The following is a 72,089-nucleotide window of genomic DNA, read 5'->3' on the forward strand; positions in this document are numbered from 1 at the left end:
TTTAGTATATATTAGGTAACGATTTCAACAGTTTGCCCCCATATAGCAACACAAAGTGAAAAAAAATACTGTTGGAATACTAGTTATAGCATTAAATAAGAGTGTACAGCACATTAAAGGCAGAGATCCTACATAATATTTTTTAAAAATTAATTAATTTTCTATGCCGTTTCCAATTTAACACCACAATCAGTCTTGCCCCAAATGATGGAGTTAGAAATGTGCCAGGGGATTCCAATACAATCCCATCAAGGTGGCATGTACCAATGCCATCTCACTAGTCCAAGTGATCAATTTCAGTTCACATTCGATGGCTTGGATAGGTCTAAGAGTCAAAGGGATCACACAAACAAGACAAGTGTCTGCTAATACTAACTGATAGAATCAAAAAGGGAGAGAAAGATCCAGCATGGGAAGTGGGATACACAGCAGACTCATAGAATGGCAGATGTCCTAAATAGCACTCTGGCCTCAGAATCAGCCCTTAAGGCAATCGGACCTGGCTGAAGAGCCCATGAGAGTATTGTAGGCATGGAAAGCCAAGATACCATGGAAAAGAAAAAAAAGAAGAAGACCTAAATGAAAGATCTCTGTTAGTGAGATCCCAGTGGAAAGAACAGGGCCATCAAAGAAGGAGGTACCTTTCTCTGAAGGGAGGAGAGAACTTCCACTTTGACTGTGACCCTATCGGAATAAGATCAAAGTCAGCGAACCCTAAAGGCTTCCATAGCCCTGGCAACTCATGACTAGAGCCTAGGGAGATTACTCATGCCATGAACAGGAGTGTCAAATTGTTAAGTCAGCAACAGGAGTCACTGTGTACTTACATCCCATGTGGGATCTGTCCTTAATGTGTTGTCTAATGTGCAGTGATGCTATAACTAGTACTGAAACAGTATTTTTACACTTTGTGTTTCTGCGTGGGTACAAACTGATGAGATCTTTAGTAATTATATACTGAATCGATCTTCTGTATATAAAGATAATTGGAAATGAAAAAAAATATATATTTTAATTAAAGTTTTTAAAAAATATGCCAAGGGGAAAATCTAAAGAAGCTACAGATGATTAGGAATTATTCATATATCACATATTTGGTAAAGGACTTGTAGCAAAAATATATGAAGAAGTTTTTCAGCTCAGTAAGGAAACAGAGAGAGTGCAGTGGGCTGTGCCACTGTTCTGTACCTGGAGGGAGGGCCTAGCGTGGTCCAGCCTGGAGCCCTGTGGGAGACAGAGTATCTACTAATCTAGTGGGAATAAAGGGGCACAGTTCTCTCTCCCTGTTCCCCTCCACAATGGCACCCAGCAACTGGCTGAGAGAGGGCAGGCACAATTTTTGATATACATAGCAGCTGCATCGGCTCTTTTGCACATCCAGCAACCAGCAGAAAGAAAGCAGCATTGTGGAAAAAAAAAAAAAAAGGGCTGTGACCATTGTACATGTGTGTTATCCAAGGATTTCACCAGACGGAAAAATCCATATTCCCACTGACTTTGCGTCTGCTTGGGAGGATTGACGGGGTTGAGCACCCACATAAGACAGTGAAGTGTCCTACCCTTTCAACATATCATAGGCTCAGGGCCCAAACTGCCTAGGCAGAGTACCCATAGGCAGCTGGCTCTGGGAATGTTCCTGCCTCTCTGTGGATGGGACAGGCTAGTGGGGCAGAGCAGATCATCTTTACCCCATGACTGTAGGAGCCTCATGTACTGAGACTGTAGGAACTATATGACTATGCAAGAGGGTTCAGGGTGTAGCTAGGTCTCTGAGCAATCAATGTGAGCCGCTCGACATACTCAGGACTCTCTGATTGCCTGCAGTGTGTCCCTGCACTGGGATACATGCTCACACTGAGGACTGCAGAGATCCTTTGAGAGGTTCATATGGCAGTATAGATGAATATTGCACCCATTGTGGGCATTGATCACCATGGAAGAGAGGAGGTGAGGGTGTGATTAGGTCAACAGAGGAGATCTATCATACCCAACTTTGCTGTCATCCTGGATAGTTACTGCACTCTGGAACACTGAGCAGAGCTCCTTGGCCACACCCAGTACACACCTCTGGTTATTCTTTGAAAGAGCAGGCACTCCACTAAGCCACAGAAGCATAGTTCAAAGATAAAAGCCATCAGAGGAAAAAAACCAACAAGTATTTCCACAAATGCCTAAAAATATATGTAGAAATTCAAGAAACAAGAATAAGGAAGTCAACATTCCTCCCCAAAGGAACACAACAACACTTCAATATTAGAATGTGAAGATGAAGAGAGTGGTGAAATGCCTGAAACCGAATTCAAAAGATTAATCATAGGATTAGTCAGAAGCAATGAGAAGCAAATTCGTGACTTAAAGAAATCCACAGATGATATGAATGAAAAATTCTCACATGAAATTGAGATTTTTGAAATCAAAATGAAATATTAGAAATGAAGAATTCACTATTTCAAATAAAAAAACACAGTAGAAAGCCTTCACAACTGATTTGTTGTGGCAGAAGAAAGAATATCCAAGCTAGAAGATAAATCAGTGGAAATTTTTTAGTTAGACCAAAAAAAAAAAAAAAGAAATTAGAAAAATTAAAAAAGGTTGTTGGAGATTTATGGGATACTCTCAAATGACTAGACATATGGGTCTTAGGAGATTCAGAAAGTGTGGAAAGAGAATGAATTAGAGGGCCTACTCAGTGAAATAATTATAGAAAATTTCCCTAATTTGGATGAAGAAAGGGATGTCCAAATATATGAGGTACATAGAACTCCTTATACACATGACCAGAAAAGATCTTCACCGTGACACATGAAGTCAAGCTTTCAACAGTAAAACATAAATAAAAGATTCTAAAATGATATGAGGGGAATGCCAGATTACTTTCAGAGGATCTCCAATGAGACTCACAGCTGATTTCTCATCACAAGCCCTACATGCTAGGATAGAATGGAGAGACATAGTCCAAGTCTTAAGAGGAAAAAGCTGTTAACCCAGAATATTATATCCTGCATAGCTCTCATTTATGAATGAAGGTGAAATAAAGACTTTCCATAACAAATAGAAATTGAAAGAATTTTTTTGTCACCACTCATCCAGCCTTACAAAAGATGCTTAAGGACATGCTACATGCAGAAACACAGAAAGATAGTCATCATTATGAAAGAATGTGAAGATAGAATATCTTCCAGTAAAAGTACAAAGGAAATCCAAAGCAAACAATAGGACTATTCACGGAAAAATGGCATGACCAAGTGGATACTTATCAACAGTAACCTTGAATGCAAATGGCCAAAACACTCCAATTAAAATACATGGGCATTATGTACCTCAAAAAAATAAACCACTATCAGAACATGCCCATTGCAAGGTGTCCGGCGTGTAACAAATCTTCCCAGGCAGACGAATCAATTAATTCACAGGCTTTTATTGGGATTCCACTCCCGGGCGAGGTTCCACGGCCCCAACAGAGCAACAGAGTGGGGGCCGGGGAAGTTGCGTGTCAGAGATTGGGAGTGCTCCTTTTATAGATTCAGGGCATGGGGGTTAAAGGTTGAGGCAGGTCTGATCCTCATTGGTTGACCTGTAGGCACCTGCGGGAACCTTGACAAGGTCTCTTTTTCCCAAGAAGTACAGGTAGGAACTTTCAGTTCCCGGAAGTATAGGCCTTCCTTCCATGCTGATCCCAAAGCTACCCTCCCAACCTTTTGATGATAGGAAAGGGGGCAACGATGAGTCTCTCTGGCTACTTCCTGCTGACCGGGGACGTCGTCTACAGGGGCCTGCTGGTGGTATCTTGGGGCTCCGCAGGGACAGGCATGTATGGATGGAGAAGCATCTGGTTGACTGCCTGGTTGCTGAAGGCTGTGGTTCATTCCATTATAACCAGCTGTAAACACTTAAACAGACACTGTAGTATACAAGTCAGGGTGAGAATAGCAACCAATAACCCTAAGAGTGGCATTAACCGGGTAATGAGACGATTTCATAGAGGAGAGGAAGTGAGGGGGGGTCTCTGGACCCTTGTGAGGATGATTTGATGGACGTGGTTTAAATCTGATCCCAGCTGAGTCCGGGAGAAAGGCCACTCAACTTTTGCAGGTAGAGGGGTTTGTCTGTAGAGAAATTCTGAATAATTGTACAACATAAAGTGGAGCAGAGGACCATCAACATGCACAGGTTGGGAGCAGAGCCATTGATGTTAGAGTAGAGGTAGGGTTTAGGCCTTATAAGTTAACAGGCCCAGATCTGTCTGTCTCTTCATATAGCCTACATCCTAAGGGAGGTGTGAACCTCCTTGGAGAAGGCACCCTGTTGACTTCCATTACCTAGCTGGCCTGGGAGGAGAGCTGGCTAGGTAAAGGCAGGTGACATCTCTAACAGGAAATTTACAGTTCTGCCTGCAATGTTGCTGACCCTACTTGGCCGTCTCCTCTCAGCAATGGTGGTCACCTTGGAAGCTGGGCCGAGCGAAGGGCTCTTCAGCTTAGAGCCAATAAGATCTGTGGCTCTGACCTGAAGTCCTTCTGAAGTAGGCAGGCATACAGGTTGGAGTTGATCGGATTTGTGAACTGGAAGACCACGCCCCTGTGTGACCTCATGCTCCTACCTGATGCCTTGGCCACGCCCTTGTGTGGCCTCATTCCCCTGCCTGGCGGTACCGGGGTGCCCACCAGCCAATCAGGTTAATTGACCACTCCCCTTTGGAGTGGGTTAAAAGCCTGGGGCACAGTGTGCCCAGCCTGCTCTTTTTCCCTGGTGTCTTGCTAGGAAGGGGCTTGCTATAGCCCCACACCTCCAGGGCGCATGGCCTTTGGGCCATGTGCTCTAGGCTTCCTGGCCTAGATGCTCTTCCATGTGGCTGGTTCCTGGTGCTCGGTATGAACCCCTATTTACCTCTCTCTCTTAAATAAAGCTCTTTCTCTCCTATGCATCTTTCTTACTGAATAAAAGCTTAAAATGTACCATGCTGCCTCGTTTATCTGTGCCAGTATTTAGAATTCTTCTCTAAATATTAGGCAAGAACCCTCTTGGGCTTATTAATATCGGGGATTTAGTAATAAGCCCGTGGTGAAATCGTAAGTCACCCCAAATTCCGGTAGCGCATGTGGCACCCCGGTTAACTTTAAGGGGCCACATTTTAGTGTGAATTTTAGGGGGTCTTGTCCGATATCACTTCGACTCCATGGCAGGTCCATTTCCAGTGATCCAACTCTTGGCATAGCTGCCAGGGCTCTTCACAAGTTGACTTCTGCGGAAGCCCTGGCTTTCCACATTGAAAACCACTGTAGTGGACTGGCCTGTTGGGTCTCCTTGAGGGCAGATCACTGTACAGAACAGCCATTAATAGGCCTGCCACCCACCACCCATGACTATATATTTCTAGTTTAGGCCACCAAAGTTTATGGATGGAGCACCGCCTTGACTTGCATCCTCTTAAAGGTTTTCTCTCATATGTTTTAACAAAAACCAGGGGGAAGAGGAAGCTAGGCAACAGAGCAATGTAAATATAGGTGGTGAGGCAATTAGAGCTGCTTTACACAGTGATCTGCCATCAAGGAGACCCAACATGCCAGTCAATGGCATTGGTTTTCGATGTGGATGGGAATCCAGGGCTTCAGGAGAAGTCAGTTTATGAAGAGCCCTGGCAGCTCTGCCAGCCAAGAGTTGGGTCACTGGAAACAGAACTGCCCTGGACGTGAAGGGCTCCAGGTCAGAACCACAGGCCTTGTTGGCTCTAAGCTGAAAGGCCTTTCACTCAGCCCAGCTTCCAAAGTAACCACTGTTGTTGAGGGGATGGCCAAGCAGGGTTAGCACATTGTAGGTAGAAACTGTAAATTTCCTATTAGTGATGCCACCTGCCTTCTTTTCAAGCCAGCTCTGTGGTTAAAAAATCTGTGGTTAAAAAAATGAGATGCACAGAGGACCTCTCATCAGAAACCCTGCAGGCTAGAAGAGAATGGTGAAATATATTCCAAGTCTTAAGAAAAAAATATTGTCAACCCAGAGTACTATACCCTGCAAAGTCCTCAGTTATGAATTAAAATGAAATAAAGACCTTCCATAACAAACAGAAATTGAAAGAATTTGTCACCACCCATCCAGCCCTCCAAAAGATGCTTAAGGATGTGCTATACACTGAAACAGAAACTTGGTCATCACTACAAATGAAGGTAAACAAAGAAAATCTTTCAGTAAAAAAATAGGAATATTTTCGCAAAAATGGTAGGGCAAAATCATTAATTATCAATAGTCACCTTGATTGTAAATGGTCTCAGCTCTCCAGTAAAAGGACACAGACTGGCTGAATGGCTTAAAAAATGACATCTATATGCTGCCTACAAAGATGCAAACAGACTGAAAGTGAAAGGTTGGAAAAGATATTCCATGCCAACAGAAACCAAAAAAGAGCTGGTGTAGCCATCTTAATATCAGACAAAACAACTTTTACACAAAAATTCTTAAAAGAGACAAAGAAGGGCACTGTGTAATGATTGAAGGATCAATTCAACAGGAAGATGCAACTATTATAAACGTATATGCTCATAATTATCGGGCACCTGGCTATTTAAAAGAAATGCTAAAGGATTTAAAGGGAGACATAGACTCTAATACAATAGTATTGGGGGACTTCATATTCCACTTTCAGCAATGGACAGATCAACCAGACAGAAAATCAGCAAGGAAACAGCAGTTTTAATTGACCCCATAGACCAAATGGACCTAACAGATATCTACATAAGTTTTCATCCTACAGTTGCAGAATATACATTCTTGTCTCCTGTGCATGGAACTTTCTCTAGGATTGACCAGATGCTAGGCCATAAAACAAGTCTCAGCAATTAAAAAAAAAATTGAAATCATACTATGCATCTTTTAGGACCACAATGGCTTGAAGCTGGAAATCAGCAACTCAGGAATCTCTAGAACATATGGAAACACAAGGAGACTGCATAACATGCTCCTGAATGAACAGTGGGTCATTGAAGAAATCAAAAGAGAAATAAAAATTTCTGGAAGCAAATGAAGATGGCAGCACAACATATCAAAACTTATGGGATACATCAAAAGCAGTGTGAAGAGGAAAGTTTATAGCAATTGCAGCCTACAACAAGAAATTTGAAAGGCACCAAATAAATGAACTATCAATGCATCTCAAGGATCTTGAAAGCAACAGCACACCAAACCCAAAACTAGTAGGAGAAAAGAAATAATTAAAATTAGAGAAGAAATCAGTAAGTTGAATCAGAAAAATACAAAAGATCAGTAAAATAAAGTTGGTTTTTTGAAAAAATAAACAAAATTTACACACCATTGGCCCAACAAACCAAAAAAATGGAGAGTGAATACTCAAATGAATAAAATTAGGATGAAAAGGAAATGTAACAACAGACACCAGAGAAATAAAAAGGATCATTAGAAATTATTACAAAGAGCTATATGACAACAAATTGAAAAACATAACGAAAATGATAGATTCCACCTAAATTGAGTCTTGAAGACATAGAAAACCTAAACAGACCTATAATCAAGATGGAAATTGAACCAATAGTAAAGGCCCTTCCAATAAAGAAAAGTCGAAGACCAGATGGTTTCACTGCTGAATTCTTCCAGACATTTAAAGAAGAACTAACTCAAATTCTTCTCAAGATTTTCAAAACAATTTGAAGGGAGGAAATCCTCTCAAATTCTTCTATGAAGGCAGCATCACCTTAATTACTAAGCCTGAGAAAGATGCAACAGACAAAGAGAACTTCAGACCAATTTCCCTGATGAAATAGATGCAAAATGCTCAACAAAATTCTTGCCAATTGAATCCAATAACATATCATAAAGATCATCCATCCAGACCAAGTGGGATTTATACCTGGTATACAGGGATGGCTCAACATTCGCAAATCAATTAATGTGATACAACACATTAACAAACTGAAGAAAAATCCATATGATAATCTCAATAGATGCAGAGAAAGCATTTGATAAAATATAACACCCTTTCATGATGAAAACCCTAAGCAAATAGGGCATAGAAGGAATGTTTCTCAACACAATCAGGCAATTTATGACAAACTCACAGCCAGCATCATATTGAACGTGGAAAAGTTGGAAGCATTCCCACTGAAATCCAGTGCCAGACAAGGATTCTCACTCTCACAAATGCTATTCAATATAGTCCTGGAAGTTTTAGCCAGAGCCATTAGGCAAGAAAAACAAATCAATGGAATACAATTTGGGAAGGAGGAAGTTAAACTATCCTTATTTGCAAATCACATGATTCTATATGTAGGGGATCCAAAAGACTCCACTAAGAGACTATTGGAACTCATGGAAGAGTTTGGTGACGTATTGGGATAAAAAATCAATACACGCAAATCAACAGCCTTTGTGTACACAGACAGGCCAGGGTTTTAACCCACTGCGCCACAGCGCCAGTCCCATTAAACAGACATATTTCAAAAGAGGAAATCTAAATGGTCAACAGACTCATGAAGAAATTTTCAGGGTCACTAGCTGTCAGGGAAATGCAAATCAAAATGACAAATGGAGTTTCACCTCACCCCAGTTAGAATGGCTTTCATACAGAAATCAACAAACAACAAATGTTGGTGAGGATGTGGGGAAAAGAAGTACCCTAATCCACTCTTGGTGGGAATGTATACTGGTAAAGCCACTATGGAAGACAGTATGGAGATACCTCAGAAATCTGAATATAGACCTAACACATGACCCAACCATCCCACTCCTTGGAATTTAACCAAGGGAAATGAAATCAGCATATGAAAGTTATCTATACCTCCATGTTTATTGGAGCTCAATTCCCAGTAGCTAAGACATGGAAACAACCTATATGCTTATTAACTGTAGATTGGAAAAAGAAATTATGGGATATGTACACTATGGAATACTACATGGTAGTAAAAAAAATGAAATTTGGTCATTTGCAACAAAATGGATGAATCTGGAAAACATACTTAGTGAAATAAGCCAGTCCCAAAGGGACAAATACCACGTGTTGTCCCTGATCTGTGAGAACCAGTAGAGCACCTAAAACGAAATAAGTAGAAGTGAAAGTTACACTTCGAGAAGGGATGAGTTGAGCTGCCCTTGCGTTAACTGTCTAGGAAAAGTTTCAGTATTGTTTTTTCATTTTTTTCCTTTATACTATTTATTGAACTCTTTACTTAACAGAGTTAATCACATGTGTACAAAGTCAATTAAGGATGGATCTCAGTAAAAGTAAAAGTAGAAATAAGAGGGAGGAGAAAGTCTCTAACTGTAAAGCTGTATAGTCTGCATACATTCCTACTGACTTCTAAGGGTACAGTTTAAAAGCTTGTATGGGACTCCAAATCCCATTGAGCTTGGTGTTAAAAATGCATCTTAATTGTTAAAGTGATTAAATTAAGTGTTGAAGTGAATGCATAGATAGGATTAAGTGTTAATATGATCATATAAGTAACATCAAGCGTCTGGTACTAATAATAGATAGAATGAAAAAGGAGAGAATGTTTTAACATGGGAAGCAGTCCACACAGCAGACTCATAGAATGATAGTTGCTTTAAGTAACACTCTTGCCTCAAAATCAGCCCTTATGTCTTCCTGGTCTGGTTGAAAAGCCTGTGAGAGCATTTCAGGCATGGAAAGCCAAGACACTGTGGCAAAAAATGTTCTATGTGAAGGATCTCTGTGAGTGAGACCCCAGTGGAAAGAATGGCCGTCAAAGAATGATGCACTTTTCCTTAAACGGAGGAGAAAACTTCCACATTTTTTATGGCCTTGTCTAAATACTTATGGAGTTTGTGGACTCAAAAGGCATTCATAGCCTAAAGTTCTGTTCAAGGGTCTTTCATTTGTTATCTGAAGATCCCTGGAAGTTCCTGAGACAATAAGGAGAAAAATCAGTTTCCTAATAACACAAAGATAGTATTTGCCTTTTGCACTGTGTTGTGATTTGTGTTGAGGACACAAAATTTGTGGACACAGGCAGTCATTAAAAGAAAACTTTAAGATTTCAAGGTAAAGAGATCTGATGGCCTTAGTGAAGACTGGGCACTAACTGACCTTAGTCCTAGCTCTGCCCTAACCAATGTATTGGCTAAGTAAATTCTAAGCTTCCTTTTCTTCCTTCTGTAAGGTGAGTAACAATGATTTAGTGAACTCTGGGGTCTCTTCCTGTTCTCATATCTATAAAATATGAGAACCTATAAGATGAAATCTATCCTATTTATACTTAGCTAAGAGAGGGTGATGGGATGTCTCCAGAAATTGCTACAAGCAATTGAGGTAATTAGGTTTGGAGAAGACAGGATGCTTATCTCAGTTCTAGTATTTTGCATGTACCAGAACCACAACTTTATTATTTGCTTATTAAATACTTTTTCATTCATTGGTTTGTCATCATTAATAAATCAAATATGTTTTGTATTCTTTCGCTGGGCCAGTATTGCCTGGAGTGGTGTAAAAGAAAAAGTAGAATGAGACAGATTCTCCCCTCGCAGTGCCAGACACTCACTTGACATTATCTACCCATCAATACACTTGGTTTGCTAGGCAAAGATGCCAAGTGCATTCAGTCTCAACTCACAATATATCAACATTGAGGCTTTGTTAAGCTGCCCAGGAAATCTGTGAGCAGTACTCACACACATTCAATCTCAATGTCTTAGCACTATTTGCACATTTCAGCCTCCATGAACAAGCTCCAGCTATTCTGCAAGCTTTTGTTCTGTAATACCTTGGGCAAACATAAGCTGTGTTGTCCTCTTGTCTGTATTCAGTGTGCTCTGTAATTGAAAGAATGAAATTCTAGTTTGTCTCTTCCCTGTGAAGCAGCTAGTAAGGAATAGTTCATTCTTCTGACATTCGTACCTTGGGTAGTTACAAAATCTTGGGATTCAATGCTTTGTAGATTTTCTTGCTTGGTTAACAACATAGTACCTCATTTTCCAGAGGACACAGGATGATATCATAGGCAGTGAGAATCAAGTAAGCAGAGTCCCTGGGGCCAGTGCCATGGTGTGGTAGGTTAATCTTCTGCCTGCGGTGCCGGCATCCCATATGGGCGCCAGTTCTAGTCCCGGCTGCTCCACTTCCAATCCAGCTCTCTGCTATGGCCTGGGAAAGCAGTAGAAGCCCAAGGCCTTGTGCCCCTGCACCCACGTGGGAGACCGGGAAGAAGCTCCTGGCTCCTGGCTTCGGATTGGCGCAGCTCCAGCTGTTGCAACCCTTTGGGGAGTGAACCAACGAAGGAAGACCTTTGTCTCTCCCTCTCACTGTCTGTAACTTTACATCTCAAATAAAATAAATAAAATCTTAAAAAAAAGTAATGGCTGGCGTTGTGGCTTAACAGGCTAATCCTCCACCTTGCGGCGCCGGCACACCGGGTTCTAGTCCCGGTTAGCGCACTGGATTCTATCCCGGTTGCCCCTCTTCCAGGCAAGCTCTCTGCTATGGCCGGGAAGGTAGTGGAGGATGGCCCAAGTCCTTGGGCCCTGCACCCGTATGGGAGACCAGGAGAAGCACCTGGCTCATGGCTTCGGATCAGCGCGATGCGCTGGCCGCAGCGGCCATTAGAGGGTGAACCAACGGCAAAAAGGAAGACCTTTCTCTCTGTCTCTCTCTCTCACTATCCACTCTGCCTGTCAAAAAAAAAAAAGTAATAAGAGTCCTTAGTTCCATAATCAAAGATTCTTGGTCCCAAAAGGACTTCAGAAGCAAAGTAAACAGCACTCATAAATTAAATCACAACATGTATGTAAAAGGAGAAAAACGCAAACTAACCGGTGATTTAGCAGTCAAGAGTAGCATGCATTCTTTAGTATGTCTGCCAAGCTGCAGATGCCACACCAGGCCTGTTCCAGGTCTCAGAGATGGCATGAGAGCAGGACAGAGAAAGGATTCTGGAAAATCATTTGGTTTGATTTGCAGCTGAAGATAATGAGGCCCAGAGAGTTTTCCTGATATTGCCCAGAAAACAGAACCACCCATCTGCCCTCAATAAGAGCCAACAGGAGAGACCTGGTTGGTGTCGGGCTCCCAGAACCCTGCTGCAGCCTCTTGCCTGCTTCTTGTTCCCTTCTGCTGTGGCTCCTGAGTCGTCTCTTCCTCCAGGTTTGCCTCTGCCTCCCTCCCTCTCGCCCTGCTCCATTTGGATCCTTCCACTGTGACTTCTGGCTTTCTCCACTCTTCTTTCTAAAGACATTTTTTATATCCTTGTATTAAAAGTCAGTATTCTATTTTGAAGCTTTTATATTTTATAAGTGAATATGTGGAATATTTTACATTTATCTCTGTTAAAAAGAGTACATTAACTAAATTGCTGTGTGACCTTACATTTACTCTGTGATTAGAATGTGACTGAAATTTAGAACATGAAGCCCAAAGGAATCTCTTTTTCTTTCTGCTCTATTCTCTTCCTTTCAATACCTTTTTTCCCTTCCTCCCTCCCTCCCTTCCTCCCTTTCTTACTTCTTCTCTTCCCATTTGGATATGACTCTCTTGTCTACACAAATCTCAAATAACAGCAACACACAATGTTCACTATTTCCTGTACTCAGCGTTAGTCACATATAGGCTGACAATCTAAAAATAACACAAGGGCATAGTAACCCCTGACAACCAACTTGTGTGTTCTCTGGGTAAGCCTTTTTTTGAGACGCTGAACATTGCCTCACTCTCTGAAGAACACAAACACTGTGGAATTCATTCTTCATGGAGCATGGGAAGAGATACAACGGAGTGGTGACAGTCTAGGTAGGAGGGGAGGTGATTTTTTTTTTTTTTTGAAACATTGAGAAACCCAGGAAGCTGATCAGTCCTGAGCCTGCAAAAATGTTCTATGCCCAGGCTCTGTGACCACAGAGGAGTGGCTGAACAGGGATATGTGGGAAGAGCAGAGGGGATAGTTTTGGCAGTGTGGACATTCCATTTCATTACAGCTCCCATCTTGCACAGTGTCAGCTAAGGTGTGAGTTTAGACTGAAGTTCTGACAGAGGCTGTGAGACCCACAGTGTGTCCTAGAATAAAGTGTTTTCTTCACACAACAGAGCTCAAGGAGCTGTGGAAGAAAGCATTCCATTTCCAGTAGAGTTCATGAAGATGTTGTCTTGAAGATACAAATTAGAGGTGGAAACTATCAGATCTTTTTAAGTTTGAGGCCCAAGAAAAGGAACAACATCACTACCACTTTTTAAATTAATAGGTATTTTAGATTCACAGAAAAATTGAATAGAAGATATAGAAGCTTCCCTTATACCCGATCTTCTCTCTACCATGGTTTTCTCTACTCATAGCTTGTGGTACATTTGCTACATCGAACCAATCAATATTGATATATAATCACTAGCTAAAGCTAAGGTGTACATTAAGGATTATTCTGTGTTATGCATTTCTGTGGGCTTTAACAAATGCATAATGTCAAGTATCCACCATTACAGTGCCTTGCAGAAGTTTCCCTGCCCTAAATATCCCATGTGATCCATGTGTTTATCTTCTCCCAGTCAAATTCTGGCAACGGCTGACTATTTTATTCTCTTTATATAAAAAGGAATTAACTATTGATAAATGCAACAACTAGGATGACTCTCCAGAGAATTATGCTGAGTGAAAAAAATGCCAGTCCCAAAAGATTACATGCATTGTACAATCTCAGTTATTTGACATTTTGAAATTAAAAAATAAAAAATAGAGAAAAGATTAGTGGATATTCAAGTTCAAGGATGAGGCTAAAGTGGAGTGGTTGTGGCAATCAAAGGGTAACATCAAGAATCTTTTCAGAGATGGAGATATTTTGTGTCTTGGCTACATTAATGCCAGTATCCTGATTGTGACATTGTCCTACATTTTGGTTAGATGTTGCCATTTAGAGAAACTAGCTAAAGGGTGTGCAGGATCTCTGTATTATTTCTTATAACTTATTGAGCAAATCTGCAATTGTCTAAAAATAAAAAGTTAAAAGAACACTTTATTATTGACATAATTTATATATAGTGAATTGTTAAATCTTAACACATAAACTCATGTAACTCAGACTCCTATCAAAAAGTGAAATAGTTCTATTGTTTCAGAAAGCTTCTTTATGTCCCTTTCCGATCAACTCTTCCCCCAAGATAACATCAACTGATCTGATCTTTGTTATCATATATTAATTTTGCTGGAAATTTGGTCTTTTTGTGTCTGGCTTCCTCTATCTCAACATAATGCTTTTGAGAGTCATCTGTGTTGCATGTGAGTCTGTGGTTTGTGCATTTTCGATGCTTAGTAGTGTTGGATGAATACAACATAGTTTTTTTTTTTAATGATTTTCTCTTTTTGATAGACAGTGTTTTGTTTCTGCTTTAAAAGCTAGTATCAACTTTCTTCTAAAAGGAAGACTTATTGTAGATATTTTATTTGCTTTGGGAGAATTCTTTAGAGGAATTGCCAGGTTATAGAATAAAGAAATATTTAACTTTTAAAGAATCAAACAGTTTTCCAAGGTAGTTGGGTACTGTAGGAGAGTTCCTGTTGTACTATATCCTGGTCAACATTTGATCAATCCTTCTTATCAATCCTTCTTATTTACTCACCCAAATGGGTGTGATGTGGCATGTCTCTGTGTTTTTAATTCACACTTTTCTGATGACTGATGATGTTGAACATGTTGTTATATGCTTTTGACTGTTCATAATCTTCAGGGAAGTGCTTGTACAAATATTTTATCCACTATTTCTCTTTAACTTTTTGAGTTATAGTTATTTGTGTGTTTTGCACACATATATTTTTATAGTCTGCATTGTGAATATTTTCTCCTAGCCTATGGCTTATTTCATTTCTTTATAATGTCTATTAATGAGTTTTATAGGATATTTTTAAAAGGCCAGTTCTTTCTCAGTGTATGTTTTAAGTAGTAGATCCCTCTTGACTTACCTGAGAAAAATTTTCCAAGAGTGTATTCTAAAGTAATGAGGTCTCCGCAAGACTTGAGGCATCCACCCTGCTGATACTTAGAGCTATTCATTGTAGCTCAAAGGCTCTCTCTATTCCTCCTGGAAAATAAAACAGTTTAATTGTTGATTATTTTCCTTTGGTCTGTGCCTCTCACACTTTTTTTTTTTTTTTTGCCTATCTAGAACTTTGTCAAGCGATGCTTGACCACATGGAAAGTGCTCTAGGTATTGTTGCAGAAACTTTTGATTTTTACATGGTGGAACAATTGATAGAATTGATTTATGTCTGGGAAAGTAAAAGCTGCAGTGTTCCATGGAAAATGCCTTGTCTTTTTGATACTGTTCTGTTAGTAAACCGTGAAACTTTTGCACAAATAGTGGTTGGTTGTGAGGATCACATTGAAAGAGGGAAGCCTGAGAGAGGAGAATTTTTCAAGTCACAGCAAAATGTGCTTGTTGGCATATCATTCTCACTTTATGTTACTAATAGTGTGTGATTCCAGCCTATGCCGGCTGTCAGTGAGGGAGCTTTCTGTATATCCTTTTCTTTAAAAAGTTATTTAGTTATTTATTTTAAAGGAGAGAGAGAGAGAGAGAGAGAGAGAGAGAGAGAGAGAGAGAGAGAGAAACAAGAGAGATTTTCTATTTGTTGGCTTATTCCCAAAGCTGCAACAGCCAGGGCTGGAACAAGCTGAAGCTGGGAGTCAGGGACTCCTTCCAGGTCTCACAAATGTGTGACAGTGACTCAGGTACATGAGCCATCACTTGTTGCCTCCTATGGTGTTTGTTAGCAGGACACTGGACTGGAAGCAGAGTCAGGACTCCATTCCAAGCATCCTGACATGGGATGCAGGCATCCCAAGAGGCTGCTTAACTCATTACACAACAGCACCCATCATCCCCTTTTGTGTTTTTGGTCAGTCCTTTCTTCAACTTTCCAGATTGTTGCTCTATACTTTCATTTCTTGCCTCATCCCAAGCTGAAATGCATCTTCCTACAGCCCCTACTTCCATCAATAAGAGGGTGATTGGTTTAGCTTAGCAAATAGTTCTTGAGTGATAACTAAATGTCAGGTATTTAACAAAAAATGTGATCCTCTCATATATGTAAATTAATTTACATATGTGTCCATCCATCTCTACTTTTGGGTTTGGGAAAGGTTCTCTCACTCTGTGTCCAGTTGATTCTTCTGCTTACTGTGTCTTGACCACTTACATATCTTCGAGTGGCTCTTCCCATGAGATGTCCCCTATACTTCCTATAACAGTGGCTCCTGTGGTTCATTTGTTGCTTTCCCAGCGTACACAGATTTTCTACCCAGCTTAACACTGAACTGCCTAGGGATATTTCTTTATACTGTGGCTAGCTCAAATAAATGTCAGCAAATATAAACACAAATGTTTACTACTATCTCTCAAGAAAATTGCCAAGAAGGTGAACATTTGCCAGATAAAATGCAGAATCAACAGTTAAATTTTAATTTCAGACAAACTTTATAGAATAAGTGTATCTTTATAGAATACCTTTATAGAATAAGTGTATATCAGACATATATACTGGTTTTAATTTTATTTAACCTGTATCTTATTTGTTAAATTTGACAATTCTACAAAGTGGCATTTATAATGCAAATACAACTCCCCCAAATTTATCCTTCTCCACCCTTCCTACACATAGAGGTGCTCCCAATGTCTTCTTTATCTCCCAAGAACAGTTAACATCATCTATAGAGATTGCTGTTTGTCCAATTCCGTTTTTAAATCCCACTAGAATTTCCAAATTCCAGAAAACATTTTTTACTTCTTCCTTTTGTACTGACACCCACCCTGTTCCTGTCATTTCTATTGAAACCAAAGAAGCAATCTTGAATCAGCATCCCTAGGGACCGCTTTCCTATGGGAGGGCAGGGGAGTGAGTGAGGTTGGGAGTATAATCCATCCATGGTTTTTCTCTGCCAGGATAGGGTAATTTGCACTTAAAGAAATTCAACTCTGCCTATTCTAGCATAGTCTTATGTCACAACTCAATTCTTCCTCTAAACTTTCAGGATGTTATGTTCTTATCTCACATGTTCTACAGCACATTACCATTAGAGCACATCACTAAAGTGATTCTACTAATATCACTTATGCCCCTTGATTCCTCCATGTTCTTTCTTAAAATTTTCTTTCTTTAACTTTTGAGGGGAACCAACTCTTACAGGTGGTACAGGGAATGTGCTTCCTGAGAGAAGAGGGATGTTGGGGTAGAAATTCAGAATCCACTCTGCTCTCCAGCCATGCTCACTGTCCTAAATGATGAGGACCCTAATAAGTAATATTTTTCACCTACCCTGTGTTCTGCAAAAAAAAAAACAGATAAAGTAAACAAATTTAGATGGAGGTATACCAAATATATATTCCAGGTAAAGATAGGTTGAAGGATGGCTATTAGGCAGGAGCTTTTTGAATCTGGTCCTCAGAACTAGACAGATGTGCAACTTGGTCCTAGGGATAAGTGGAATCTCAATATGGTCTTACCCTGGGAATGCATAGGGAAGGAGGGACAGGTGAACAAGCAAGTGCATTTCCTTTGGACATGTGACTTCCACAAAAGAAAACTGGAGAACATCTTTTTCCCAAACCCACTGATAGATCATACCATGAGTTCAGTGTATTAACCCCTTTTTGTGGGTCGCTTCAACCCTATCACTGTAATCACTGTACTTCTTAATCCTGCTGCTATTGAGAGTACTAGTTCTTTATAGGCTTTAAATAACTTCATGTGCTGCAACCTCACCTCACTTCACCTCATATTATGCTTTGTGCACCGGGATTTTCTGATGCTTTGGTGTGGGATGTGCATGCTTGACACACACAGTGCAACCCATGTTAACACCTATAGGGCTCTCATAGGGCACTGGGGTTGAAAAGCCATAGATAGATGCTTTCCCTCATTTTTACTGTAAGTGGACAGATCTGAGATGCAGTTTGTAAGGTTCCTCCGAAGTTCCAAGGCATCAGGCTCTAGAGGTCAACTTGAGAGCAGTCTTTTTCACCCTTCACTCCTGCCATGTTCTATTCTTCTTTCTCTCCTACTTCTGTTCTCTGACATAACTTCCTAAATAAATCATATACACATGAGACTTTACCTACAGTTCTGCTCTCAGGGAATCCAACTCAAGATACCAAGGGAGGAGGAGTTAATGAAAGGATGAAAGAGTGTTACACTAATGAATGCCTTCCAATTGGAGGGAAGAGTTAGAAATAATTACTTCCTTTTTTAATAAGGAAAATAACAGGGTTGCAACCTAAATCAAGTGCATAGGAAGGCCTTCTCTGATGGTTCTAATTATTAGACAGCAAGAAAGCTAAGTCCAATCCCTTTCTGATGAAATCTCAAGAGATGAGATCTCAAGAGACATGAAAACAAATTCAAGAAGTAGAGGATCAAACCTACCAGTGGATAGGAACCTTCCAAGCCATGGAAGCCCCCAGCTTGAGTTGGATATGTCAAGAAACACTTGCCTGAACAGAAAACAGACTGGACTGCTTTGAGGTCCCTTTTAGTTCCATGCACAATTATTTTTATGAGAGCCTTGTGGGACATAATTTTAGATCCAGATTTTCTGGTTCTCCTGTCTTATAGAATAGTTTAATTTTGGCTAAGTGAAGGCATATTACTTCTTGAAAATGGAGAGGAAATCATTGACCATGTTAAAATTTCTCATATCACAAATGCAGTACAGACTATCATTGGAGTTTAAGATTGGCAGTAGTACTATCCTTGTGAGGTTGGGTTGTGTATTGCAGATTGGCCTTGGGAAGTTAGGCTTATCTTACAGTGTTCATTCTGTCTACTGCACACCCCAAATATTTTTTATCTGCAGCTCTCATTCCTAACTTCTAATCTACAGTTTTTCTTCCACATTTCTGGATCATGCCTCACTCTGAACTCACATTAGGTGAGGGTAGCTTGTTGCTCCTACCAAGCTTTTAAACTGAAACCACAGAGTAATTCATGCTTGAGTACACACCTGTGCTCTGTTTATGGGACAGGATTTACCTGCCAGCCAATTGCTGAAGCTGCACGTAAAAACACACTCCTTGTAAGAGAGCCCAGAAACTCTCAGCATATGTGTGCCTCAACCCAGGAAGCATCTGTCACAACAGGAATTTTTTCTGTTGAGTAGCTTTGTGTCATATACTCCAACACTGGCCATCTTTGGAATTTTGAATATGCCACTGCCTACTTGGTGTGTTGATGCTATTCTCACTAGAGAGACAGCTTGTTTGTCTTGAATAGAGGCTAGCACTAAAAAGCAGGAGGAGAGTTAGAGCTGGTGCCATCCTGAGAGTCTCAGGGGTTTGTGAGCCTTCCTGTGGACTTCCTTCTCAGGGCTGCACTTTCCGTCTGGCAGGTGGAGAGCTGAATCACTCAGGACACAAGGGAAGGGAGGGGCAAAAAGTGAAGGCTTATATTTCCTTTTCAGAGACAGAGCTGTAGTCTAACCTGCTAAACTGTCCACTTCACTACCGGAAAGCAGCAAAGGTAAAGAGAAATATGTCTGTACTTTACTACCTTAGCTGTGCTTGCTGTGAATGGGGGACAAATGGAAGTAAAATATGGCATTTAGTCAGGCAGATCATGAGGCGAATAAGGGTGCAGCCTATTTAAGTGGTTGCGGCTTTTGTTGATCCTTTGATGAGTATATGAAGATGACTGAATGTCATTGAGAGCATTCATTTAAAAATCTTTGAGACAGATTGACTTTATTTTAAATCTCTGATTTGCTTAGCAAAATGGAACTCTTGATATTTTCTACTTACAAATAATCCTTGTTCAAAACAGAGTTTCTCGTGCGTGGCTGTGGCCTCTGTGTCTTGAAACACTTCTTAGCTCCTGAGAAGATCTTACCACTGAACAGCCTCATTAATTACTGTGTTTTAGAATGAGTTTCTTTATTTTCCTGGCTTTTGTTTTTTTTTTTCTTGTAGCTTTAAAATTAACACCTTAAATAAAACATGTATTATTTACATGGGTGTAAAATGCCAAAGTTCGTGTTTGCATGATGAAGTGAGTGTTCCAAAATTCCTTGTATTTCTAGGAATAGGTATGTGAGGTTTAAAAAGTTAGAAAAATAGATAGTGAAAGTAAAAGAAAAGGTCTAATTTAAGGAAGGGGAGGAAGGATAAGATAAGCTGTCATGAGAGAAGGGACTTGTGAGTGGTGGGAACTTACTCCAGGTCTTAAGAAGTTGGGTCTTTTCTGCCTCAGAGAGGGAGTTTCCTAAGAAGGGCAGACCCAGACCCTCTGCACTTTTTCAGTGTGAGTGTCACCCTCTGAGACCTTTACCTCGCCTTCCATTTCCGGGATAAGTTGTTTCTTCCGGAGCTCCCCCTTCTTGACTTGGAAGGGTTGCAGCCTGGACCTTCCTTCTCCCCTATCAATGTCATATTTACTTCTAGACAGCACATTTCATTTGCTTGGAAGACTTTTTTTTTCCATAAAAGAAAGCAGAAAGGGACATTCAAGGAAATTTTTTTTTTGCCATTTTCTCCCTCTTCAATTTTAAGCTCTTCTACTACTAGGATATTTCCCATTTCTACTCCCCACCTGAATATGACCTTATCAGGAGTCTATGAATCTTTGATAAGATTATGTCTTCCATTGGTTTCTTCTTCCTGAAACTGACTGGGCAACACTAATTAGAAAAGAAATCAAAAACTATTTAAATGTTGACATTGCTTTAAGATGTTGCTTCCTGGGTGAATGTGGAAGAACTGATAGCCTTCCAGTGCATTTTTTCTTGTCCTCAAGGAATGTTCAAGCCAGTAAGGGAGAAAGAGCAATAGATCAGAAGAAGCAAATTTGTAAATCCATCTAACTACATCTTTGGACATGTAAGGGCACTTATCCTGATGTGGAAGGAATTGTCAATAAAAGCTACTGCATAAAATCAGTTGGCTATAAGATTAGCATAGAAACTCTGTTGTGAAAGAACTCTAACAGTTAAAGGTAGAATTTTGGAAAATGAATAAAGCATTTATTTTTAGTGCTACTTCAATTATAATTGAAATTCTGTCTTGCCAATAATGTGCCAAATGTAAAAGTGCATGAATTAATTCTATCCATGTATTTTATGTATTTCTGGTAATTTTTTTGAGGAAAAACCTGAACCTAAAGTGCCACTTCTTGGTTCTGTGAATGGGATCCTGGAAGAACTGCAATATCTAACTGTGAAGCTAGGCAGATTGAACTTTATTTAATAAATATTAGCTATGGAAATTAAGCCTTTTGATGCTTTATATAGTGGACAAAATTTCTTTATATTCATGGTAAGATACTATTCTTAATATATAGGAGTATAAGAACAGTGTAATAAAATCGAATAATTTCACCACAAATATTATCTTACTTGAAGAGTAAATGTTAACAAGTGAGAAGAGTACAGATTTCAGAAGAAATGAACTCACGTTCAGATCCTTACTCTTCTGCTTACAGAGTGTAACCTCCCAAGCCCCTAATGCCTCACCTGTAAAACAGCAGAAATGTCACCTAACTTTCAGGACTTAGTTCTGAATGATACGGTGCTTATACATACGGTGTTTGTCACATACAAAAGCCTTGTGGTTCAAGCATTTCCCTCACAAAGAAATTTTAACACAGGTGTGTAAATAGAGCTGTGTGAGGATGCTTATCCCAGTACTGTTTGTGGTGGTTGTGAAGTAGGAGAACATTTTGTTCTGTCTATGGGGAATGGTTGGACAAGACTACAGTGGAAGAACCAGAATGCAGCAATTGGAAGTAATGGACTATGTTTCCAGAGTCAAATGCATAGATCTTAAAAATGCAGAAAGAAGTGAAATATAGAAGTATATGAAAGTCCATTTAGCAGAAGCTCATTTGTGAAAATTAAAAAGTGCATAAAAAGGAAATCAATATATTGCAAATATACATGTAAATCAAATGATAGGCTTTAAATATATTATAAATGTCTCCTACTGGAGCAGAGAGGAAAGGGAATGAATTAGATCCAGAAATAAGCCAAGAAGAGAGTGGACTTTGTAACCTAAGGAAGGCCAAGTCCTGAGGAGTGTGATGAGTCCAATCTTCTACACTTGTGGTTATAAAAGAAGAAATAACAACAAAAAGATTAATAAAAATACCTCACAGGTAATAATGGTCTATCAGTATATTCCAAACTATTTTCTTGTGTGTCCCAATAACTATAAGACAGCAATAACTATGATTTGTGGAATGGTCATTATATAATAACGATATAACAAATTTAAGAAAATAAATTTACTTGTATATTTAAATTACATTTCAGAATCTAACTCCACCAATCCATTCTGCTCACCTAGCTGTGGAACGCTGCATGACAAGCACCTGGCTTGGACGTGCTTCATTATTGGGTATGTTTCCATTATCAATGAAACTGCAAGATTATCAAGGACACTACTGTTATTACACATGTTACAGAGAGCTGTATTAAAATTCACTTGAAAAACAGCATCTTGCTAAAGGCATATAATAGAATTTTAGTGAAAAAAGAGGAGTAAAATCCTCTGTTCTATCTTTTAAAAAAATCAAGAGCAAAGAAAAGTATAATCCAAGTTTGGTATGGGATAACTGTGTGAGCCCTTTATGCTCTGCTGGGTGGTCTGAACCATGGAATCGACAGCATCAACTCCCTAGTGAGCATTTTATCACAACTGGTTTCAATTGCAGGAGTGTGTGACTATCAATTTTGCCATATAAATGCCATGGGTTGGTATTTGAAAGTCTGCAAATGACACACTTCTTTTTGGTCCATGCCTGCCTGATAACCAACGTGCCACCTTCTCGCCCCCGTCCTCCAGTTCTTGGGATGTGCTCTTTGTCTCTGTGACAAGAAGGACATACAGCACTACGTTTCATTAAAAAGTATGGCATAAATACCTGCAACTTTAACAAACAAGACCAGAAGAGCATACCTTTAGTGAGCTTAGCTGAGATATGTTCTGACTGCAAACAATTGTACACACACACAGACACACACATACAGACACACACACATTATGTCATAGTCATAGAATTCCAGAGCACATTGGCCTAGAATAGGATTCTAAAAGAGAGAAAATCTTCATCCTGGAAGATCAGAGATAAAAGCCTGAAATATTTTCAGATTTCTCAGAGACTAAATAAAGGAAAAAGTGTAGCTATGACAGAAAAGTGTGAATGTGCAGTAAATGGGCTAATTGACCTTAGTAGAAGGATGGAAAAGGAAGTCACTAAAATGAGTTAGCATGCATTTAGCTGCAAGAAGACTCAATAAACAAGAAGGAAAATTATCACCTCACATGGTAAGAAATCCCAAGTTAGGGATTTGTTAATCTAGATCCAGGGTTGAGTAATCTATCCTCTCAATTGGGTGTCATCACAGACCCAAATTCTTTCCATCTTTCCTCTTCGACATCCTGGCTTATCCTCTTGATTTGGGTACCTTATGGTCACAAAACAGCTCTGCAACAGCAGTCACACACAGACTGCACACTCTAAGAGAAGGAAGAGGGCTTGTTTCCTCTTGAGGGTCTCTTCTCCTCATGGGGAGGCTTTGTCCAGAAGCTTTCATTAAACTCCCTCCTGTCTTTCAGGTAGGAGATACAGGATCTCAATGATGGGTTGACCGGCCAAGGCTCCTCCCTGGGGGCTGGAATAGGGGAAGAATTCTTTGAAGCCTGTGGCTCCATGAAAGCTACATTAAGGCAGATTCTTTTAGCACAGAAGAAGGGAGGAGAAAATATTTTAAAAATATGCTGTCTGGGGAGAATTTGAAGGATATGGAAGAAGGAAAGATGTGGTCAATAGAGTGTTGAATAATTCCAGTGATGGCCTGCAGAGCAATCTTAAAGTGTGATGGAGGAAGGCCACCAAGGAGAGGGAGGTGACAGGGAGAATGGAGGGAGAAAGATAGGGAGAGAGAAGGCGGGGGTAGAGAGGGGAGAGAAGGGAAAGAGGGGAGAGAGGGAAGAGGGGAGAGGGGAGAGGGGAGAGGAGAGAGGACAGAGGGGAGAGGAGAGAGGGGAGGGGAAGAGGGGAGAGGGGAGAGGGGAGAGGGGAGAGGGAAGAGGGGAGAGGAGAGAGGGGAGGGGGAGAGGGGAGAGGGGAGGGGGAGAGAGAATACGAATATCCTAGAGATGATAAAATCTCCTGACTAGGTGACATAGAGACACATTCCACCATGAACTATCCAGAGTTGGCTCTGATTTCTCAGTGGTACTAGCAGTACTTGCAAAGCTTCCGAGGATGCAATCCTGCCTGTCTCCACCCCACTGCCCACAACTTTGGCTCCCTATTTTGTGTTCTTTTTTTTTTTTATTAAACTTTTATTTAATGAATATAAATTTCCAAAGTATAGCTTATGGGTTACAATGGCTTCTCCCCTCCCACAACCTCCCTCCCGCCCGCAACCCTCCCCCCTCCGGCTCCCTTTCCCCTTCCATTCATGTAAAGGTTCATTTTCAATTCTCTTTGTATACAGAAGATCAATTTAGTATATATTAGGTAAAGATTTCAACATTTTGCCCATATAGCAATATCAAGTGAAAAAAACTACCATTGGATTACTAATTATAGCATTAAATAGCAATGTACAGCACATTAAAGACAGAGATCCTACATAGTTTTTTTTTTCAAAATAATTAATTTTCTATGCCATTTCCATTTTAACACCAGGTTGTTTTTTTTTTTTTCATTTCCAATTCTCTTTATATACAGAAGATCACTTCAGTATATAATTAGCAAAGACCTCATCAGTCTGCGCCCACACAGAAACGCAAAGTATAAAAATACTGTTTCAGTACCAGTCATAGCATCACTTGGCTTTAGACGACACATTAGGGACAGATCCCGCATGGGGTGTAAGTACACAGTGACTCCTGTTGCTGACTTAACAATTTGACACTCCTGTTCATGGCGTCAGTAATCTCCCTAGGCTCTAGTCATGAGTTGCCAGGGCTATGGAAGCCTTTAGAGTTCGCTGACTTTGGTCTTATTCCGATAGGGTCATAGTCAAAGTGGAGGTTCTCTCCTCCCTTCGGAGAAGGGTACCTCCTTCTTTGATGGCCCCGTTCTTTCCACTGGGATCTCACTCACAGAGATCCTTCATTTAGGTCTTTTTTTTTTTTCCATGATATCTTGGCTTTCCATGCCTGCTATACTCTCATGGGCTCTTCAGCCAGATCTGAATGCCTTGAGGGCTGATTCTGAGGCCGGAGTGCTGTCTAGGACATCTGCCATCCTATGAGTCTGCTGTGTATCCCACTTCCCATGTTGGATCTTTCTCTCCCTTTTTGATTCTATCAGTTAGTATTAGCAGATACTTGTCTTGTTTGTGTGATCTCTTTGACTCTTAGACCTATCAGAGCTATCAATTGTGAGCTGAAATTGATCACTTGGACTAGTGCGATGGCATTGGTACATGCCATCTTGATGGAATTGTGTTGGAATCCCCTGCACATTTCTAACTCCACCATTTGCGGCCAGTCCGATTGAGCATGTTCCAAATTGTTCATCTCCTCCCTCTCTTTTTCCAGTCTTAGATTTAACAGGGATCACTTTTCAGTTAAAATTTAAACACCTGAGAATAATTGTGTGTTAATTACTGAGTTCAACCAATAGTACTAGAACAACAACAACAACAACAAATACTAAAAAGGATAAAGTATTACATTGTACATCTAAAGTCAGGACAGGAGCTGATCAGTTCATTGTTGCTTATAGTGTCCATTTCACCTAACAGGTTTCCTCTTTGGCGCTCAGTTGTCATCGATCAGGGAAAACAAATGATATTTTTCTCTTTGGGACTGGCTTAATTCACTCAGCATGATGTTTTCCAGATTGCTCCATCTTGTTGCAAATGGCTGGGTTTCATTGTTTCTTACTGCTGTATAGTATTCTATGGAGTACATGTCCCATAATTTCTTTATCCAGTCTACTGTTGATGGGCATTTGGGTTGGTTCCAGGTCTTAGCTATTGTGAATTGAGCTGCAATAAACATTAATGTGCAGATGGCTTTTTTATTTGTCAAATTAAATTCCTTTGGGTAAATTCCAAGGAGTGGGATGGCTGGGTTGTATGGTAGGGTTATGTTCAGGTTTCTGAGGAATCTCCAGACAGACTTCCATAGTGGCTTAACCAGTTTGCATTCCCACCAACAGTGGGTTAGTGTCCCTTTTTCCCCACATCCTCTCCAGCATCTGTTGTTGGTAGATTTCTGAATGTGAGCTATTCTCACCGGGGTGAGATGGAACCTCATTGTGGTTTTGATTTGCATTTCTCTGATTGCTAGTGATCTTGAACATTTTTTCATGTGTCTGTTGGCCATTTGGATTTCCTCTTTCGAAAAATGTCTATTGAGGTCCTTGGCCCATCTCTTAAGTGGGTTGTTTGTTTTCTTGTTGTGGATTTTCTTGATTTCTTTGTAGATTCTGGTTATCAATCCTTTATCTGTAGTATAGTTTGCGAATATTTTTTCCCATTCTGTTGGTTGCCTCTTCACTTTCCTGACTGTTTCTTTTGAAGTACAGAAACTTCTCAATTTGATGCAATCCCAAATGTTAATTTTGGTTTTGACTGCCTGTGCTGTTGGAGTATTTTCCAGGAAGTCTTTGCCTGTGCCTATATCTTGCAGGGTTTCTCCAATGCTCTCTAATAATTTGATGGTTTCGGGTCGTAGATTTAAGTCTTTAATCCATGTTGAGTGAATTTTTGTGTAAGGTGATAGGTATGGGTCTTGCTTCAAGCTTCTGCACGTGGAAATCCAATTTTCCCAGCACCATTTATTGAATAGACTGTCCTTATTCCAGGGATTAGATTTGGATCTTTGGTCAAATATAAGTTGGCTGTAGATGTTTGGATTGATTTCTGGTGTTTCTATTCTGTTCCATTGGTCTATCCATCTGTTTCTGTACCAGTACCATGCTGTATTTCGTGTTCTTGAAATACAAAATTCCTCTTTCAGGTGTTGGAGTCTCTGCTAATGTTTTTTTTTTCCCTGTCTAGAATTATCTTCCTACATGTATACATCTGATGACTCTTACTTCCTTCTTTAAGAAGCAGAAGGGACATTGCTTCATGCAGGAAATCTATCCATAACTCTCTGGTTGGCTCTGTGACTCTCTGTGCTTTCACAGTATTCTGCGCACATTGGCCGATTGTTGCACTTAACTGGACTGAAATTCCCTCCCTTCATTTGTTCCTTTCACAGAGGTTTCTTGAATGGCTAGGATATGGCCAGGGCTGGTCTAGACAAGACAAAGTCTTTCCTCTAGTGGAGGAGGTAGAAACAAGGCCATCAGGCAATAAATACATGTATACTGAGGTAGGTAATGATATGTCTTATGAAGAAAAGTAAAGTAGGGTAATAGAATGGAGAGATGTGGGCTGATATTTCAAATAGAATTGTCAGAGAAAGCCTTGTTGATGAGATGTTATCTGAACAGAGATGAATGAGTGGTTGTAGTGAGCCAGTTGAATATTTTGGGAAAGCATTTCAAAAGAGAAATAGGAAGTACAGGAACCCTGAGATGTGCCATGTTGAAGTAATGAAAAGGTGATATGGCTAAAGCAGAATGAGCTAGTGGGACTATGATAGGAGATGTGGTCTGAGAGGTAGCCAGGGACAGATCACAGAGGGCCTTGTGGGTTATGGTACAAACTTCAGTTTCTTCTCAGAGAGAACAAGAAACCCTTGGACTTTTTGAGCAGAGCAGTAAATAATTTAAGTAACTTGTATATAAAAATATTGCTCCAGCTTCTCTAGAGACTATTAAGGAGGAAAATATTAGAAAGATGAGTGAGGAGATTATTTCCATGATCCAGGAGTGGGGAGATGATAGTTTGACCAAAGTGGTAAAATCAGAGACAGAGAGAAATGGGCAGACAGTGAATGATTTTGAAGATATGGGAAAGAAGATTTTTTTGATAGATTGAATGTGAATGAAAATGAGAAAGTATTTAAGGATGATCCCAAAGTGTTTAGCTTAACAAAATGGAAGAATGGGATGGCCATTACAAAGGTGAAGGTGTCTGTTTGGGAATAGGCTGGAGAATGCTGTTAGGAAGTTAAGAGGTTTTGTACATGTTAGGTTTGAGAAACTTGTTATACATTCAGGTAGAAATGTTGGGTAAATAGTTGGATATATCAGTCTTGAATTCAGGTTCAGCAAGCATTCAGGAATTTGATGCAGGTAAGTGACATTTAAAGCATATGGTTGGACAAATCACCTGGGATATGTTCATATATAGAGAAGAGTCTGAGCTCTGAATCCTGATGTATGATATATAGAGTTTGGAAGTGGGGAAAAATCCTGCAAAATAGACAGAGAAAGGATATACATGGTGAACCCATGGAAAATGATAACATGAAGTTAAATGAAAGAAATGCTTGGTGATAGTCAGGGTCTTGAAGACTGAATTCACAACCCTCCCTGCCAAGGACAGGAACTAGTCTTGATCATTTTTATAACTGTAGCCCCCTACAATTAGCAGTGTTCAATAAATGTTTGAGAAACTGACGTGCTTTTTGCTGAAAGATAATATACATTCCAGCATCATCTTTTCTTCTCTGAGATTTGCCTCTTGCATTCCTCAACTTTGAGTGACATGATGGCTATACCCCAGGATAGAGGAATTGGACCACCTTCTTATGGCATGATATACTTGTTAGGTTGCCTTACTTTTGGGTGGTATAACATCAAGGAGATAAAAACTTGGAGAGAATTTTGCCTGAGTTTGTTTTTAGAAATGCTATTTGTCTGTGCAAGAATGGCCAGTATGAAGTAGTTCTCCTGTGGGGTTGCCAAGGTGGGTAGTCAAGTGGAAAAATATTTCATTTGGCTGAGGTTTTAGAGCTCAAAAATGTTTCTGTGCAGAACTCTTCTGCAGAACACATTCCAGAATAAAGAGGATCTTAAAGCAAAAAGATTAGGAGCACAAAGATCCAATTCCTTCTGTGCTTTTGCTGAAGAACAATTACAGATTGTTCTTAAATGTACACAATTGATAGTGAGATAACTTTGAACTGTTGTTTGAATGAACAGTAAGTCTTCCATTCCACAGATTGTGAAGCTATTGTGAATTCTGCCTTCTAGCATTTACTAATTTGTTAGAAAATGTGGTAATGGTACATAGGCAATTTTTCATGAAGAACTTTGTTCAGACAACAAAATTCATAAAATGTAATAACTGAACTGTACCTATTACCTGTTCTTTCAAGAAATGTTCTGATATTCCCTTCTTTCTGTTCTCAAGCAGGGCCTAATATAAAAATGAGTTCCCTGAGCACAGCGAATGTTGAATTTTGCCTTGATGTGTTCAAAGAACTGAACAGTAACAATGCAGGAGATAACATCTTCTTTTCCCCGTTGAGCCTGCTTTATGCTCTACATATGATCCTTCTTGGTGCCAGAGGAAACAGTGCAGAGCAAATCAAAAAGGTACGGAATGCAGTGGAGATTTTCCTAGATCCTGGGAGTCTTTCAGGCATCCCCTCTGGGTCAGCCAAATTATTATTTCTACTTTTACATAAAAATTTTTTTTCTATCTTGTGAAATAAATAAAAACACACATTTGGACAACTTATTTTTCTAAAAAAATGGAATGTGGCTTAAATAATGTAATGCAATGAAAATAATGCAGTACATGTTCTCTTCTCTACTATCAGTGATACCACAAATACATCTCTGCAGTTTTAGAGTTCTTTCTTCAATGATTTAAATGTGACAGAGAGCATGTGCATGGGTTTATTCTTATCCTCTAGACATTTAAACTTATAATAAAACTTGGTGGCATTTTAGAAGTTACTATATTTTAAAAGACACTCATTATTACATGTCTTTATGACAGTCCTGGGTAGGGATTGTTAACCCCATTTTACAGATGAGAAAATGTAGACTGAGATTACATAGGATAACATTAGTGTTTTCATTCTTATATTACATATTATATGATGCTGTGGAAGTCTAGAAAAAAATGGCTCTTAGTATGCTTACTAAGATATCTTATTATCATCTGTTCTTGGAAATCACGCATATCTTATTATCATCTGTTCTTGGTAACCATGTGGTGTCTGAGATAGCCCCTGATAGGCACTGCCCTAGAGAATGGCTTAAAAACAGCAGGAGAGGGGTAGGATGGTAGGAGGGCTAGTGCTTGTGAGCTTAGTACCTGGGACCTGAGACACAATGCCTGGGTCAAGCTGCTTGATCTGTCTTGAACTCAATTTCCCTAACAGAAAATGGGGTTAACAGAATCTACTCATAACACTGTTGAGAGAGTTAAATAAGATATGGTTAAGACTTAATTCAGGATTTGGAGCATAACCGTATCAAAGGTTAGCTTGTATTGGTCTTGCTGTGAAGTGGAAAGATAAATATTTATAACTGTTAACCTTTTATAGGCTACACAGTGACTTTGATGCCACTCAATCCCTTTTTCCTTTTCTAGGTGCTTCACATTAATCATGAAGAATCAACAAAACCAGAGTTTAAGGACTCGTCAGAGGTATGGCAGTATCATTGCTGAGCTGTCAAGTGCTCTTTCATATAAGAACATAGAGAAATAACAGTCCAGGCGTGGGGCAGCAGGGCCCCTTCTTTTGACCATTAGAGAACCAGTGATGACACCCCTGGTCTCCCTCTTTAGTCTTTCTGATAAGCACTGCAACCCAGAGAGCTTAACAATGATAATAATGACAATAAAAATAATAAAATTTCCAGATTTTATTACATGATTTATTGTCATGCTTAGTGACACTTTTCTTGTATTTTATACACTGTGCCCCTTTAGGCTCTGCCAGCCTCATCTATGCAGTGTTGGATTTTTTTTTTTTTTCAGCCCACTGAAAGGCCTGGAATGCACCCTGATGCTTTTCCATATAATTGAATTATGATGATGTTGCCTAATCCATACACTTTGGGAATTTAGTGCTTAGTTTTTTCCAGTAAGAGTATGATTTTTGACATCACAGTAATACAAAACTCTTATGTGAAAATCGCTGTGTTTGGCAGTCATTGGTAGAGAAAATACATAAATGCATATAGATTCACAGAATACTTGCTTCACAGAACCTAACTTATTTTAGGAGATCAAAGACCATAGTTTGATCACAACTGCTTTAGAGAATTTAGGCAAATCCCTATAACGTCCATGAATTCTTACTGTTTTTCAAAAGCATCAAAGCTGCAAGTATAGTAGAGTTGTTATTACTGAGAGACAGATCAGAGTGTAAGGTAAATACAATGAGAGGTTGAGGTGTTTGATTAAATAGCCATATAGAAAACAGACACTGGAAAGCATGTGATAGAGAAAAGAAATGATCCCGTAAGAATAAAGGGAGAAACAAAACTTTAGATTATTGCCTTGAATATCATTCCACTAGAATTTCCTTATTCATGAAAAGTGACTTTGAATTAAACCATTAGAGTTAACAAGTCCATGTGGACTTTTGCAGTAGTTATAATTCTGCTCACAGATGGCAGCCAGTCACAGAGTTATGAAATTATTGTGCTAAAGGAAATCTAGAGGAGAAAAGTGCTTTAAACTCTTTAACTTCTTATACCCACTGACCTTTTATTCTCAGGCTCTCTAGCATTATTTTCACAATGCTTATAACTCTCCACTGGCAAGAAATAAAGCAATTTAATACACCATTCTTTGTTTACTGTCTTTAGTGCAGCCAAGCTGGAAGGATTCATTCAGACTTCGGAGTTCTAATCTCACAAATCAACCAACTAGATTCTAACTATACCCTCAGCATTGCAAACAGACTCTATGGGACCAACAAATTGGCATTCCATCAGGTAAGTCCATCTGAGATGGTGGTCAACAGCTTTCTTAACACCCTGTGAATTTCATACCATTAAATGAATGAAGAGTGAGGAGAGTCATGTGGTATTTATCTTTAAGAGACTGAATTTGAACTTAGAGTTTCAGTGAAATGATTATACCCAAACTCTCATTTAAAGTAGTGAAATATTATATAAAACCTATTTCTGCAAAAATCCCTAAAGCTGTCCATGAATCAAGGTTAGGGATGAAGTATAAAGTAAAGTAGGTAAGAATGATTCATTATGGACCAGAAAAACTCCACTAAATACATTTTCCATATCTTCTTCAAGGTCCTTAGTGGCAGAGCATCAAGACATAGTTGAAAGTGTTCTGGACAGAGAGCCAAGAGGCCTAAAGTCTGCTCTCATTCAGACATATGACTTTAGAAAGATCATTTCTCCTGTCTTTTTAGCTTTTTAAACATTGTTTTGGAATTTTATTTCAGAGGCAGAGAGGTAGAGAGAGAGAGAAAGAGAGTGAGAGAAAGAGACAGAGAGACAGAGAGAGAGACAGAGAGACAGAGAGAGAATTTTCTATCTGCTGATTCTCTACTTGAATGGCCGCAACAGGTAGAACTGGATCAAAGCCAGAGTCGCAATCCAGACAGGAGGTCAATTGCCTGAGCCATGACCATGGCCTCCCAGGTCTGCATTAGTGAGAAACTTGAGTCAGGAGCCTCACGCAGGAATTGAATACAGGTACTATGCCGCGGACCGGCTCTCGCGGAGTCTCAGACCGAGGGAGAACGAGGGAACGAAGAGCCAGGAGAGTCAGAAATCGGCGGGGAAATGACAGACAGACACACACGTTATGTGTATGTTACTGCTGCGATTTATTGTAGTAAGGCTTGGGTTTATATAGTAAAGAACAATGCTGCAGGCAAATGAAAAACTTTTATCACAAAGGTTGACAAAATGAGTTAAAACAATGATGTCATATGAGTGGTTTAGTGGGGACATTGTTTTTAGACAATTTACGGAGGATGAGAATTGACCTTTGGCTTAGTTCCGTTTTACTGAGGATGAGAATTGACCTTTGACTTAGTTTCACTTACTGAGGATGAGAATTGACCTTTGACTTAGTTTCACTTACTGAGGATGAGAATTGACCTTTGACTTAGTTTTATTTACTGAACTGTTTAGGGGAATAACTGTCCAAGGTTTTGCTTGCCCTCTAGGTACCTGGAGATAACCTCTGAGTAACCTTAACATTATTCTGCTACTACAATGGGAACCTAATGATATGTTTTGACTTGCATTCCTGGCTTACGGGAAACTTCTTTTTTTTGATTTTTTAGTTTCTGAGAATTATGAGGGTAAGCAGTAAAGTGTAAACACAGCTGGTAGATAATGCATAATGAGTTCATCAGCAGAGCAGAGACAGGTGTCCCCCAAAATTTAGCAAGGACAGTCTTCGGCTTCCATTAATGTGAGTCGGGGGTCATTACAACCGCGGACTGCACAGGAATCGCCTGGGGCTAAACTCCGACAGAGCGCGCACCCCAAAACCCTGCAGCTTTAGACCCCCGACGCAGCAACATCTTGCCACGCGGGTATCACAGCTGTGGGCGTGGCAATTCCTCCCTTTTTATTTTTAAAATGAAGCTCGAAGACCTCCTGCTGGACGCTCTGTAAAGAATCAAATATGCATTTTAGAATTCCAGGAAGAAAAATTATAATTAGCAATACTACTAATGCCACTATCCCTATATAAATGAGGTAGTTTTTTCAATTTATGGGGTTTAAATTTTTGATTTCTGCTTCTAAACTAGTAGCTATATCTTGCAAATCCCCTATTTGTAGCCTTGATTGACTAGCAACAGCAATTTTCTTTTGCAAAGCGTTTAAATCATGCGTAACATCATTATCATGCCAGACACCCTGTAAATGCGCTTTCACTTTTTCCCAAGATTCTGAAGAATTATATGGTAGCGGAGTAACACAGATTGACTTAAAGTTACTATGACAATGAGCAGAAAACATTGTAACACTTTTACAGGTTTGCTATCCAGCCACCCCACAGGTTGCACAATAGGTGGATTAGGAACATAAGCCCAATATGAAGTCCCCTCAGTTTTTGGAGTTGAAATCAAGGCAAGAAAAGCCACAAAAAGATAAGAGGTTGTACGAGGCTTCCTTGCTCAGCGAGAAGCTTCTTGGCTTTCCGAGCTAGGCGACGGACCATTGTCCAGGTGATTTTTTGTCTTTGCTGGATTATTTTTAGTTTTTTTATTTGATGTTCCATGCGGTTTTTTTTTTTGTTTCTTCCAGCGTCGCTGCCTGCGGCGCTGTGCCGGGGACCGCCCTGATGAGTCTATTTGGGATCCAGACGGGGCAGTCGGCATCCTGTGGGAAAACACAAGCATAGCCTCGTCCCGAGGTGATTAGCACATCCGGACCTTTCCACATTCCTGTTAACAGGTCTTTTCAGAGGACTTTGGGCAGGGGGGGTTTATAGACCTCCCTGTCCCAGTGTTGTAGGGCCGCTGTAAGGCCCTTTCCATCAGCATTTAAATGATTTAAAACAAACAATGAATGAGACAATATATGATGGGGTGAGAAATAAGAATTAGCAGTTTGAAGGCGTTTCAATTGTAGTTTTAATGTTTGATGAGTTCTTTCAATGATTGTCTGTCCTTGAGGATTATAAGGAATTCCTGTAATATGAGTTATGTGCCATTGGGCACAAAAATTTACAAATGCTTTAGAGATATAAGCTGGTCCATTATCAGTTTTAATTTGAGAAGGAATGCCCATAATTTGAAAACACTGAATTAAATGTTGAATAACATCTTTTACTGCTTCTCCCGTTCTAGCAGAAGCATGTACAAAATGAGAAAAGGTGTCAACAGTCACATGTACATATTCCAACTTACCAAAAGAAGACACATGAGTTACATCCATTTGCCAAATAATGTTAGCTTTTAAACCTCGGGGATTTATACCCATTTTTGGAGGATGATGTACGGGGGGACAATGAGTACATTGCTTTACTATTTGTCTTGCCTGTTCTCTAGTAATAGAGAACATTTTACGCAAAGAGGCTGCATTTTGATGGTGAATATTATGACTTTTTAATGCCTCCTGCACTGTAGCTACAATAGACTGGGTATGCATATTTGCTATGGCATTTTCTTTTGCCAGAGGCCCTGGCAATTTACTATGGCCCCTTATATGTGCTATGTAAAACTTTGTCGTTTTTTTCCTGATTAACTTTTGTAATTGTCTTAATAAAGTAAGAATGGGTGATTTTTCTGATAAGAGAGCTGTCTCTAAGGCTGGAAATAAATTAACCACATATTTAGAATCTGAATAAAGGTTAAATGGTTGTGGAAACTTTGTAAAGGCCAATATGACTGCTTTAATTTCTGCCTGCTGGGCAGAGGTTTTTTCACCACTTTTAACATACACACCGTGCTCTTCAGAATAAACCACAGCACAACCTGAAGATGACCCATCAGTAAAAATATTTTGAGCTTTAGCTAAAGGTTGCGGCGAAAACCAGACTGGAAATACCAATTCTACGTGTCTTGCAAATTTTATGATAGGATGTTTTGGATAATGATATTTTATTTGCCCTGCATAGTTTTGCAGCGCTATGACCCAATCTTTATTATTTTGCATTAGCTCCTCTACTTGACTTTTATTGTAGGGTGTGACAATAGTGGCTGGCTCCTTGCCAAACAATTCTTTAGAGCGAGCTCTACCTTTGGTAATTAGTAAAGCACATAAATAAGGATAATCTGCAAGCATCTTTGCCTGTGTATGAGGCAAGTGAAGCCACTCCAAGACTCCCTCCTGCCATAGGCAAGCTGTAGGCGTATAAGCTGTTGCAAAAATCAAAAGACACCAGGGCACAACATAATCTATCTGATGTACACGTGCCTTAGATAAGGCTTTGTCAACTAATTGTAATGCCTGTAAAGCCTCTGGCGTCAATGTCCTTAGAGACTTAGGATTAGAGTCACCATGCAAGATGGAATATAAGGGACTCAATTCTCCTGTAGTAATCTTTAAATGAGGTCTTAGCCAATTAATGTCTCCTAATAATTTTTGATAATCATTTAATGTTTTTAGCCTATCCCTTCTAATTGATATCTTTTGTGAAACAATATAATCATCTTTTATAATTTGTCCCAAATAATTTAAAGGTCGATCTTTCTGTACCTTATCAGGGGCTATAACCAAGCCATGAGCAGTTAAGGTTTGAATAGTATCATACAACAAATCATCTAGTATAGCAGAATTTTCATGAGCCAATAATATATCATCCATATAATGAATTATATATGCAGTAGCATATTTTTTTCTTATTATTTGCATGGCCTTATTGACAAATTTTTGACACAAAGTAGGAGAATTTTTCATGCCCTGTGGCAAAGTAACCCACTGATACCTTCTATAAGGTTGTTTAAAGTTTGATGAAGGCACACTAAAAGCAAAATGTTCACAGTCTGCCGGATCCAATTTTATAGTAAAGAAACAATCTTGTAGATCTATAACAATAATTTTCCATCCTTTAGGAACAGCAACCGGGGATGGCAGTCCAGGTTGCAAAGCACCCATGTCCTTCATGGCTGCATTGACTGCTCTTAAATCTTGTAAGAGCCTCCATTTACCTGATTTTTTCTTTATAACAAATACTGGTGTATTCCAAGGACTTTTTGATTCTACTAAATGCCCTTTTTCTAGTTGTTCTTGTACTAGCTGCTCAAGAGCCTGTATTTTTTCTTCTGTTAGGGGCCACTGACTCACCCACACAGGTTCTTGAGTCAGCCATTCTATTTTATCTGCTACCAAATTTTTTGCAGTGGCCCCTATATAAAATGCTGTTCATTTAAATTGTCTGCTGTTACCAATTTTACTTTCATTGCGTCCAAGAAATCTCTTCCCCATAGGGTAAATGGTAAAGAGGGAAGAACATAAGGCTGTATATATCCTTCCTTACCCTCACAAGTCCATTTTAACATTGCTGAACTTTGCAGGACACCATTAGCTGTCCCCAAACCCAGCAATGAGGAGCCTGTCCGATGTATTGGCCAAGCTGAGGGCCAATCCGAGGAAGCAATACATGTTCTGTCTGCTCCGGTATCAAGGAGCCCTTTAAATTTTTTGCCATTAAGAGACACGACTTTGAATGGACGCTGGCCAAGATCTTGCATTAAAAACACACCCTCATCAGTGCTGCCAAACTGGCCTTGGCCCCTGCTTTCTTGTAGAATCCTGTTTGGCAGGTTTACATAAGGGAGCAATAAAAGTTGAGCTATCCTTTGTCCTTTGTGAATTTGGATAGTCTCTTTTAGAGGTCTGATCATTATCTTTATGTCTGCTTCAGTGTCCGCGTCTAAGACACCAGGAAGTACTTTAAAATTTTTTGCATAATTTGAACTTCTGCCAATTATTAATCCTACAGTTTGAGGCAATAAGGTTCCTTTTACATTAGTGGGCACTAAAGTTATTCCGTCCCACTTGGACACTATAATGTCTTTTGAGCTTGTCAAATCCAAGCCTGCACTACCCGGTGTTGCCCTAGGCAAATCATGTACAGTAAATTCCGGGGCTTCAGGATTTAATTGATGTTTCTGCCCTGCTGACTCCTCTCCCTTTGGTGTGGGGCTAGGAGACCGCCCCTCATCTAGTTTTTTGTTTCCTCCTGTTTCTCTTTTAAAGGAGTCCCATCTTTATGAAACTTGGACTTACACTCATTTTTCCAATGTTTTCCCTTCTTACACCGAGGACACAGCCCCGGCGGCCCTTGCTTCTTAGCATCCTCCTTAGGATGTTTGCATTCCCTTTGCATATGCCCTGGTTGACCACAGTTGTAACAAACATTTATAGATGATGATTTGGCGCCTCCTCCGTATGTTTTCTTAACATATGTACTGAACTTCTGACCTTTCATAGCTGCAGCATAGGCCATTCCCTGGACTATAGCTGGTGAGGCATCTAAACATGCTTTTACATAATCTTGAATAGTTTCTGTCTTTTTAATAGGCCGAATTAAATCCTGACACAAAAGAATTAGCATTTTCTGTAGCATGACAACTAGCAATGCATGCCCCATGGTTCCCAAGATTACTTACTCTTAACCGGTAAACTTTCACCGGCAGGACTGCAGATCCTTCGTAAGAGCCGTTTCTAACTCTGAGGAAAGAAAGAGAAAGATTACCTGTCCTTCAGGTCCCTGTTCGGGCGCCACCTGCCGCGGACCGGCTCTCGCGGAGTCTCAGACCGAGGGAGAACGAGGGAACGAAGAGCCAGGAGAGTCAGAAATCGGCGGGGAAATGACAGACAGACACACACGTTATGTGTATGTTACTGCTGCGATTTATTGTAGTAAGGCTTGGGTTTATATAGTAAAGAACAATGCTGCAGGCAAATGAAAAACTTTTATCACAAAGGTTGACAAAATGAGTTAAAACAATGATGTCATATGAGTGGTTTAGTGGGGACATTGTTTTTAGACAATTTACGGAGGATGAGAATTGACCTTTGGCTTAGTTCCGTTTTACTGAGGATGAGAATTGACCTTTGACTTAGTTTCACTTACTGAGGATGAGAATTGACCTTTGACTTAGTTTCACTTACTGAGGATGAGAATTGACCTTTGACTTAGTTTCATTTACTGAACTGTTTAGGGGAATAACTGTCCAAGGTTTTGCTTGCCCTCTAGGTACCTGGAGATAACCTCTGAGTAACCTTAACATTATTCTGCTACTACAATGGGAACCTAATGATATGTTTTGACTTGCATTCCTGGCTTACGGGAAACTTCTTTTTTTTGATTTTTTAGTTTCTGAGAATTATGAGGGTAAGCAGTAAAGTGTAAACACAGCTGGTAGATAATGCATAATGAGTTCATCAGCAGAGCAGAGACAGGTGTCCCCCAAAATTTAGCAAGGACAGTCTTCGGCTTCCATTAATGTGAGTCGGGGGTCATTACAACCGCGGACTGCACAGGAATCGCCTGGGGCTAAACTCCGACAGAGCGCGCACCCCAAAACCCTGCAGCTTTAGACCCCCGACGCAGCAACATCTTGCCACGCGGGTATCACAGCTGTGGGCGTGGCAGTACTAGGATGTGGAACACAAGCTTTTTAATTGCTAGACTAAATTGCTTGCTTCTACTTCTATCTTTAAAATGATAGGATTAAACTAAATTCTAGCCCCAAAATTGAAACACAAGTTATATCCTATCCCAACAGCAATGCAATATGTAGTTTTATTGTATGTTTAATATTTGCCAATCCCTGTACTATTTTCTAATGCCTCAACAACACAGGCATGATCTTGTATTATCTTTATATTATGCTGAGAGACAGGTACAGTATTGTCATTAATTCTAGACCATGAGGCAGAAAAATCAAGTTTCACAGATAAAATTAAATGGCAACACCTGGATATGAGCCTTCTCTAAATTCATCTTCTTGCTTTGAATTGCCAAATCATCCTGCTGTGACTGAGGTGAAATGCCAGGGCCAGCCGTGTAGCTTTTGCTTAACCACTATAACCTAAATGCCAGCTGGGAAAGAAAGGAAGAAGCTCTTCTCTAGCCCGATAGCCTATGCTGTGTCTTAGTGTGATAAAATTCTGGTGGTCTGACCTAGGAGGGCTAGCCCACTTTGGTTCTACAAACATTTCAGGGATATTTTATTTTGTTGTCCTGGGCAATGTAGGGAAAATTTTACAGAGTTCCTGAAGTGGGAGTGATAGACAATTATGGTCCTTTAGGTTGGAACTCTCTCTCTTACTTCTGCAAACAGTGACCCAGACATAATAATAATAGATGTTGATTTGGAATGATGGTGATTGCAACTGTTCCTGAACTGAGGTGCTCCTCATTAGCATCATGGTGATGGCAGTAACCTGTGTCATAGATAGATAGACCTTGTTATCTCAGGATTCTGGCTGGAAAACCTCCTATTTTGTGGGCTTTAGGAAGCCACAAAAGGATGTGTTCCAGAGGCAATTGGAACCAACTTAGGACAAGAATGATCCTAAGGCTTGTTTTTAGTTCTTAGTTAAGCTCACTTTCCTTCTACATTGGATTTAGGCACAAAAGAACCATTTAGGCAAATGGAAAACCAAACCCCAGGCAGCCACTTTCACAACTTCCATATATGTAAGTCTTTCATCATCTGGTTCAGTTTATGGTGGGACACGGTCCTGGTGGCCTGTGGAGGTTTGCTCCCACGTTGTCAACAGCAGAATCACAGGCAGGTTAGTTGAGTTCACGTAGATTTGGCTGCTGTCTTGGCAGTTGCCAGGTCTAGGAATCAAGGGCAATAGCTGATAACTAAGACTGGCTCCAGAATGCTACATGCAGGGTATTTTAAAAGAGAGTTCTAGATTCCATATACTGAATTTTACACTACTTTAACTTGGGTAATATGTTATAGGTGAGAAAAACGTCAGAGTCCTGAATATGTTCACACTTTATATAACTTTTTAAAATGTCAATTATCTACATCAGAGAATGTTGTTATTATTAATTTTATTAAGGTTGCTTATTGAGAGACTTTCTGGTAGACTTCAAACTAGCAAGCCACTTAATCACTCTGGCTCTAAATTTTTCTGTCTATAGCATGACAGTAAAAATTGTTATCTGTCTGCTTTGAAAAGGAAAGAGTAAAGATAGATGAAAGCATACTTACCATACTTCAATTTGTTTTATTTTGCTTGGAACATTTTATTTTATTTTTAATAGATTTATTTACTTATTTGAAAGAGTTACACAGAGAGAGAAGGAGAGGCAGAGAGAGAGAGAGAGAGAGAGAGAGGTCTTCCGTCTGCAGGCTCACTCCCTGATTGGCTGCAGAGGCTAGAGCTGCACCGATCCGTTTCTTCCAGGTCTCCCACGTGGGTGCAGAGGCCCAAGGACGTGGCCTATCTTCTACTGATTTCCCAGGCCATAGCAGAGAGCTGGATTGGAAGTGAAGCAGCTGGGACTCGAACTGGTACCCATATGGGATGCCGGTACTGCAGGCAGTGACTTTACCCACTATGCCACAGCACCGGCCCCTGGAACATTTTAGAAAAAAGAAGCCAATGATATGATAGAAATAATAAGCAAACATTTCTGAACAGTCTTTTTAGATTTTGTTAATATTTTTGTTTTACTAAAAACAAGCTCATGTGGATTGCACATCTTTCATGCCATAAATATGAGATGCTTTTGTCTATATGTTAGAGCTCTAGAGCTATAGCTTTTTGTTTTCCTTACACTACTGTTCTGTTATTGATTAATTGTCCTTTCTTTCACAGCAATATCTAACCTGTTCTGAGAAATTGTATCAAACCAGGCTGCAGACTGTTGACTTCGAACAGTCTACAGAAGAAACAAGGAGAGCTATTAATGCTTGGGTTGAAAGTAAAACAAATGGTAAGGATACGTCACATGTTTCTCCAAACTTTATCTGTACTGTATTGATAAACTCCCTGAGTCAAGGCGCTGACAAGGAAGCTGAGTGAAGCCTTGAACTTGACATAGGTAGATCAGAAATGAAGGAAGTAGGGCTATATTTTGAAATATCTCTTACAATCATTTTCCCAGAATGGTTTATGCCCAAGTGACTCAGAAAATGAGAATGAACACCATTTCCACCTTATGTAAGTATTGTTCTACAATTAAATTATAAATACATTTTTCACAATTTAAAAAATCCTATATATGAACTATTTTTATTACTTTAAATTTTTATTTAATTTTATTTATATAAAAGGCAGGGAGAAAGCAAGTGAGAGGGGTGGTGGTAGGAAGATCTTTTACCTTCTGATTCATTCTTTAAATGCATGAAATAGCTGGGGATGGGCCAGGCCAAAGCCAGGAGCCTAGAAGTCTATCTAGATCTCCCATGTGTCAGGTGTTCAATACTTAAGCCATCACAGCTGTCCCCCAGGGTGCACCTTAGTAGAAAGCTGGAATTGGAGTTAGGCTCAGGACTTGAACCCACACATATGGGAAACCCAGAGGAATCTCTGGGCTCCTGGCTTTGGCATGGCACAACTCAGGTAGTAGGGCCATTAGGGAAATGAACCAGCATATGGAGGGTCTCCCCCATTCCCCTCTCTCTCTCCCTTCCCCTTCCTCTCCCCCACCCAGTAACTTTGCCTTTCAAATAAATAATAAATAAGTATGCTGGTGCTGTGGTGTAGTTGGCTACACCACATATGGCGCCAGTATCCCATATGGGTGTTGGTTAATGTCCTGACTGCTCCATTTCTGATCCAGCTCTCTGCTAGGGCCTGGGAAATCAATAGATGGTTGCCCAAGGGCTTCAGCCCCTGCATCCATGTGGGAGACCCAGAAGAAGCTCCTGGCTCCTGGCTTTGGATGGGCCCAGTTTCTGGCCTTTGCAGCCATTTGGGGAGTGAACCAGCAGATTGAAGACCTTTCTCTCTGCCCTTCCTTCTCTCTGTTTGTAACTCTATCTCTCAAATGAATAAAACCTTTAAAAAATAAATACATCTTGTAAAAAAAGATAGATTTATTTGTATGTAAAGAAAGAGAGAGATCTTCCATCCACTGGTTCACTACCCAAATGGCTACAACTGTCAGGGCTATGCCAAGCTAAAGCCAGGAACCAGGAACTCTATATGAGTCTCCAACATGGATGGCAAGGACTCAAATACTTTTTCTAACATCTAGTGCCTTCCCAAGTACATTAGCAGGAGGTTGGATTGGAAGCAGAGTAGCCAGGACTTGCACTGGCACTCTGAAATGGGATTCAGGTATTGCAAAAGGTGGCTTAACCTGCAGCACCACTATGATGTCCCTCAAAATATATATTTTAAGATAAATTACAGCAGCTGGCGCCGCAGCTCACTAGGCTAATTCTCTGCCTGTGACGCCAGCACTCTAGGTTCTAGTCCCGGTTGGGGAGCCGGATTCTGTCCCAGTTGTTTCTCTTCCAGTCCAGCTCTCTGCTGTGGCCCGGAAAGGCAGTGGAGGATGGCCCAAGTCCTTGGGCCCTTCACCTGCATGGGAGACCAGGAGAAGCACCTGGCTCCTGGCTTCAGATTGGTGCAGTGCACCGGCCGTAGAGTCCATTGGGGGGTGAACCAACGGAAGGAAGACCTTTCTCTCTGTCTCTCTCTCTCTCACTGTCTAACTCTGCCTGTCAAAAAAATATATATAAATTACAGTATAATCTCTTACTGATATTTCCTATTTAATTTAAGTGCTTGAGATTTTTATTTGATGCTTCCTTACACCTGTTTCTCTTTTATCCTGTGTTAAAATCACCTCTCTCTAATGTCACCTATATTTTGTACAGTTACCTCATGCCATAATGCAGCCTTAAAATAACAATACTAATAAAACAATGAAAAGCTGTCCTTAAGATATTTCTGGCAATTCTTTTTAGTCTTAGGATATATCCCACTAGAAGTGCATAGTCAACTTTATTGTGTTGGAATAATCCCTTTCTGTGAGATCACGCCACCAGAAGCATTGTACCATTGGTTGCTGAAACCTCAGAACTCAGGCAATCATATTTCCTAATATGGGAGAGAATTGAATTGATTAAACAATAAGTTAGGATGAGCTAGCATCAAAGTACAAAGTCAGAGTTAACTGTATTTATGTAGAGTATGTCAGTAGGAGAAATAGATACTTCTCTGAGTAGAAGAACCATGCTTTCTTTTATCCCACCAAACTGCTTAACAATGAGGAGCTCTCAATGGTCTCTTCTTGACTGATGGATTGGCAGACATTATGACTGATTAGTAATAGACAAACATATACAAATACGTTATCCATTTAGCTGATGTTCAATCAGGAAATGCTCAGACTGGTGTTGTGGCATAGCAGGTAAAGCTACTGCCTGTGATGCTGACATTCTATATGGGTACCAGTTCCTGTACTGGCTGCTCCACTTCCAAGCCAGCTTTCTGCTAATGGCCTGGGGAAAAGTAGTGGAAGATGGTCCATGTGTTTGGGCCCCTGCCACCATGTAGGATGCCCAGGTGAAGCTCTTGTGTCCTGGATTTGGCCTGGCATGGCCTTGTCTGCTGTGGCCTTTAGGCAGTGAATCAGCAGATGGGCGATCCCTCTCTATTTCTTTCTCTGTAACTCTGACTTTCAAATAAATAAATCTTTTAAAAAATTAGGAAATGCTTGTAAAAACAAATATTTTTTAGATATGATAGTTTACTTAGCATAGTCATATTAAATAAACCACACATGCAAAATGTGTTTTTAAAAAGATCATTTTTGAATTAATTAATTAATTTGAAAGCCAGAGTTACACAGAGATACACAGAGAGAGGAGAGGCAGAGAGAGAGAGAGAGAGAGAGAGAGGGAGAGGGAGAGGGAGAGAGAGAGGTCTTCCATCTGATGGTTCACTCCCCAATTGGTCGCATCGGCCAGAGCTGCGCCGATCCGAAGCCAGGATCCAGGAGCTTCCTCCAGGTCTCCCACACGGGTGCAGGGACCCAAGGACTTAGGCCATCTTCTACTGCTTTCCCAGGCCATAGCAGAGAGCTGGATGGGAAGAGGAGCAGCCAGGTCTCAAACTGGCACCCATATGGGATGCTGGCACTTCAGGCATATTTATTAACTTGATGCACCACAATGCTGGCCCCCAAAACATCATTAATAAATTAAAAATGTGTATTGACAACATTTGTACAAATTTTTGTGCTACAGTGTGGCATTTCAATATATGTATGCTATGTATACTGATAAGATCAGTGTAGTAAACATTTCCCCTTCTTCGACCTTACTTTAAGACTGTGGCCTTGGAGCTCTTCTCCTGTTTGTTCATAAAATACACACTGGGTTATTGTGAACTAACACCACTATGCTGTGTAGCAGTAGGAACTTACTCCTTTGCTCTAACTCTGACTTGGTACCCATTATCTGGATTCCCTCTATCCACCTTCCACATCCCAGCCTGGGATAATTGCTATTCTGCACTTAGATTGAGGTGTTTTGGTTTGTTTTTAGCTTCCACATTTGGGGGAGAATATGTGATATTTGTCTTACTGTGTCTGTCTATGATGCTCTCCATTCTGGAAATGACAGGATTTTCTTGTTTCTTATTGCTAAATAATATCCCATTGTGTATTATTATGTCATGTGCCAAACTCTGATCCGCTGATCCACTGATCATGAGAAAAGAGTCTGAGGTTTAATGTAAGTTTACTCGGTAAAGCCCTCAGCTGAGATATTAGCTTTGGGACAGGAATTTGTATTTAGGTTCTTGTCATACGCTCAGTGCTGTGGTCCCTAGAACAGTGGCACACAGAAACGCCTTGACAATGTTTTTTGAAATCAGAAATTAAGTTGATGCTATTTTTTGTCATGTGTGTATTATGATATTTATTTAGAATAAGTGCATGTTTACTTAGAGTGCTTGTTATTCAATCGCCCAGTTATATATTTACTTATACATTCATTAAGAGTCTAGGCATGCAGCATTTCAGGTTAGATATTTATATCACGAGCTAGTTACTGTGTGAGGCCCAGATGGTCAGTGGAAATTAAAGCCCTCATCAAGCATGGAGTCTGATACTTCAGATATCTCTGTGATCATATTCCAAAAAGGTTTTGTAAATTGATGTACCAAAATACACCAAGAGGTTGGGTGTTCCATTTTTATTAGCATATGGGGTCTTCAAAAACTTTATGGAAAATATGTATTATGAAAATACTATGCCTGGGTCTCAAAAACATTTGTACCAAAATAAACTTAGCTTTTAATTCTATTTTCCATGAACGGTTTGAAGTATTCTTATGTTTATAAAGCAAGCACCTCCTGGTGACTTTTTGTAAATCTTGATGTTCAGATGTGTGTTTACTTCAAGTGAACTGTATATTTGAGATCCGCCGACCCTAGTGCATTGAAAGAATTAGCAAATATTTATAAATACTTAATTGATTTTCCCAGTGAGGACATGGTGTTTATAAAGCTTGTAATTGTTAAAGATAAGCCACAAGAAATTATCACAGAATTTTCTAAATAAGATGTAATACATGAGAGAGCATTGGTATAACTATGTATAAGACAAATTGATCCATCACTAACATACTCCTTACTCCCTGGATGCCATCTTCTGATTAGAAATAACAAAGCATTTAATACCAAAGCACTCATTCAACAAGGAAGATTCTATGGCTGTGAGATGAAGGAATTCTTCTGGCATGTCAAACTTATAATTAGTCTTATATGGCTCTAGATTTCTTGTGACTATTCAACTCTCGATTATTAAGTTCAAATCCAAATACATCTATCTTCTTATTTTAATTCCAGGAAAAATCACAAACCTCTTTGGAGAGGGCACAATTGACCCTTCCTCTGTAATGGTCCTGGTGAATGCCATATATTTCAAAGGACAATGGCAGAACAAATTTCAGGAAAAAGAGACAGTTAAAGCCCCTTTTCAGCTAAATGAGGTAAGTAGTTAATTTTTAGACTGATGGAAAATTCAGAAATATGGTCTTGGTTTCCATAGGTTTCTTCATTTGTGTTTTCTATGAAATTTTACTTTTTCCATATTAAGTGTCAGTAACCTTTCCCAGATTTCCTGGCAGAGAAAAACTATCCACTCTTTCCATATATATATTGTTAATTTCTCAAGCAGCACAATAAAATTATCTGCCATTTTTATCCTAGAAATACTTTAATTTGATTAAAAAAAGGAAAATAATACATGTTCATTTTCCTACATGCATAATTTTTGCTAGAAATATGCTTCAGTTTTTGGTTGACTCAGACTGTATTATTAGAATTACTTAATCTCTAGCCATGAATTACCTTCAAATTAAAAAATAATGATAACTTTTGCAAAGGGAAGTAATAAAAGGGTCCACTCATGCCTTTAGAGTGTTAATGCAGGCATTCATGTTCTACAATAAAACAAGAATGCATACATATGCACTCACATATGTAACTCTGCAACTGTATGGGCTAATTGCAGTCTTTTTAATTTTTTGTTATTTAGGGCAGAAGTGTACTTGTGGAAATGATGTACCAGATGGGAACGTTCAAGCTGGCTGTCATAAAGAGGCCTCAGATGCAAGTTCTCGAGCTGCCCTACGTCAACAACAAACTAAGCATGATTATTCTGCTTCCAGCAGGCACAACTAAGCTAGAACAGGTACAATGGCCAGAATGCTGGCATGCAGGACAGAGCATGTGCATGTGTGTACACACATGCGCTCTGTGCATCCCAAGATGTTGGTGCCGATGTTAGTCAGAGTCACCATCTAGGTACTGCCCTAGGGAAAGTGAGAGCAAAGGACAAGACACAGTCCCTGTGCTTTGGGACAATGGACTTAGGGAAAAGAAGTTATTCTTTTTTTTTTGACAGTCGGAGTGAACAGTGAGAGAGAGAGACAGAGAGAAAGGTCTTCCTTCCGTTGGTTCACCCTCCAATGGCTGCCGCGGCTGGCGTGCTATGGCCGGCGCATCGCCCTGATCCGAAGCCAGGAGGCAGGTGCTTCTCCTGGTCTCCCATGGGGTGCAGGGCCCAAGGACTTGGGCCATCCTCCACTGCACTCCCGGGTCACAGCAGAGAGCAGGACTGGAAGAGGGGCAACCGGGACAGAATCCGGCGCCCCGACCGGGACTAGAACCTGGTATGCCAGCGCCGCAGGCAGAGGATTAGCCTAGTGAGCCGTGGTGCTGGCCAAGAAGTTATTCTTATATGAGAAGAGGCACATGGTGGCAGAAGGAGCCTCTTGCAGAAATATACACAGATACTGGTTATTTGTTTTTTTGGGGGAAATGCGTGCCACAACCGTAAAGAAAACAGATTCGGGGTGAGAATTTGGATCAAATGCCCTCTCCCTGGCTGCAGCCAAAGCTGCCTAGAACAGGGCTGGCAGTCTGGGAGCGACCATGCCCCCACCTAGTGGGACTTCCCAACACTCTGCTAGAATGACGGATGGTTTCTTAGCATAGCTGAGCCTCTGGGAGACTGCACAACACACGCCCAGGTTGGGTGGCCCCAGTTGGAGGGTTTCTAAGACAAGGAATGCTTCTCTTAAGGTGAAAACAATGTGGCCCAGGTGGGTGAGCACAGGGAGAGCTTCCTGAAAGGCCTTAGCCTGGGATTAAACAGTAAAAGGAATACCAATCTGGAGGGAACTATGGTTAGAGAAGCAGGGCATGGCCATGAGAACAGGTGTGCTTACAGGTGTGACCAATTCAGAAGGGATCTGGACCTGGGGCCTGTGGTCAGCTGGAGTGGAAGATATTTGGAAAAATAGGAGGGTACTTCAAAAATTTCATGGATAATGGAATTAAAAAGATGGTTTATTGTGGTGCAGAAATGTTCAAAAATCATGCATAGTTTTGTTGCAATATACCTTTCCATGGGCGTTTTCAAGCAGTTTGGAAGCCATTTAACCCCTGTGGAAAGTCCTGTGGACGTGGGGATGGCTTGAGTTATAATAAAGAGCTCAGGGAAGGTTTCCCTATAGGACACAATGGATGACCCTTACCTGGCTGAGTAGAAGACGCACAGGTGAAGCAGAGCAAAGAGCACATGCAAATACCTTAGAAGGGAGAGGCAAAGCAGGAGGACACCAGGGGACTGGAGCTGTCAGAGTGGAACGGGGTCCCTGGCATCCTTGGAGTCGCATGAGGGTTGAGTTCATAAAGGAGGGTGCCAAAATGAGAAGCAAGAAGCTATAGTTGAATTCTTCCCGAAAATGGGCCTGTGCTGACTTCAGGGGCGGTAGAGAAAGAAGTTCAGGTGAGGCACACATGCTGAGGGATACAAGGCCAAACCTGGGGGCTGCATCTTGAGCTTTGTGATGAGCTATGGAGGAGAAGCAGGCAGCAGGAGAGTGAGGGTGGGGTTAAATGCAAGAAGCTTCCACCACCCCCCCTCCCCCCCCCCGGTAAGGTTTGAGTATGTTTTGAAGGCAGAAAAGAAAGTAATGAAATTGACCCATTCACACTGAGAATTATGAAAGCCAACAGTGTTCAATGTGGAGGCCGGGTACTTTGCTCATGCGGGCTCATCTGTGTTTTTGCTCAGGTAGCAAAGCAGCTGAACGCACGTGCACTTCAGGAGTGGATCGACCCTTCCAACATGGTGGAAAGAGAAGTTGAAGTGCATTTGCCTCGATTCAAGCTCGAAATCCAGTATGAGCTCAATTCCTTGCTAAAGTCCCTAGGGATGGCAGATATCTTCAACCAGGGCAAGGCTGATCTTTCTGGCATGTCATCAGCCAAGGGCCTGTACTTATCAAAGGTCATCCATAAATCCTACGTGGATGTCAACGAAGAAGGCACTGAGGCAGCGGCCGCCACCGGGGACATCATCACCGTGAAGCGACTGCCCATCCGATACCAGTTCATGGCGAATAAGCCCTTTCTGTTCTTCATAAGGGACATCCATTCGGAGATGATTGTCTTCTGTGGCAAGTTTGCCTCTCCATGAGACAGGGCTAAGTTAGGCTGAGTCATGAAGGAGGTGCAGGGGCAAACAGGGAACTGCCTTGTGGCCCCAAAGCAGTTCATGCCTCACACACCTCTGTGCCTCAGTCTGTGCATGTGCAAAATAAGTCTAGGCTCTCTTCCAAGTTCTTCTTTGGATTGGTAATCATGGAAGAAGATACAGTCTCAAAATCGTTCTGACTTTATCTGTGGGGTTTTACTTGAGTGCTGCCTGAGTGACATGGTCAAAGTCAATGAGAACTGTTTGAAAGGATTAGATTCTCTTGCTTTGTGTATTTCAGTGAGATCTTGAATAAGTCACTTGTCTGCCTTCAAAAAAGCCCTTTTAAGGGCCTTGACTTTGCTTGGGTTTTTAAATATTTGATTCAGTCGTGTATGTAAATATAAAATCACTAATTTAAGTTCAAAATTCTGTATTGACTCTAATAAATTCATTCAATGCCTTAAGCACCTTGAAGACTTGTAACACACAATTAAATGACTTCCACAGGGAGACTTTGGATAAGGGGAATTCTATTGAGTGAACATTTTAGTAGAGTTTTTGCCAAATCTTCTTTAGGTACTAAATTGAATAGTGTGTTTATTTATTTATTTTTTTAATAATTCAGTGAGTGAGATTTCATAATATCCAAAGACAGATATCCATTAGATTTTTATGTTAAAAAAAGCTTCCTAAGGGCTGGTGTTGGTGTGTAGGAGGTTAAGCCACTGAATGTGATGCCAGAATCCTGTATGGGAGTGCAGGTTTGGGTCCTAGCTGCTCCTCTTCTAATCCAGCTTCCTGATAATGCGCCTGAGAAGGGGACAGATAACGACCCAAGTACTTTAACCCCTGCCATCCATGTAGGAGACCAGATGGAGTTTTTGGTTCCTGGCTTTGGCTTTGCCCAGACCTGGCTTTTTGCATCCATTTGGGAAATTAACCAGAACATGGGAGATTCCCTCTCTCTTTCTCTCTCTTTCTCTCTCTCTCTCTTCCCCCACCCCCTGCCTATTTCTTTGTTGCTCTGCCTTTCAAATAAATAAATAAATCTTTTTTATTTTCTATGTAAGATACCGTGGAATGACAAACAGACAATGGAGGCCTAACATAGATTTAGTGGGGGTGACATGGATAGACATGAAACAGTGCTGATGTGTAAAAAAATACAAATGTAGTTCTAATTTTCACCTTAAACATCCTCAGGATACCAGAATGAAGTCTGTCCAGTGATGCTGGGTCCCTTTAGGTGGCACTTGGCCTGTGCTATATAGGAGCTCAGAGTTCCACATGGTCTACACACCCTGGATGTGATAATGGCAGAGCTGTGTGGCCCTCACTCAGTTTGGCTGTAACCAGTTAAAAGCCCCAGAACACGTGGTCACAAGTTTCAGTTCCAGAATCTCCATGTTCCCTGGAAGTTGCGGGGAATAAGTTGAAAGTAATCATTTTGAATCAAAGCCAAGGGGAATTCTTATAGAGAGGAGCTATCAAGAGTACCAATGTGGGTGCCAAGCCATAATGAGACAGGACTTGGAGAGACTATGGGCAAACCAGTTCTGAGCACTGAGATTGGGGTGAGCTGGAGGGCTTTCTAGGGTCTTGCCCTTGAGTTACTTAACAGAGAGAGGGAAGCAGACTTAAGGGCACTCTACTGGTCAGAGTTCCCCAGAAAATAGAACCAATTTCAGATGTATTCTGGAGAATCCTGATGGATTAGAGTGCTCTTTTTAAAAAAATATTATTTATTTATTTGAAAGAAAGTGTTACTGAGAGAGAAGAAGAGATAGATAGATCAATCGATCAATCTTGCACCTGCTGGCTTACTCCCTAAATGGCCACAATGACCAACCAGGGCTAAGCCTGATCAAAGCTAGGAGCCAGGAGCTTCCTCCTGGTCTTCTACATGGGTTGCAGGGCTCTAAGAACTTGAGCCATTCTCTGATGCTCTCCACCTCCACCCGCAACCAGGCACATTAGCAGGGAGCTGAATCTGAAGTGGAGCAGTTGGGACTCAAACCAAGGTCCACATGGGATGTGGCACTGCAGCCTGTGGTTTAACCTACTGCATCACAGCACTGCCCCCTGGATAGAGTGCTCTTAATGGTTCCTGCCAATATCTATGTCTTCTACTTCTTCATCATCTTCATCATCCTCATCATCTTTCTCTCCCTCTCTTTCTCTCTCCATTTCCATCTCTGTCTCTCTGTCTCTATCTGTATCTCCATTTCTCTTTCACTATTATATCTATCTATCTATCTATCATCCATTCATTCATCTAGTATTTTTATACAAAATGGAGAAGGTTTAAAGGTAGTGGGTCATGCATTTCTGTGGTTGGCAAAACTCAGATCCTTAGGATAAGCTCTAGGCACATGTTGGAGTTAATCTTGCAGCTGAGTCTGCAGGCAGAATTCTCACTTCTTCAGGGGACTTCCATGTTTCCTTAATGCCTTCAACTGAACACATAAGGTCTACCCCGCCCTAGGAAGGGCCACCTGTTTTACTCAAAGGGTGCTGATTTAAATGCTAATCTGATCTAAAAAATACCTTCATAGCAACATCCAGACTGGTGTTTGACCAAATATGTGAGTGCTGTGGTCTGACCAAGTTGACCTAACCTGATCCATCACAGGTGCCATGTAATGGGGACAGGGAGGTGAATGTGAGGTATTTTTCTTGCTTTCAAAGATTTAACAGAAATTGTGCCTTTTACCAGGATAAGCAATGCAACAAACTAAGTGGCATTTGTCTGCCATTATCCCTATAACACTGCTTGGCAGGAAATCCTTCCCTATGCTAATCCCAGCTTGAAAACTCTAGCAGTTCTCATGACTTTCTGGTCACACCTAAAATCTAGTAAGTCTGTGGTTGCTTCACATCACAAACATAGTCTCAATGCAGTAATTACAAAATGTTGAGGCTGAGATATTTATCTAAACCTCATTATTTAGAGAGTGGTCTGGGACCAACATTATTAACCTCACATGTGAGCTTATTGTGTCTTCCTCTGTCTCTCTAACTCTGCCTTTCAGATAAAGGAATACATACATACATACATACATACATACGAAATGCAGAATTAGAACCTATGTTTTGATAAAATCTCCAGGCATTCAGTGTGCACATGCAGGTTTAGGTAGCACTGGTTCTAACTGGAACCCTGATGTTGTGGTAAGTCTTCTTCCCACTCCCTGTTTAGTTAGGTGAAAGGATAAGCCTGTGAGGGTCTTTCCTTTTCCTTTGGACCAGAACTCAGCCATGTGCTATGAGTGGGCTTCTAAGGAGTGGGGTGAGGAGGAGCTAAGAAGGGATGGGATATTTTGTTGATTTATAAGTGAATGGCCATTTTGCTTCTAGGGGCTTTTGTGGATTTTTTGAACTGAGGGTCCCTTTGCTCCCTCCTGTAGGTAATGCTGTTCCCACTGGTTAGCTACTGGCCCCAGTGATATACCCTACAACCATAATCACTATGTTCCCTTGCCTTTTTGACAGGATCCTTTTTTACCATTTGAGATTTACTGAATTTCGTGGAGTTGTTGGCTAATAATTTCCATCAGATTTCTAGAATGTTCAGTCCTTATTTCTTCAAATATGTAGTTTTTCCTTCAAATATTTTGCTGACAACAGAATCCGAGTCTATTGAAATTTGATTTGGGGCTTTGTTGGGGTGGATGTAGAACAGCTCTGCCACAAGGGCAGGGGTGAGCACCTGCAGCCCAAAGGCCACGCTCAGTTTACCATGTTGTTGTTTACTGCCACAAGGCTGGTCCTATGGGCTGCAGAATCAAGCTGGGGGTGGAGGGTGTCCCTCCACTCAGTACCGCTCTTTGCTCCCAAAAGCTGCTCTCGCTGGCATTGCACTGAATGGAAGAAACATGTCCTGAGCCGGTGACTCACCTGAGACATCCACACCCTCCAGGAGGAGGGAAGAAACCCCAGGATCTGGGTGTTGCTGGGACTGAGGAAGAAATTGACCTGGGTGGCCACACCCTCCCACCTTCCAACCTGGCCCACCACCCCTCCCTTTTGGGTGGGTCATTTTTCATCCAAAAGAGTCTCAAGCTGGTGACAGCTGAGCACAAATCATGTCACCTCCCAAGGTAGTTGATCGGACACAAAGCAAACAGGGAGGGGCCAGGTCAGAGTTTATATAAGCACATTTTTCCTTACAGTAAGCTCAGCTTGACATATTTACTCTCCAGTTCTTTTCTGAAAATTTTTTGTTGGCTTCTAAACAGCCCTTTTCCTCAGCAGAGGTCATTCTGAAGTCTTTATTGAGCAGCTCTGCAGTGCCTGTACACAGAGGTCCCTCCAATGCATCTGGTCAGAATTTCAACATTTCCCAAATCTTTGCAACCTCTGAAATCTCCAACTGTCCCACAGCTTCCAAGTGGTTATTCCCTACTAAATCTGAGGGAACCTCATTTTGGATGTTCAGCTTAAGATTGGCCAGAGGAAACCAACCCACATGAAGCTTCCTGCGTTCTGTGTGCTTTCTAGTCTAATGGCTGTGACAAATGTCCCCTGCACTTTGTCCAATTTTATAGTTGTTTATCATAGAAAGGTACATCTGACATCTGTTGCTTCATGAAGGCCAGAACAGAGGTCGAAGGCCCCTTTGTTGTGACCCCAGGCCAACACTCCTGCTCCAGTCTTCATCTGGCCCCTGGGAGACTCACCCCTTGGATGGTCCTTGACGGTGTGTGCAGTTACTTTCAGCAAAACTGCCTTCTGCGTCACTGCAGTGTTCCCAGGCCAGGGTCTCCCAGTAGGTTGGAACACATTCCATGTCCTCTTGGCACTGCTGTTGAAGCAGTTCTGAAGATCTGGAGGGGACCTTTACCAAGGAGAACAGGTGAGTCTCTTCACAATTCTCTTCAAAGAAATCCTTTCTATGAATCCCATCCTTAATGTCCTTTCTCTTGATCTTTTTTAAAAATTTTATTTAAGGTATACAAATTTAAGTATTCGTATATACAGATTTAGGAACATAGTGATATTTTCCACCCTGCCCTCCCTCCTGCTCATGTTCCCACCCTTCTTCCTCCTCCCTCTCCTACTCCCACTCTTAATTTTTACAAAGATCTATTTTCAGTTTACTTTCTACTCATAAGATTAACCCTATACTAGGTAAAGAGTTCAACAAATAGTATGAAGGAAAAAACACTGTTCTTCAACAGTAGAGACAAGGGTTGTAACAATCACTGAATCTCAAAATGTCAATTTCACTCCAACACATCACATTTTAGGTACTATGTTAGTTACCACAGCTCAGGGAAAACATTTGTTATTTATTTTCTTGGGACTGGCTTATTTCACTAAGTATAATGGTTTCACGTTGTATCCATTTTGTTGCAAAAGACAGGATTTCATTTGTTTTGAGTAATATTCCATAGTATTATATAATATATATATATATATATATATATATACTATTATATAGTATATATATAGTATCTATACCATAATTTCTTACTATCTACAGTGTAAATAAGGGCATTTGAGTCTCCAACCCACTTTTTTGAGGGGGGAGAGGAGATTATATTTGGCCAAATACTTCCTTTGGAAGACAGTGTCTAATTTATTTTGGTGTTTCTCCTGAACTTGGCACCCTCTTACTTTCTTTATCAGATTGCCTATTTCTGTTTACTTTTATAGCAGTAGTTTAGAAAGTGTCATTGATAATGTCTCATGCTGACCAGGACATTTTATTGGAATTTATAGATGTCATTGACAAAGCAAATCTGTGAAGCTAATGAAATTTGGGGAATAAAATATTTCAAAATATGGAAGAAAAATGATGGAAGTGGAGAAACGTTAGATCACTCATAGAAGCCTTTGGTCAGAGATCATGTCAAAATGTAAGATCAAGAGAATAAACACTCCTAAATTCTGTCACTTGTATTATTGAATTAAAAGATGTTGGAACAGATTCAGAATATGCAACACAATATCGAATAACAGAGTAAGAGAACAGATGCTACATGATTTCAAGACTTGCCATAAAGCTAGAGTAATCAAAATAGTGTGATATTTATTGAAAGAATAGCAAAACAGGAAACAGAAGGGAAAGCCCAGAAGTAGGCCCATGCAAATAAAATTAACAGATCTTTGATAAAATATAAAGCAATGGTGTCAGAACAACTGGACATCCACATGTCAGAAAGATGAATCTCAGCACTGACTTAACACCTTTCACAAAAATTGACCCAAATGGATCATAGAATTAAATGGATCATAGAATTAATTTAAATGCAAAATTATGAGACTCCTAAAAAATAACATAGGAGAAAATTTAGATGGTCTTGTACTTGGCAACACTTTTTAGATACAACACCAAAGGTATAATCCAAGAAAGAATAAATGAGTAAGTTGGATTTTATTAAAATTAAAGAAGCTTCTGGTCTGCAAACATGCTGTGAAGAGAATAAAACCACAAGATATTGGTGGAAAATTGTTTAAAAAGATATTTAATAAAAGATTGATAAGTAAAATATAAAAAGAGTTTCTAAAACTCAATAACAGGGAGCTGGAGCTGTAGTGTCATAGGTTAAGCCTCTGCCTGGGTTGCTGGCCTCCCATATGTTTGCAGGTTTGAGTCCCAGCTGCTCTACTGCTGATACAGCTTCCTGCTAATGTGCCTGGGAAAGCAGTGGAAGATGGCCCAGGTCCCTGAGTTGCTGTACCCATGTGGGAGACCTGGAAGAAGATCCTGGCTCTTGTCTTTAGATTGGTCCAGATCTGGCCAATTTGGCCATTTGAGGAGTGAGCCAAAGGATGGAAGACCTCCCTCTCTGTCTATAACTCTGCCTCTCAAATAAATAAATAAATATGTGAAATCCTAGATAACAAAAAACAATTAAAAAAGGGAAAAGAGATGAATAGATACCTTTCCAAATAATATACATAAATGACAAATAAGCAAATGACAGCATATTCAATATCTTATGTCTTAGAAAATTACAAGTTATGACCACTGTGTACCTGTTAGAATTACTAAAATCCAAAACATCAACAATAAATGCTGGTGATGATGTGAAGTGACCATAACTCTCACTCATTGCTAGCAGGAATGCAAAAATGCATTTTGGAAGACAGTTGGATATTGCCTCAAAAAGTAAGCATACTGTTAGCATATAATTCAACAATTGTATTCCTTGGTAATAACTGAAATAAGTTGAAAACTTATGTCTGTACAAAATCTTGCATACAAGTGTTTATAGTAGCTTTCTCATTATTTCCAAAACTTGGAAGCAATCAAGATGTGTTTTAACTGGTGAATGGATTTTAAAATGCTGGTATATTCCTGCAGTGGAATATTATTCATCAGTAAAATAAATGAATGATCAAGTGATGAAAAGACATGCAAGAACCTGAAAGGCATATCACTATGTAAAAAAAGTAAGTCTGAAAGATTACATATTGTATAATTTCAATTTAAGACATTCTGGGAAAGACAAAACTATTGCGACTGTATAAAGATCCACAGTCTGGGGGAAGGAAGAGATAAATGGGAGGAGTACATCTATATTAATGGAAGTAAAAGTATTCTGTGTGATATTGTACTGGAGAACACGAAGATACTTCAAAAAGTTCATTGAAATTGGAATTAAAAGATACATTTACTTTGGTGCAAAGAATGGAAATACATGCATAGTTTTCTCATAGTATGTATGGACTGCACTAAAATAAACATTGTTTAATGATACTTTTCAAGAACTTTTGGAAGTACTCTTGTACATACCACTAAAACCCAGTGTAAGCTATAGAATTTAGTTCATAATAGCATATTTAGTTAATTAGTAAATATTAAGTTAATAATAATAATGAGTTATCAATTGTAACTAATGTACCATGATAATGAAAAATGTTAACAATAGATGACACCAGTAGGAGAGATCCAAGGGGGTACACAGGAGCTCTGGTGACTATTTTTACAAATCTAAAACTTTCAAAAAAGTAAGTACTATTAATTTTTTAAAGGTTGTTGAGAAGACAGTGAGGTAGAGCTTCCTTATGTGGATTTCAAAAAATGAAATGAAAGTCTATTATTTTTCAGATGTTCTTGAACATGTTTTGTTTTAATTTCTGTTGTTTTTAGTACTTGTGGTATTTGGAAGTTCTTCAGAGTTTGTAAGTGGTCTTTCCCTACCACTCTAATTGCACAAACACTGAGCCTCCAAGCCCATCTTGTAGTGACTCAGAAAATTTGCTGTTTTCCTAAGAACATTCACATCCACACCCTTAATGGCTGTAGGAGCACGGTGTTTCCTCATGGTAAGAAATAATACCAGACCAGTTACTGAGTCAGGGTGCATTGCTGGGTCGTAGAAAGGGTATAGTGCATAAAATGGGAAGCAATCACAGACTCTCTGCTCAGGTCACTCTTCCAGGTGAACGTACTGTAAATTTAAGACAAAGTGAAAAAAAAATCATCATCGGGGCAGCAGTACGGTGAGAACTTCGTCTACGTCCTTATCCAAGAGTCTAGTTTTTTTCTCTTTACTGATACTAGATTTGTCTTTTTAATTTTTTCTTAGCATCTTTCAGGAACCAAGTGGAATAGTAGAAATGAAGACTTAGAGACTACTCTCTGGAGGAAAAACCCAAAACTTCTGCAGTTGAGGAATCTGGTTCCTTCCCCACGTGTTGTCCCTGGATTAACAAGGCAACTATTTGCCTGGTCTAACCACCCTCGCCCTGGCCCACTCCTGCTGTCCTGGTGCAATAATCAACACCGTCCTATTTCACTCTTGGAAGTGTCCTGATTTGGATGAGGAATTATACAGTCATCCTATCTGAACACTACCAGATGGTATGCCATGGTCTGAGGCTACCCTATCTCTGGACAACTGACTAGCAAAGGCTGCAAAATGAAGACTGGTAGTATGAGGCTCTAGTCATCCTGATAATTGATGCCAACTTTTCTCCTGTTCCTTTCATTCTCAGATTTCTGAGAGTACCTTCTGTCTTCTTCCTCTGAGGCTCAGGCTCCCAAAGGAAGTGCCCCCTTTTTATCCTTGCCATTGGTGGAGTTGTTTCTTCTTGTGTCAATAGAGAAAGCAAAGATCAATGTGGTTCCCAGTTCAACCTCAAGAAGACTCAAAAGTGCAATACCATATTCACTGCCTCACAGTGAAAAATTTTAAAAGATCATGGTGATTTCATAATTCCATGATACTCTGATTTTTAACAAATATTTCTTCAGCACCTGCTAAGTTTCAGACACCATGTTGAGTTATATATACATTGACTAACACAGAGCACCAGTCCTTGCCTTCATAAACTTATGTCTTAGCGGAGAAGATAGACTTTAGAACAGCAGTGATAACTGGGTGACAGATATTGTAGATTATTAGGGAAAGTGTTGTCTTAGTAGACAGTCCATTAAACCATCTCAGGGAGTGAAGTTCTCCTCTGAGGAAAGTTACTTGGGCTTGCAAGTGGTCATATGTAAGACAGGAAAGGAATATTATACCCTCATGACCTAAGTCACAGAGGAGCATTTTCCATGCTATTAATCACATTGGCAGAACCAAAATCATTTAATGATGTAGATAAAAATACTTGTTCATGATTTACTTTGGTTATATGTAGATAGCATCTCTGACAATGTGGGTGTTACAGTGACAGGCACCATTGGGTGCTTAATTGGGTGATGGAATTGTCCAGTAATGTGGACATGAGTCAGAGTCATCTGCTGCAGTCATGACTTGGTCACAACAAAAATTCCCATCTGGTCCCCAATCATCTTGGCCCAACAATATTAAAAAGTCCTTTCTGTAAGGAGTAATGAGGCTACTGAGATAGCATTACCTGTCTGGGATATGGCAGGGTTTCCGGATGCTACCTGTAAGACACAGATTTATTTTTGTGACTATTGCTTTCTGCTCCTTTGTACCTTGAATGACCTATCTCCAAGACCACATCATGCTAATACTCTGTGTCTGGATTAGATCTCACAGACAATTGTGGGTCCTTCAGAATTCAACTGCTCCCTGCTGTTGTCTTCCCAGACTCTCTCGAGGATTCATCTTCTTCCCTTCATGATGCTTAGTTCAGTGTGGAATTTACTCCTGTACCCCCTGGTTCTTGCGGGGCAGTGGTGAAGCCTGGGTGACTTCACCAACAGTTCCATGAAGATACCACCTCTTCCTGGAGCCACATCTAGAACCACATGAGACCATGTCTCCCTGCATTCCTGGATCTGCTGCTACAGTCCACAGGGACTGAGGATCTGATGTGGGCAGGTATTTCTGTGTTCTCAGTGGAATCTGGGGTGACTCTCGCCACCTGCTGGCTTTATCTCACTTTATGGCTCCTTCCTCCTATTCTTGCTCAGAAACCATGACAAGAATATCTGAACTGTTCCATGGATTCTTTTCATCCTGAAGACTCATGACCTGAGCACACAGGTGGGCTGCTGGCACAATGATCCCCTCATCTTTGAGCCTAGGCCATTCTCTTTGGGAGATGGAACCTATGACTTTCACAGAGTTACACTTTCTTGCCCATCATACAGACACATCCTCTCTGTCTCAGCTGCTGTGTCTGATAATACCCCACCGGTCTTTGTGCTGGGAGGTTCTCTCTGACTTCACTCTGATCCCCTAATTTCGCAAGGGCCAAGATTTCCACAACCCGGAAAACATCCAAATTGCCTGGAAGATGTGAGGTTCTCCTGGTGGCAAACACCCACTCTCTATAATTGTTTTTCTTTTAAATGAAACCTCCTACCCTTCACGGAAGCTTGTGGAATTTCCCTTCCATTCTTTCCCCACACAGAGAGAAGCATCCCATTCCCAGTTTCCTTCAAAGAAATACTCATTCTCTGCCTCCACAATCAAATCCTCAGCATCCTCTCCAGTACCTTGGAAACAGAGCGTGAGCTCACTGTCACCAGACCAGGCTCACAGACTCTAGGTCTACCTTGAGTGGAAGCCCTGGAAGCTCTCTTTACAGATGATAAAGAATTTTTATCCGCTGCTATCTCTTTGGACCATCAGTCCAACTCAGCTGTGGAAAAAGTCCCATTCAACACCTTCACATAAATATTTTGTTATAGGATGAACTTGGATTTGTTTGGAGGAGATCTAGGGAAGGCTTGCTCTGAAGGCAAGTAAGTGGTATGTATGGTTTAAGTGATCTCTGAGAAGTGGTGAGCTTGTAACATACCCGAACACCTGCCATACTTTGGGATGGCCCCTCTGAGGATCTTTGTCTCCTCCCTATGTGAACAGTTCCAGGAGAAAGGGACCTAAGCTAGAGGACTGGCCAGAGCACTGTTGGGCTGCAGTGTAAGCTGATGACAGCAGCAGCTATACCTTTAGCTCCAGAGCCAGTGGATCTCAAGGGAATTATAACTCTACCAGTCCTTTTGTAAATGGGCTTCTAAGATTCTGCCACTTGCCTTGTGCCACTTAAGATTTTAATTATTTCCAAGGGTGAAGAAAGCAAAGAAAAATAGGTTCCCAAACATATATAAATAATCAATATTGCGTTAAAATATCCTAAGAGCTATATAAGAGACTCAGATATAATAATGATAACAACTTGATGTTTATTGAGATATTACTCTATGCCTGGCTTATATCTAAGTGTTTTATAGTCATTTTTTTCTGCAAAATAATTAAAAAACTTAGGTGACATGATCAAGCCCATTTTCAAGTTTAGAAATGTAGGCATAGAGATTAGGATTAGAATACATTTACTTCACCTAGTAAGTGGAGGAGTCAGATTCTAAATTCAGATCTGGTCTCTGTTGCTATTGCTGCAAATAAAATTATCCAAAACTTCCATGACTTAAGACAGTACCATTTTGTGAAGAGCTTGGTTCAGAGGTTCTGGCTCACAAGATCCTATGCAAGTTCAGTCAGACGATTCTGGAGCTGTAAGAGCGAGGACAGAGGGATCTGAGAAGTGGGGGGCTGGCTGTGTCACTCTCTTCATGAAGTCTCAGGGCTTCTCCATCTGCTCTCTCCTCATAGACTCTTCCAGCCTTTCTCATAGCCTGGCAGCTTCCAGGCACTGGATTTTGTAAATGGTAACATGGGGTTCAGCTGACAAGACAGATAATTCAGTGCCTTAAATGGCCTACTCTCAGAAGTTTTGCAGCCTAATTCCACTGCATGCCATTAGTTACAAATAAATTCCCAGCCTGCTCAAGTTCAAAGGGAATTAGCCCCTACCACTTAAGGACAAGTGGCAGAATTCTAGAAGATCACATAGAATGGGAATTATTGTTATGAACATGTTTGTAAAATAAAATCTACTGCATATCTGTTGAGTCCAGAGCCTGGGATCATGACCACACACCTACATTGCTTCCCTGAAGTGGTGCTAGGATTTCAGCCACACACCGGACTTTGTAGCTTTGATAGAACAATATATATATATATATATATATATATATATAGTGAAACAAGTGATTGATTGGCTATGTAATGAAAAGTCGTTCATCCTGAGCACTTTTGAAAATACTTTATGTAATATTGACATGTCAGAAAAAAATTGGCAAATTCATGCTTCTTATTTCGGGATCTGAATGATACAGTCAAGGAGGGCATCTGAATTCAGATGCAGAGAGGTGTTTGTCCGGAAAGGCTTTGTGGAGGTGTTGGGACTTTAGATGGTTTTGAAGTAATGGGTAGGACTATGAGATCAAATGGCAGCAAGATATCAGGGAATGAGGGGATGTTTATATCTGATTCAAGTGGAGTATTGCTACAGGAAGCAGAAGGAGAGGCTAGAGAAATAGGTATAGCATACTTTATTGTATGTCTGCGATGGACCCTACTTTGGGATTATCTGATCTAATATCTTTTTTAAAAATTATTTTTGACAGAGTGGACAGTGAGAGAAAGAGAGAGAGAAAGGTCTTCCTTTGCCGTTGGTTCACCCTCCAATGGCCGCTGTGGCCAGTGCATCGCGCTGATCTGAAGCCAGGAGCCAGATGCTTCTCCTGGTCTCCCATGCGGGTACAGGGCCCAAGCACTTGGGCCATCCTCCACTGCACTCTGGGGCCACAGCAGAGAGCTGGCCTGGAAGAGGGGCAACCGGGACAGAATCTGGCGCCCTGACTGGGACTAGAACCCGGTGTGCCGGCGCCGCAAGGCAGAGGATTAGCCTAGTGAGCCGCGGCGCCGGCCTCTGATCTAATATCTTTATTTAGACACAGGTCACCTAACCTCACACCCCCACACCGCTATGATGAGAGATCTGTCCAATATCACTTAGGAAGTTAGTGATATAGTGGTGCTGAAATTCTAGAGTTCTTATTTTCTTACATTTGGTAGACAAAGACTAGATTGTGTACTCACTTGAATTCCAAACCTAGACACCTGGACCTTATTTGAAAACAGTAGGAAACAGCTGACATTTTTGATTAAGGAAGTTACCATGTTTAATTCACACATGCTAACAGTCAGCCTAAAATCCTGGGAAAGTTTTGAGCAGTTTCTATTGAACTGTGGGTGGCATTTCACAGTTCCGTCACTAGATGGCAGAGTTAGTTGCAGGAGGGAGAAAAGTGTGAAGTAGATGTATGGGATTTAATTTGTTTCTCTAGTCTTCCTAGTAAAACAGTTCATGACTATTCAAACCAGGTGTTATAAATCTCTGCTAAATGTATCCTCATTAAAGTTTCTTTCAGTATGAATCTAACCTCTTTTCCTCTTTATTTGTTCAACATGTACCAAATCTGTCAAAGGAGTTAACGCTCAGTGAGCAGAAGTTCATTGCCTCATTCACCTCCACATCTCAAACGGTATCTGGCTGACAGGGGGACTCAGAATAGTTGAGCTTTTATTTCCTTTTTTTCATGTTTGAAACACTTTATTTAAAAAACCTGTTTATTTAGAAGAATTTTAGTTTTACAGAAAAGTAGCAAAGTACAAGCAGTTCTGTTATATCTCCTACTCCATTTCTTATAATATTAACATCTTAAATTACCATGGTACGAATATTCAGAGTAAGAAGTGGTATCAGTACTATCTTAATAATTAAGCTAAAAACATTTCTGAATTTCTCCTCCTTTCCCACTTGATGACCTATTCTGTTTTGAGATCTTTCCCAGAACTAGTTATCATTTCTTCTTTGTGTCTTTTCCTCTGTAACAGTTCCTTGGTCTTTTGTTTTGTGTTGTGAGCAGTTTTAAAGACTACCGAGCCGTTATTTTACAGATTGTCCATGAATTTGGATGTGTCTGCTGTTTTCTTCCAATGGGAATGAAGTTAGGCAATTTTGGCAAAACAAAAGAAACACCCAGATAAATGATGCTGTGTCTTTCCCAAGGTGTTTATGATGTTGCTGGTGCTGTACACCTTGACCATTTGGTTAATTTGAAGATTAATAGGTTTCTGTACTGTTGAGTTACTTTCCTTCCACTTTGCATATAATAAGTGCCTGTGAGAAGATTCTTTGAGGAAATGGAAATCCTACTTCTCCTCAAACTTTTTCTCCCAAACTTTGGAATTGTTTTTGTTCTATAATTATACTCTTTTACCCATGTAGCCAAATTGCTATTCCGCAGGCCTTTTTTTATTCTTATGCTCATATGAACAGTAATACTTCCACTGGAGTTAGTGTAAGAGAAAATGAAGTGAGCATATACTGTACACCTGCTCCCTGGTGACTAGTTCTAGATAAAGCTCTTTTTTATTTATTGAAGTGCAATCATTTTATCCAATAAAATTTTTTCTTTACTGAAGTATAACATTTTTTTTTCCTGTTAAACCTCTCTGGATCTCTGGTCTGATATTTCTTGCTATGCCTAAAAAATTTCGTAAGCAAATTCCATCTTAATGGAATAGATTGTTCCTCTCAAATTTTTTGAAAGCATAAAGAGACATTGCATATACAAAAGTTTACACAGTTGTAAAAACATTAGAAAACATAAATAATCACAAACAAAAATTTCTAATTGATAATTTAATTATCATCTCAATCCTACCACTCGATAAAATCATACTTTTTTTCTTGCAATCATATATACACATATAAGTCAATTTATTTTTAAAAAGATGTTATTGCAAATACCATATTAAATATTTTTGCATTTAATATGATTTCATTTTTAAACAATAGAGTGTGCTTTGTGAGAACACCTTTTAAAATTTATTTGTTTTTGTATTTTAGGTGCAGAGGAGGGGAAGGAGAGAGATAAAGGAGACAGAGAGAGAGAGAGAGAGAGGGAGAGGCAGGGTGGTCTTACGCTTTGGTTCATTCTCAACGCTCCCATTGGCTGAGACTGGGCTGGGCTGAAGCCAGGAGCAGAGATCTCAATCTCGGTCTCCCACATAGGTGGCAGGAACTCAATTCCTTGAGCCATCACCACTGCCTCCCAGGGTCTGCATTACCAGGAAAGCAGTCAGGAGCTGGCAGCAAATATCAGACTCAGGTGGTCCAATGTGAGTGTGGGTGCCTTAAGGAACATCTTAACCACTAAGCTAAATGCCTGCCCTTACTCAATGAATTTTGGACATATATTTGTGTGAGTAAGAATTCTCTACATGCTAAATCTTAGGAACTATACTATGTTCATACACAGGATTTATATAATTAAGTCCTTATTATATATTTATCAATTGCTTTAAAAATTTTAAATGGAATGAAGAGCATTTTGAGAAAACATTTGAGGGAGACTTCTCCCCTGGACTCCCCATATCCACTGTGTAGGCACACGGCCTTCTTGGGAGAAGAGGATCTCAAGAGATACTGGACTCACAGTGGTGACAGCAGCTGTGAAAGTCAAACCTTTGCTTGCACATACCAAATTTGAAAGAGAACATACTCTTTAAGTTTCCCATATTTGGCCCTAAATATATAGGGACAAACTGTGAGAGAAGCAGAGCATGCAGTTAATTCGATATATATGTATATAAGCACATTTCTATTGAGAACTGAAATAGCTCAACTATGTCAGTCTTAAGATTAGCTTTAGAAGATACTACCAGTGGCACAGCGGGTTAACACCCTGGCCTGAAGCACCGGCATCCCACATGGGTGCTGGTTTTTGTCCTGGCTGCTCCTCTTCAGATCCAGGTCTCTGCTATGGCCTGGGAAAGCAGTAGAAGATGGCCCAAGTCCTTGGGCCCCTGCACCTGTGTGGGAGACCCAGAATAAGCTCCTGGCTCCTGCCTTGCTTTGGCAAAGCTCTGGCCATTGGGGCCAATTGGGGAGTGAACCATTGGATGGAAGACCTTTCTCTCTCTCTCTCTCTCTCTCTCTCTCTCTCTCTCTCTCCCTCTCCCCTCTCTGTATAACTCTTTCTTTTCTTTTCTTTTTTTTGACAGGCAGAGTGGAAAGTGAGAGAGAGACAGAGAGAAAGGTCTTCCTTTACCGTAGGTTTAACCCCCAATGGCCGCTGCAGCTGGTGCACTGTAGCCGGCGCACTGCGCTGATCCAAAGCCAGGAGCCAGGTGCTTCTCTTGGTCTCCCATGTGGGTGCAGGGCCTAAGGACTTGGGCCATCCTCCTCTGCACTTCCGGGCCACAGCAGAAAGCTGGCCTGGAAGAGGGGCAACTGGGACAGAATCCGGCTCCCCGACCGGGACTAGAACCCGGTGTGCTGGCGCTGCAAGGCGGAGGATTAGCCTATTGAGCCACAGTGCTGGCCTGACTTTCAAATAAATAAATAAATCTTAAAAAAAAGAAGATACTACCAAAGAGTATTCCAAATTGGTTCCAGTTGCTCTGTAACATCAACAACACTTGATAATGTCAGCTTTATATTAAAAATAGTCATTCTAGTGGGTTTGCAATGGTACATTATTGTGTTTTTAATTTGCATTTCTTTGGTGATTAAAGATGCTGAGACTCTTCATTTGCTGTTGGACGTTTGAATTTCTTCTTTTGTGATTTTCCTGTTTGACATTTTGGTACTGGGTTCTCGTTCCTTTTATTATTGATTTGTGGAAGTAATTTTTGTGCTCTGGATAATAGATCTTTGTCAGAAATATTTATTGTAAATATCTTCTGCAAGTCTGTGGCTTGTCTTCTTGCTCTTTTAAAAGGAGTCTTTTTGATGATCAGAAGTTTTTTAACTTTAATGCAGTCAGTCTATCAATATTTCCTTTATAGCTAATGCTTTTTGTGATCAATTCCACATATTTTTGTCTAAGTAAGGTTGATGCAGATATTCCCTTTGTTATCTTTTAGATAAAAATCTTCTGCTGTTAGATGTATAATCCATCTGCACTTTATTTGTGTGAATGCTGTTGAAAATGGATTAAACTTCATTTGTCTTTTAAAAAGTTACTGCTATCTAATTGATCCAGACCACCAATTGAAAAGACTCTCTATTTCCCCTGTTTCACTTTATGATGACTTTGATTTAAAGCAATGTAAAATAGACTGGTCTGTTTTTGATCTGTCTATTCTGTTCCTTTTGTCTATTTGTCTATCCTTGTCTATTTGTCTATTATTGTTATCACTGTCTTAATTATTGTGGCTTTATAGTTTGATATCTGCTAGTGTAAAGCTCTAAAGTCATTGTTATGCTTCAAGGTTACCTTCATTATTCTTGGGCTTATTTTTTTAAATAAATTTTAGAATCAGCTTGCCAATTTGCAAACATGTGCACACACAAATATGCTGAATTTTTATTGAAGGAGCAGAAAATAATTGATGGAAAAATTTTGGAGAATTGACAGATTTACAATGTTGAGGGTTACACTTCATAGATGTAATATAGTCTGCTATTTAAATGTCCCTCAATTACAACTTCAATGTTGTCTGAAAATACATACTTTGATTTTATCAATATTTATAATTGAAATATTTACAATTTGCTAATTTGGTGATGCAGATGGAAATTCACAGTCATAGGTGAGCCTGGTAGGGAGAACTGATTTCTGTACAATCATTTTTTTTTTTTGACAGGCAGATTTAGACAGTGAGAGAGAGAAACAGAGAGAAAGGTCTTCCTTCTGTTGGTTCACCCCCTAAATGGCCTCTACGGCCAGCGCACTGCGCTGATCCGAAGCCAGGAGCCAGGTGCTTCCTCCTGGTCTCCCATGCGGGTGCAGGGCCCAAGCACGTGGGCCATCCTCCACTGCCTTCCTGGGCCACAGCAGAGAGCTGGACTGGAAGGGGAACAACTGGGACAGAATCCGGCGCCCCAACCGGGACTAGAACCCCGGGTGCTGGCACCGCAGGCAGAGGATTAGCCTAGTGAGCCGCGGAGCCGACCCATGTACAATCACTTTTCTCTGTCTTGGTTTCCTGGTGATTGTTGTTTTGCAAAGCCTGGAGCTAGGTGCAGAATCCTCTGAGGCCACACATCCAATCCATTTTTGACTGCTGTATTCACTAAATTATTGTAAAGCCTCCTTGGGAACTTACACTTTAAAAATCTTGGCAGTCTAATGGTTAATTGCCCATAGTCCACATTCAAGTACATAGGTTTGATTCCCAGTCCTGGCTCCAGTTCCAGCTTCCTGTTAATGCAGATTTGGGAGGCAGCTGTTAGGACTCAAGTCCTTGAGTTCCTGCCACTTGTGTGGGATACTGAGCAGCACTCAGGCTCCTGAGTCTGACTGTGTTTGTTGTGGGCATTTGGGGAATGAACCAATGGATGGGAGCTCCCTGTCTGTATTTGTATTTGTTCGCCTCCTACACACACACACACACACACACACACCCTTGCCACTGATCTATTTCTTGGTGTAGTTTGTAGTTCCCCTGGTTTTCAAGGCCACTTTTGTCAGTCAGTTACTCACTATAAAGATGTGTGTTGCATCTTAGGGAATCCTCCTTCAGGGGCTTTCTAGTCTCCAATCTGTTTGAACTTCTAGGTTCCGCTGTCACTCTGCCCTGGAATTCCATCAGTCTGCAGCAAGAATAAACCAGTAATTGTACTTGGGTATATTTGATTCTAAGAACTTTTTAAATACTTATTTAATAAATATAAATTTCAAAAGTACAACTTTTGGATTATAGCGGTTTTCCCCCCATAACCACTCTCCCACCTGCAAACCATCCCATCTCTTACTCCCTCTCCCATCTCATTCCTCATTAAGATTCATTTTTTAAATTCAAGTTAGTATATACTAAGTAAAGATTTCAACAGTTTACACCCACACAGACACACATAGTATAAAGTACTGTTTGAATACTAGCTTTATCGTTAATTATTCTAAGAACTTTTTGAAAAAAATTCTAGACTGTATATTTGACTAACTAGTTAGTGTTTTTTAATTTCAAAGCAAGAGAGACATATTAAGTGACAAATCATATAGTAGAAATGAAGTATGGGAAGTCTGTGCATGTGGGATCAAAATGCAAGATGTAACCATCCCCAAGTTTCAATGTGGAGACTGATGTGCCTGGTTTTATTTCCTAATCTAGCTTCCTTGTTTGGAAGAGTGTTTTGTGTTTGAATATGTAGACTGAGAAATATCTGCTCTAGGTTGCTATGGTAGACAGAAGAATGACTCCCCAACATATCCATATCCTCATCCATGGAACCTGTAAAAATGCAACTGGCATCCTACAGGAATACTGTAGATGTAATGATTTAAGGATTTTGAAATGAGAGCATAACATGGGTAATGTGACTGACAACATGATGCAAAGGGGTTTTTATAAGAGTAATAGGGGTTAGGGGAGCAGCAAGATACATTCCAGCACAAAACTCTGCTCACTAGTAAAATTCGGTGATTACAAAATCTGTAGTTTTGTTTTGGTATGTCTTTTGGAAAATGTAGCCCCAATTGTCATATTCCTTTCTGTTTATTAACCTATAAAATATCCTTAAATCTTAATAGTCATCTGATACAGAGTTCTAGGAGGCAAAGTCAGTTATGCTGTGGGTGGGGAGAATCTCTCTGATATTTGGACAAAGACGAGAATGATAAGAAGATCCCAAGCATGATAAGATAAAAGAGAAGAGTCAGCAGAAAAGCACAATACAAAATGAAATCACTGAGACCAGCTGGTCCGTCTGGTGGTCAGTCAGGACACGGAGGAAGTAGGCGTGATCAAACCCCACAAGTTCCAATAGGCCATGCAAGGAGTTTACTCTAAGACCAGAATGGGAGCCATCGGAGAGTTGGAAGCAAGGGAATCATGTGACCAGATTTACATGTTAACATTTTCACTCTGGGAGAAATCCAAGATGGCGGAATAGGAAGGGAGCACATTGATATTCTTCGGCAAGACATAGGTTAATAAAAGTGGAGATACTGCAGGGTCAAGGAAGAGTAGGGGAAGAAACAGCAGAGGAAACTCTTCCGGAACTAGTGATTCACAGTGGACCTGCATGGAGAGCGTGGGAGCCCAAGTTCGGGACACCAGCGGCAGACTCAACGCACCAGCGCTGGAACGCAAGGTGAGCTGAACCTCAATAGCCCGAGACACCAGCGGGCAAGTGGAAAGAGGAGACTAGAGGGAACGAGGCTTGAAACTCCGTGGGGAAAAGTTCACCAGGCTAACTACAAGAGAGAGAGGGAAAAAAAAAGTGACCGATACGGACACGAGTTTTTCTTTCTCTGCTCACCCCTCAAAGGCTAGCAAGACAAAGAGCAGGCGCCATTTTGGACATATGTCATAAGCAGGGCGACCTCAGGTCTGCACCGGCCCTGAGCCTAGCAGAATGCTCCCTCATTTCTCTATTCAACTTGTTCTTTCATTTCTCTATTCTCTTCAAGGTAGGAAACTAGTTCTATTATGAAGGAATCTGTAGGACGCACAATTTAATCTTTAGACCTTATAAAAGAGATGGCTAACATTTTTCTGTAATAGCATAGCCAAAATAAGAACTTAACTAATAATCTCATAGCTAGATTCACTTCGCCATCAGCGAAGTATACTGTAAGTAGAAAAAAAACCTCCCTTTCAGACCAAAGGGAAAGAAAGTTTTTAAGTGAGAATATAATTTTCCTCATGGGCATTGTCTACCCTAGAAAAACTACTACAGAACATGCCTGTGACTATAGACTTGTAGTTCAGGCCACAGAAGATTAGAGATGGGACTTGGGCACTCCCTTGACTTGCATCCTCTGGTCTGCTTTAACAAAAACCAGGAGGAAAAGAAAGCTAGGCATCAGAAGCAATGGGTGGCAGGCCTATTAATGGCTGATCTGTACAGTGATCTGCCCTCAAGGAGACCCAACAGGCCAGTCCACTGCAGTGGCTTGCAATGTGGCAAGCCTGGGCTTCAGCAGAAGTCAGCTTGTGAAGAGCCCTGGCAGCTCTGCCAAGAGTTGGATCACTGGAAATGGACCTGCCCTGGAGTCGAAGGATGCCCAGGTCAGAGCCACAGATCTTATTGGCTCCAAGCTGAAAAGCCCTTCACTCAGCCCAACTTCCAAAGTGACCACTGCAGCTGAGGGTATGGTCAAGTAGGGTCAGCAACATTGAAGGCAGAACTGTAAATTTCTTGTTAGAGATGCCACCTGCCTTTACCTGGCCAGCTCTCCTCCCAGGCCAGCCAAGTAATGAAAGTCAACAGAGTGCCTTCCCCTAGGAGGTTCACACCTCCCTTAGGATATACCCCATGTGAAGAGATAGATAGGTCTGGGCCTCTTAACTTACAAGGCCTAAAGCCCAACAGATTATTATCAAGCCCCTTCTATCAGGTTCTGTTTGCCTCTCAATCAGAAAACTAAATTGTAGCTTAGACAGCACCTTTCTTAGCTCCTCTAATAATGACTCTGTCCTTTGTTCTAGACCCTGTCTAGTGCACTTGGGCCTCATTCCTTTGTAATCATAACCTCTACTCTACCACCAATGGCTCTACTCCCAACCTGTGTGTACTGATGGTCCTCTTCCCCACTTAATGCTGTATAATTGTTCAAACCTGGTAAATGCCACTCTTAGGATCATTGGTTACTATCCTCACTCTGTCTTTTATGACCTTGTCTAAATATGATCAGAGTCGGGGAACTTGGAAGGCTTCCATAGCCTTGGCAACTCATGATGACAGCCTAGGGTGGTTACTGGCGCCATAAACTAGAGTGTCAATTTGTTGGGTCAACAACAGGAGCCACTGTGCGCTTGCTCCTCATGTGGGATCTCTGTCCTTAATGTACTGTACATTTTGATTTAATGCTATAACTAGTACTCAAACAGTATGTTTCACTTTGTGTTTCTATGTGGGTGCAAACTGTTGAAATCTTTATACTAAATTGATCTTCTGTGTATAAAGAGAATTGAAAATGAATCTTGATGTGAATGGAAGGGGAGAGGGAGTGGGAGAGGGGAGGGTTGCGGGTGGGAGGGAAGTTATGGGAGGGGGAAGCCATTGTAATCCATAAGCTGTACACTGGAAATTTATATTCATTAAATAAAAGTTAAAAAAAATAAAAAAAATATAAAAAAAAGAGTAATAGGGGTTAAACCTGGGAGCACAGGTGGGAGGGATGGGATTTCAGTATGTGGAAAGGGGCCTCAGCAATATTTCTAGCTATTTTAAAAAATATGTTACTTTGGCCAGCACCGTGGCTCAATAGGCTAATCCTCCACCTGCAGCGCCTGCACCCTGGGTTCTAGCCCTGGTTGGGGCACCGGATTCTGTCCCGGTTGCTCCTCTTCCAGTCCAGCTCTCTGCTGTGGCCCGGGAGTGCAGTGGAGGATGGTCCAGGTCCTTGAACCCTGCACCCGCATGGGAGACCAGGAGAAGCACCTGGCTCCTGGCTTCGGATCAGTGTGGTGCGCCGGCCGCAGCAGCCACTGGGGGGGTGAACCAACGGTAAAGGAATACCTTTCTCTCTGTTTCTCTCTCTCACTGTCCACTATGCCTGTCAAAAAAAATGTTACTTTATCATTAACTGTAGTTAACCTACTGTGCAAAAAGAGAGCAGAACTTATTCCTCCTAGTTGATATACTGTACCTACTATAGCATATTCAATACAATGGGAGTTTTAATACAGTATGACCTGTTTTCTGTGTTCAGGAAAAGATCTTGTAGAGATGAC

The 72,089-nt window shown here is 40.5% G+C and overlaps 1 protein-coding gene across 1 annotated transcript; it reads left to right on the forward strand.

Annotated features, from left to right (window-relative positions):
- Positions 1-22,237: 22,237 nt before the first annotated feature.
- SERPINB11 (serpin family B member 11) lies at positions 22,238-49,173 on the forward strand. Its single transcript, XM_062200297.1, has 8 exons — positions 22,238-22,318; positions 29,203-29,384; positions 30,394-30,450; positions 31,620-31,748; positions 41,040-41,157; positions 46,032-46,174; positions 46,723-46,878; positions 48,769-49,173. Exons 1-8 carry the CDS (start codon positions 22,282-22,284, stop codon positions 49,171-49,173), a joined length of 1,227 nt encoding a protein of 408 aa, XP_062056281.1. The 5' UTR covers positions 22,238-22,281.
- The last annotated feature ends 22,916 nt before the right edge of the window (positions 49,174-72,089 follow it).

The sequence above is a fragment of the Lepus europaeus genome, chromosome 9 (assembly GCF_033115175.1).
Source record: "Lepus europaeus isolate LE1 chromosome 9, mLepTim1.pri, whole genome shotgun sequence".
Classification (NCBI taxonomy): Eukaryota; Metazoa; Chordata; class Mammalia; order Lagomorpha; family Leporidae; genus Lepus; species Lepus europaeus.

Excerpts from the sequence above, each read along its gene's own strand:
- SERPINB11 (XM_062200297.1), top strand. The coding sequence starts at position 22,282 with ATGACAAGCACCTGGCTTGGACGTGCTTCATTATTGG. Across the intron at positions 22,319-29,202 it reads TGGACGTGCTTCATTATTGG|GGCCTAATATAAAAATGAGT; the intron begins GTATGTTTCCAT and ends GTTCTCAAGCAG. Across the intron at positions 46,879-48,768 it reads GCACAACTAAGCTAGAACAG|GTAGCAAAGCAGCTGAACGC; the intron begins GTACAATGGCCA and ends GTTTTTGCTCAG.